The sequence below is a fragment of the Microchirus variegatus genome (genome assembly GCF_963457635.1).
Source record: "Microchirus variegatus genome assembly, chromosome: 13".
In the NCBI taxonomy this organism is placed as follows: Eukaryota; Metazoa; Chordata; class Actinopteri; order Pleuronectiformes; family Soleidae; genus Microchirus; species Microchirus variegatus.
In genome coordinates this window covers 18,598,239-18,670,327 of record NC_139814.1, presented here as the reverse complement: position 1 = coordinate 18,670,327, position 72,089 = coordinate 18,598,239, and the positions used below count along the sequence as shown (strand labels likewise).

Sequence of the window (72,089 nt, the reverse complement as noted above, 5' to 3'; positions counted from 1 at the left end):
TGCCCCCAGGTTTCACGCTCAGTTCTTCAACCCAGAGCAGTGGGCGGACACATTCAAAGCCTCCGGCGCAAAGTGAGTCCGCGGTTGGGTCCACTTTCCTTCGCACCCACTGCCTTCACAGGCTGTCAAACCACTCCAATAGTTGTACTGTTATTTAATACTTTCTGCTAAAGCATCTTCACTCTTTGATAATCCTGATCCACTGTGTACTTTTCCCAGATTACTTCCCCATTCTATTCCTGTTGCTGTATTTTCATATTATGCAGTAGATTAGGAAATGGACGATTGCTTTATTCCTATACCTGTAGTTAGTTTGCACAGCAGCCATTTTGACAGTCGTTTCTGATCACATGAAGCTGCCTCTGTTCAGTTCATGTACACAGTGTAGCTTCTTTCTCACATCAGCTGATATATTCATGATCCATCATGGCTGTGTATTTTGTTATGCACTGACATATTAAAGTAAACTGAGACTGATATCGCTGATTGACATATCACTCAAGACACAAGAGGTGAGACTTAAAGCATTTATTACCTCTGCTGAGGAGGAGGTTATTTTTTGGGTCATATTTATCCATTTGTTTGTAGCACAGCAAGCAGCATAACTCAAAAAGTCAAAAGATTTGGAAGAATTTAGGTTATGGTCCAATTGAGAATTTACTAGATTTTTTTTGCAGTGATGTGGATCACTGGATTAAAAAAACAAACAAACAAAAAAAACAACTGTGTATCCTAGCAGCCTTGCTAGAGGTTTACACTCTCCTAGTTAGCGTCTGAAACCCTGCATTTCAAAATATTATACATTATGATTGTGGTGTTTTAACTTACCAGGGAAATAATTAAACCTCTACCAAGGCTGTTTTGTTTCCGACAGTATACATACACTCACACAGTCATAATCATTTCTTCCTTGGGCCATAACCTAGGTCCCCAGGAAAATTCATTCCAAATCTGTCCTTTTACCTTTTGACACACAAATGTGGCCAAAACCATAAACTCCTTGATGGTGATAAGGAAATGAATATCGCTTTCTTTATCATTCACTGTGCCTTCCCTGGCATGTTAAATACTGGCTTACAAATTTAAAACATTTATAAAACCTTCACTCCTAGAATGACTGAATGACACCTACATTTGCTCTAATGTACTGTAGTATTGTGGATATACAGCGTGTTCCACTCACATTTCATCTAAATTGCAGATATGTTGTTCTGACCGCCAAACACCACGAAGGATTTACAACCTGGGGGTCTCCGTACTCCTGGAACTGGAACTCTGTTAACAATGGTCCTCACAGGGACCTGGTGGGAGACCTGGGAGAGGCAGTGCGTAAGAGGTGGGTCCTCAGATGCATCAGAATCAGTCTGATTTCAGGTTGTGTTTGCATAATCCAACATTAAAGTTTGTCATCTCTTCATGTAGGTCATTGCACTATGGACTGTACAACTCCTTGTATGAGTGGTTCCACCCACTCTACCTGGCTGACAAGAAGAATCAATTCAAAACGCAGCAGTTTGTGGCACATAAACTTCTACCAGAGCTTTATAACATGGTTGTAAGGTGTGTAAGCTCATCTTTCACATAAAACAAGTCAGTGATACTTCCATTTAAGTTCCTCTGTAAGAGCACAGCATGGTGGCAGTGTGTTTGAGCCTTTGCCTTCCCATTGCCTTGTAGGTACAAGCCTGAGTTGATCTGGTCTGATGGAGACTGGGAAGCACCTGACACCTATTGGAACTCCACAGAGTTCCTGGCGTGGCTTTATAATGACAGCCCAGTCAAAGTAAGTGCATCTGTGTTTTTAAGTTCCAGTGTTTAAGAATTAGTGGCATCTAATGGTGGGATTGTGCTCACCCCTCTGCGAGCTTCACTGCTCGCCTAGGAAGGAAGGAGAAGAAGTCGGTGTTTCTGGTGCTAAATTATCCTTTTTATTCCAACCGAGCACAGGCAGCTAAACAAAATCAAAACAAAAAGACGCTCTGACATCTCAGGTTTGTACTTTCTTGCTGCCCATCTCCTCTCCGCTCCGCTCCAGTCTTGTCCCTGGACCCAGCCTACTGCAAGAGACCAGAACCAGGTTACAAACGTGCTTATATAGCTGACTGATTACCTGATTCTGTCCAGCTGTCTGATCACCAGCTGAGCCACTCCTCCCTCACCGCCTTAACCACTCCCCACTGCCACACCCTCCTTTTTCCAAATGTATGAGGGTTATGGGGTGGCCCTCCGATTTTGTTCTTTTATGTTGTTTTCCGAACAGTTATCTTACCACATCTACGTCTGTAGAGGTCTTCTCAGTTAAGGTCATTGTTGTCCTTGCAAAACTGCTAAAAGTTACACATCAGACCATATTTGGAGTTTATAGTTTCAGCAGATCTGGGTGTTTTTATAACATCTCCTTTGCCTTTAGGACACTGTGGTGACCAACGACAGATGGGGAGCTGGCTGTGCTTGTAAACATGGCGGCTACTATAACTGCGAAGACAAGTACACTCCAGGCGCGCTGCCCAAGCACAAGTGGGAGAAGTGCACGTCTGTGGACAATTACTCCTGGGGTTACCGGAAGAACATGAAGCTGAGTGAGCTCATGGACTTACCCAGTATCATAAAGGTGAGGACATGACATGATATTGTATACATTATTCCTAATCACTAAATCTTCAATGCTTCCAGTGACCGTCTGGATATCGTCTGTTTACAGGATCTGGTTCGCACTGTGGCTCTGGGAGGAAACTACCTTCTGAATGTGGGCCCCACGCCTGATGGGACGATCCCTGTTGTATTTGAGGAGAGGCTCCGGGGTGTTGGAGCTTGGCTGGAGATCAACGGGGAGGCCATCTACGCCTCCAAACCCTGGAGGGTCCAGACAGCGAACACGACTGCATCAATCTGGTAACAAGCAAGATGGAGCTGAACCAGGACATTTTGTGTAAACTGTATGCCAGGACATATTCAGCTGTTTTTAGAAAGTATTGGAAAAGTTGACCTCCGGTGCGTAACTTTTAAATATAAACAAATGTATGTTACAGCTGTTCCACAGACCTGGATCTCTTAGTCAGGTCTGATAGTATTGCTTGATTAGAGCCTGTAATTTACAAATATTACATAGGTTTTTTCACCCCTGCAGCTTTAAGTGCAGCATACAACTACACACCTTGCGACTCTGCTTAACGGAGTGATTTCAGACGTGTGATTGTCATCTTCTTGATTGTTTTAGGTACACATCTAAAGAGAACGCGGTCTATGCCATCATTACAACCAAGCTAACCAAGTACACCGTGCAACTGTTGGAACCCAAGACCTCAGTCATCACCAAGGTAAAGTGTCTTTAGTGAAACTCTGCTGTGAAGAACCTTGTCTGACATTTCTAAATTATAATCTGTATTTTCTAAATCACTGTTTCTTATTTTACAGGTGACCTTACTGGGGGATCCGAAGCCCTTAGCCTGGTCCCCACTCAGTCCCAGCTCTGGACTGAGCATCCTTCTGCCTCAGCTGCCTGACTCCTCTGGTGAGGCTTGGACCCTGAAACTGGAGGGTGTCCAGTGAGCCTTAAGCACATGCTGTCCATGTGGAACTTGGTAAACTCAGGTTATTGTTGATTAGGATAAGGGGAAACTTATACTTGTTGTGGAATATATTTGTATTTGCTTGAGAAAATTGAAATGATGCGACACTCCTCTTCAATAATTCTTTAGTTGCACTAAGATTGAGTGACTTTTATATGTGCTCTTTTTTAAATGATTCACTGTGAACAGTCGGCTCCTCGGCTTCTTTTTTTCCAAATCAGGAATTTTAGCCAGTGGTTTCTGGGAATTTCAGCAGTTGACCTTAAATGCACTTTTAATTTTTATTTTTTTATTTTTTTTAATATGTGGTTTTTTGATTTCATTGTTGAATTATTGTTTTTCTTAATATGCACCATTCGAACTTGTATTAAAAATGAACTTCTCAAAGATCCACCGTCTTCGACATCTTTTCTTGCAGTGTCTTGAGTTGTGTCTAGGTTTTAAGTACCTTAGTCAAGAGGCAGAGATTTCTCACTGCGAGTCCTGATGACACTTCTCATCTTGTTCGTTGCTGCTGTGTTGTCCTCAGACACCGTGGTATCCTTGGATCTTTTCCCTGTAGCCATACAAAAACAGTATAAACAAATGTATGAGCCAATTTTTGTTTTTAATTGCATGGTACATCCATGATTGGGAACTAGATGATTTTTAGATGACCGTTTGCACTTTCTGCAACCCCCCTCCTGTGCCTTAGGATCTCCTTCTCCTCCCTATTCTCTATTTTGTGCTGATTCTAGAATGATAATCTGTAATCTGTCACCTCAAAGGCATACTTCGGTGGTCGCTTCCTGTATCTTCTTCACGCTTACGATTCTGTAGCAGTAAGCTGTATTTGTAATTCTGGTCCTGTGTCTCCACTGCGTGTGAACACACAAAGATGTTCATGTTATTATTCTTAATTCTCTCATTTAAGCTTCTTCCACGCGTGTGCTGTATGTGGACCTGCTTTGTATTTGCATTGTAAATAACCTGCAAGTGGAGAGATGCAAATGGAAATGTTCTCTCACCTCTCAGCTTTGCATTTTTAAAGCATGCTGTTCAAGTGGGTTTGACTGCAGTGCTAAAAATGTATGACTGCAGGTAAAGAGCCAGATAGCGGAAATATGTGGGGGAATTGCTCTCTCTCTCTCTCTCTCTCTAAAACTAACACGATCAATCCACAGGAACTGCAAAAGGTCCAGTGTGAGCTTAGTGGCAGAACTTGAACAATACTATACCATAAGTGTGCATGTATATGTGTATAATCTCTTTTAAATAAGCAGCACACAACCAGCCGCCCTACAACACAACAACAAATGCCTTGAGCACAATGACCAAACGAAACAACCAGCAAGGTGAAGCAGCGTGCGGCCATACCTGTCGGGAACGCGACCCCTGACCCGGAAGTGACACAGGTCAGGTGACGAATGGGAGCACAGATGAAGAAGCGGTGGGAGGAGTCGGACTGCTGCTTTTGTAGTGGCTATTAATGCTTAATAATGTACTAATTAACGATAATTAAGGGCCCCTTATTGTAAAGTGCTACCCATATTTGCCATAATGCCAAAATTTCCTCCAGTCATAATTAGGAATTTCTTAATTTGTCCTTTCCCTGGTACTTCTCCCTTTAAAGTTGTTGTGTCTCCGTGAGGAAAAGGCGATGTGGTCCAATCACAGAGCTGAACTGCCTCAGTCATCGCCTAATATCTGTTAAAGGCGCCATATGTAAGAATGTGGCCAAAAACGGTTACTGCACTCAAATTCAAAATACAGAGGTCTTTTAGGTTTCTTTTTTGCCGCTATTGTAGCTCAGGCGTAACTGGCAACCCGTGGTTGCTCGGCAGCTGAGACTCTTACGGACTGCAATGATTGGTAGACGTCGGTAGGTGGCGCCACATGCCAAAACATGATTTCAAAACATAAACATTTTTTTAATGCAAATATTTTGGCCGTACTGTTGTTGTTGGTGGGTTCAGTTTGTTTTATGAACATTATTCCTGAGTATTTGTGACATATTAGGAGGATTTTACGGCCAGGTGCTTTGGATCAGGGGTGTCAAACTCATGTTCACTGAGGGCCACATCAGTATAATGGTTAACCTCAAAGGGCCAGATGTTACTGTCATCCAGAATAAATGTAACTAAATATAATGTAAAATAAAGGTAACTACTATGTAAAAAATATTGCTAAATAACTTTCTGTATTTATTACTAATTCAATTTCACTCGTTGCATGATGCATACAATGATACACTGCGATCTAGTGGCGTTGCCATCACTTTGCGGGTAACACAATCACCATGCATTGTGGGAAATGTAGTTTATGGTCAACGCACGCCTTAAAGCAGCATAGACCTATTTTAACACAGATTTTTAAGACCAATTAATCACTCGCGGGCCACAAAAAATGACGTGGTGGGCCACATCTGGCCCCCGGGCCTTGAGTTTGACACATGTGCTTTAGATTTATTACATAATGCACCTTTAACTTGTGTGTCCAATCAAAATTAAATAAAATCAACAGAGTCAGAAAATTGACACAGAAGAAACACAAAAGGAGACACGGCAGCCGTCCCGTTTAACTCGCTAAAATAGCTTTATAGTTATCATATTATAGTAATAATATTAGCCATTTAAAAAAATGTTTTGACAACGTTGACAGTGTTACATTCTGTGTTGGGGTAAAACCACGTCACAGTGTGCCATCTCTCTGGGCTTGACTGCTATCAAGACGTGCTCCGTTGACACATCGAGATCCATAAATCATACAAGGTCAATAAATAAATTTGTATGTACAAAAAAATTCAAACCACACACCACGAAAGAAACAGAATCATGATTTTAAAGTAAAATGGTGTAACACCTTCCTTTGCCCAGTCACAAACTCAGACTTACACCGTGGTGTTCTCATGCATCTTGTGTATCCACCGGTGAAACTAACTTCACATCTTATGGCATCGCTATTGCTATATGCTCCAAGTCAGTTCCTTTTGTAGGAGGAAAAACAAACAAACAAACAAACACGTCTAATGCTTGTATGTACAGTATGCTGTCTTGGCACTGGATCAAATGGGTATAAAAACTCAAAGAGAACTCAAGGATAAAGCTGAGCTGTATCAAACCCGGGTGATTAAAAACCAATGGTGTTCAGAGAGGAGCACAGGAAAAGAGATGAGAGAGGAGGACAAGTGGACACACACAGAGAGAGAGAGAGAGAGAACAAGGGGCTATTTCATTTTTGCTACATTACTGTATAGAGTAGAATACACAGAGAGTGGAGAGTCTGTATCAGTTTGATGTCCATGTTGTTTTCCTCCTTCTGCAGAACCAAGAGTTCAGAGTGGTTATAAATGGAGGAGGGGGGGGGGAATCTTCGGATCTTCCTAATTTGTTCTTACTTTCCTCCCGTGGTGATCCCTCACTCCCTCACAGGAGTGTCCATCATTGATCCCAGAGAAGAAGAAAAAAAGTGTCTTCCCAGAGTTTTTGTCAGCTTGCTGTTCCTCTACTCTAACTTCTCCGTAGCAGCAATTTAAAGACGTATCATTATGGGATTAAACTGTTGTTTTTGCCCTTAAATAAAGAACAATGTTTACCCATAGCTATACAATAATGAGAGCGATGGCGATAATTAATCCTTTAATGACAACAATCATAGTGATAATAATCATTTTGTTATAACAATATTATGTAATATTGAGAAAGAGCAATGTCCACTGGCAACATGTATTTACAGTCTTGTAAACATGAGGGTGGCAGGGTAATTTTTTTTGTTAATTACATAGTAATTGCTCAGATGTCTCTAACCCACATGGTTTCCTGTGTGTGTGTGTGTGTGTGTGTGTGTGTGTGTGTGTGTGTGTGTGTGTGTGTATACTGTAGAGCAACTTTACAGCGTTAAAGGCACATTGGAGTCTCAGTTAAAACGCTTCATGGGCGTGAGCTGCTCTGGAGGACGGAGGGGAAAGAGTTTAGGTCTAAGTTATTTAGGATTTTCACAAAAATCAGACCTTTTTCAGTATCAGTTTTAGTATCCATACTTAGGTTTGATGGTAACCTTTAAGATTACAGTAGACTAACAGTGAGGTAAAAACTTTGATCGAGAGTAATACCATTTTATTTTAAAGTAGCAGCTTGGCAATAACAATGGAAAATGTGTGTGGGACATAAGGGGGTAAGGATTATCAATTTTTATCCACATAAATGTTGATGTGAAGATATTAAAGTGATTCATTTTTCACTTCCTAACCCTTACAATAACCTGTAATAGTATTGCCTTATTACCACACTACTGCCAGGGTTATAACCAAGATAAAATAACATTAAAAAAAAGCATCCAAATGTGAATTATTCTGTGAGTAGTAAAGGGTTGAATGAATAAAGATAAACACTTTTTATGAAACTGTTACAGAACAGCATGATGATAAATGTGGCCGGCTTCATATTCATTTGATTTTGAATTTGAATATATATGAATTTGCCGATTGCATGTGATGTTTTGAGAAGCTGGAGCTTGAGAGACAAATAGGTCACATGCTTCATGGGCATCATTAACTTATTCATTTTTTTCCTTTGCACTCCGGCATTTTATTTCTGGACTTAATTGTCTTTACATGCTAATGTAAAATCATCTGCATACAAATCAACATATATCATATCATATCTATTGTGTGATATAACTGAGGTTTTAGAACGATCTAGGTTTAGATTGTTAATGTTTACAGTTACAGGAGATGATGCCATCGTGTCTCAGCTGTGGGATGAGATGGACCTTGAGAGTCTGCACTCATCCAGACATAACTGATGCTGACTCGACTTCCTCCCTCGATGGAGTAAACTCTGCTATTGTACTTCAAGGTTGTCGTACATGTGATCCTCTCTGTATTTAAAGCAGATCTATGTTGTAATAACTTCATAAATTCAAATAAAGACAGCTGAGAGTCAGTGAGAAATTCAGCCATGCACATCACATCACGGTTTTTTTTGGCTTATTTTCCTCCAGAGCAACTCTGCCGCTACCAAATGTCAAACTAAAACTCAAATCTGCAGCTACAACATCCTTCCTCCTGCTCCACAAACATTACACACACGTTGGCTACAATTGAGCTGCCACCCCCTTTCACCACCTCTGACTCTGCTGTCCTCTAGTCTCCGGGAGGGTGAAAAAAAATGGCTACTAGAGAAAATGGACTCAAAGAACAAGCACCCCCGCAGAGAGTATGGACAACCTTCTTGTGGGACGGCTCTGGTTCATGTGTTTTCAGGGTCCGTCTGTTGTATAGTGCTAGAGAATCCCCTGAGGACACGGGCCTGGGTCAGGGTTTGGAGACACTGCTGCTAGAAACTGAGGTACTCAGAGTTGTCATGTCCGTCAGGCTGTCCGTGTGGGGTTTTTGCACTTCTATAAGGAGGAGATAGGGTTTCATCTGGTGTGTTGGCGAGCACGTGGATCATGTCCGTACATACTGTAACTACACACCCAGGTGCTATTGTACTCAGAGGCTCCTGTGTTTATTCTGTGCCGATATATATATATATATAGTCGGACAAATAGATAGGCAAAGTACAGAAACAAAAAGTACGGAAATCACATCCACAAAAAAAGTGTGTTTCCAATGGACCTGTTTCAAGGCAAGGTGGCTGGCTAACACCTCAACTTGTGATCAGTAGTGTAGAGGAGACAGTCACCAAAAAAACGCTTTAAGTATAGTAGAAGTTGCTACTGTGGATAAATATCCATTGAAGCCTCCTCAGTTCCTGGTGTCCCTCAAGGCCGAAATAGAAAGGCCTTGCCGTTCCCTCCGCGTGTCCATTTGAGGATTTTAAGGGTTGAGTCGAGTCCTTCACAGTGGAGTTAACAGTATAAAAGCAGGTCTTTGTGCTTTCTTTCATACACCACTGAGATGTTGTCAAGTTTGAGTTTGACACAGGAGAAGGGATGAGGGGATTAAAAGGCTGCTCTGCAACCCACACTGCTGCAAAAATGAATTAAAAACCACGTCTAATTGGGAGCCCTTTTTTTTTTCTTCTCTCCCTTGTCAGCTCGGGCAGCTCGTATTACACGGAGGCTCTTGTATTGATCCGTCTGGAGTCAAGTCAAAACACCAATTACTGTTTCAAGGGTTCCAATATTAGTGTCCTCCAAGGATATAATCACTGTACAAAGAAGTGACTCATTGTAAAATCTCCTCAATTTTCTTTTCAATCACAACAAAAAAGGTTGTTGGCTACAAAAATTTTGCTCAGACCGTAATCGGTCAAAAATGAAATTCTGCTAAGTTTGCCACAAAACATGCAGTATCAACAAAATCTGCCAGTCTGCCTGTGAGTATTGCAAGTGAAAGTAAGGGACACAAAGGAGTGGCGTGTCGGTCGCGTAAAAACTTTTTTTTTTTTCTCTCCACAGCTCTCTCTGCAGATTTGAATTTCCTATGTACATCACTCTTTCCTCGCTCTCTCGTGTGTATGTGTGTAAACTGTGTCAAAAGGAAACCTCCACAATAGCTGGTTAGGCACGTGTTGTTGGCTCTAAAGAGGAATTATACAGGGAGGGGGATACAGCAGTATATATGTCGTTAGAACCACACATAGATTAACAGTAGATCTAAGGAGGATCGTACTTGGCAAATTACACTCTTTGCCAGTTTTTACCCTGTGAACCTGACTCAGCACTCACAAAGTTAAAGATAATCATTTTGAAATTGTTTTTTTCACGTACACTGAGTCTGGATATGCCACACAGCTGAAGTTTCACACAATGCTATAATCTATCATAATAATACTGTAGTATTTCACATTTGATATATGCTTCTTTTTTTTTTTGTACATATACTGTACTCAATAGTCTCTACTAACCTAGAAATGTAGATTATATTATAAAATATACATCTCCCATTAAAATATCCCATTTTGCCAACACATTCCATTCAAATTTTAGAAAAAAAAAATACACAGGTCATGCTAAAAGATTCTTATAATTTAAGCTTTTTTTCCTTTTTTTGTCTTTAAAATGGCTGATTTTGGACTTTTTAGTATTCACTGGGCTTCGTCACATATCCCGTATTACACACAGCCCGTCACATTCACGCCACACACACGAGCCTATACACAACATCCATACCAAGTACTTCAATAAAAAATAATACTAAAGATGTGTTCCGACATACAGTTGTAAATAAGACTCCCTTCACAGCTTTTTAAAATCATGCTACACGTCAGTGGAAACGTTGGGTGTTAATAATGATGATGATTCAGGAAGTCTTAAATAAAGATGAAAGAAAACATAGTGCAACAAAACGTACAGTGCATCACCACCGATTACACGTGCGACTTAATCTCAACGACACACTCTGCGTCATTTCTTCAACTTCACAACTTTTACTGTCTTACTCTCTGTGGTGATTCTTTGGAAAAGATATGGATGGAGACACGTACAAAATGACTCCTTTTTGTTATTTCCTGATCAGAGAATGTGTTCCTTTTCTTGTCAGCAGTGTGTGTGTGTGTGTGTGTGTGTGTGTGTGTCACACAGCTCTCTTCTTCTTTCTTTTTTTGAATTTGTGACCTACCGCCTTTTACAGAATGAAAACAACAAAAGGCAAAAAAAAGTTACATAGAAACTTCTTTCATGGCTGTTTCATCAGGGCATCTTGTTCATTTTCTGGCTGAGGTGGAAACAATTCTCTACAAAATCACCCTTGCAGGTTTGGGTCCTCGTTTTTGACCACTAGGTGGTGCTATAGTCTCACAGTGAAATAGGGGCCGTGTCAAGCAAACAGTCCTGAAAAGGCTCCAAAATATATTCCCGTAAAAATACCCAAACAACCCCACCCTGAAACTTCGGAGAGACTACTTAAAGAGAGAAAACAGCTATTTATTTCCCCTCCCTTTTGCTTTTGTCTGTGAGGCTCTCTCGCTGTGAAGGCTGTGACGCTATACTGCAAAAGCTTGTTTTGGCAAACATGAGTGTGCACACTATGTACAAATAGCACTTGCACATTCAAACAGCCTCACTGCTGAATGCTAAGGATGGTCAGCGGATACATGGGACCGAAAAGGAGAGAAATGATTCTTTGAACCCTTTGCGTGGTAAACTCACTATGCTTTTGTGGGATGTTCTTTGGGGGATCATGAACCATCCGACTCTCACGGCAATTCATCCGTACATGTGCGATGAGTGGGGATTCATCTTGTTTGTGACAGAACCTCAGAAAACGTGACATGGAGCTGATTCTAATTCACCAGTGATCCATAGATCTGTGGAGGAACTGTGCCTGTTGAGCCCTTTAGTTTCAGTGACGGAGAAGAAGTGTAAGGTGAACACGCACAGGCATGCTACTACTGTGTGAATCTCTACTGCCAAGCGCTATAAAAGATGGACTGTCTGTGGGCAACTTCAACAAAAGAAGAAAGAAATCCTCAGTTACAAAGGTCTGCTACCAACCGATTCAGGTCTAGGCCTCTGTGTCAGTAATGTCCAAATTTCAAATAATGGCGGTCATTGCTTGTTTAGTGAGCAACATGATGGCATTTGCAGTGAACTAATGGAAATGCGGAGGGGGTGCGGCTAGCAGAATAAAAGCAAGGACCCGCAGTGGATCTAAAAAGGATGAAGGTGAGCAAGTGGAGAAGGAGACGCCGCACTCTTGTGCTCAGAGTCGAGTCTGGGCTTCAGGGATGTAGATCTCGATGCTGTCTGCGCTCTCTGTGGCTGAGTTCTGCCTGAAGGAAGCCGTTCTCTTGGTTTGCAGCAGCCTCCTCCTCGCTTCTGTCCTCTGACGCTCCACGAGGTCCAAGGACTTCTCTCTGATGGGTAAAGTGTGTCCACCCACACGGGGAACCACCAGGCCCCCCGAGCCACCACCAGAGCCCACATCCCCAGTGCTATCGGCCCGGAGACTGCCAGTCACCCCGCCTGCTGGCTTCTTTGGTAATGGAGGAGGAAGCTTCTTGTCCTCCTAGCCCGTCAATGATGAGACATGGATTAAACAGACGGTGGATTTTTTTTTTTTGGGGGGGGGGGTGTTTTGTAAAGAGGTACAAAAAAATCCCATGCAAAAAAGGGAGGAAACAGAAAAGGAAAAAACCACGGACAAAGGAGAGAGGGGGGCATTAAAATGAAAAGATAACCAAAAAAAAATTAAAAACAGAACAATAAATAAATAAGTTGTCAAAAAGTACCTCAGCATGCATTTGCATCAGGCAACATGAATTAAAATGAAATGGAAAAGGAATAAAAAAAACAACAACAATAATGTAAAACAAACAAGAAGAAGGGAGAGACAATTGTTAGTTAGTTATCAAGAATAATGTAGCTGATCAGTAAGTAGTGTAACCGTTGTAGATAATAATGTAACACACACGTGGACTTTCTGCAAAAATAAGATTAGAATTATTTCTAGCACTGTCAGACTCCACTGTCTCATGGGAATTTCAGCTCAGTTCCTCTTGCTGTTCTGTATTTTCACAGCCTGCAAAGGCTTGGAGGGTACGACCATCTGCGCTACTCGTCTGCACATTGCCATTTTAGCTCTGGGGGTTTGTTGAAAGGAAACCAAGGCTGGTTGGATCCCCAGGCCTCTCACCTTCTTTTCAGTTGGGAGTCTCCAACCAGAGTCCTTGAGCCTCTGGAGGTCCTGAAACTTGACCCTGACGTCCTCTATGTTGAGCTGGAGCAGGTCCCAGAATCCTGCCAGGTCCTGAGAGGTGGGCTGAGGGTAGGCCGATGGGTCCTGAACAGGCAGGGAGACAGGAGGATATGACACGTGATGGGTCATGGGTGATGGAGTAATATTTGTGAAAGAGGAAATGTTGCACAGGACCATTTTTCTCTCACCACACTTTGTTGGCAGAGGCGGAAGAACTGCTGGACTTTCTGAGACATGAGCATCTGGGCACTGCCAACTGCATTTCGGATTAGCTCAAGAACTAAGGAGGAAACAGAACATAAATTGTTTCAGAAAACCACAAACTGTTCATGCCCCTGACTTTGTTTTCATCTTTTTTGATCCCCCCCTCGACTCACTTTCTTCTGGCAGTTCCTTCTCCTCAGCCTCTCTCTCCATGTTCTGGCACCAGCCCTCCATCCTCTCCACCTCTGTCTGCAGGAGTCGTAAGAAGAACTCTCCATCTCTCATGCAAGGCGAGGCTCGGCCTGAGTCGGGGAGGCTGCGGGGGCCTTCCAGGGATGGCGTACCTGCCCAGGCTCGCTCCGATGTGATGGGCAGAGGGGAGTGGGAACGCGGGGGCAAGTGTGGGTGTGGGTGTGGGTGTGCGTGTGGGTGTTGGTGCGGCCGTGGATCTGCTGGGCAGACCTCACTGGTGTAGCCGCTCTGGATGTAGTCCTGCGAGATCAGAGGAGAAAACTGTTTTTGACGTGAGGTATACGGGTCGTCAACAACGCGTTCTGATTCAGCAAAGACATTCCACCGTACACCATGTGTTCAGTGTCACTCCCACTCTGGATCAAACTGGATCACTGCACCAAACAATTTTACAGTCAGTCATGGAACAATATGGATTTTTCTACACTCATACTAATATGCAAATACATGTTTACATATTAGTTCAACTGAAAGTCAGATTAACACAACTACTAATGCCACTGGGAGTCAAATTACTACTAATTTACTTATGACTAATACCGGGGAATGATAGAAGCTGGTACTCAGAATAATAAGACAACAGTGACAAAAACATGGCAAGATTCAGGCCAATACATTTGTTGGAGATAAATTTAATGCTCTTTCAGCTTTAGTAGTGTAATATTTCAAGTTAACAGATGGTAGGTCATGTGCAATACACAAATCGATTTGTAGGTAAGATCTTCCTTGATTTGTAGCATCAGTAAATGTTAATGCTCTCAAAGTCCCCAAAGATGAGGCCATCACTGTCCAGTCATACGTTTATATCAAATCATCATTAATTAACATGTCAAATCACATTTATTAACTCCTGCCTTATAGTGTAAGCCTGTGCATCCACCTTATTGATTTCCTTGTGATTACTTTATCTTGGATAAATTTTTTAATTCAAGAAAGACAATTTCCTGGAGATCAATAAGCGTAGCTCGCGCTAGCACGTTTACTCCCATGACCCTGAAGCTGTCTCTAATCTAATAGACGGCACTGTTTTATTAGTTCCTGGTTACAAAAGTTTCAACGGATCCATTTCACTAGGAATTCATTACTGGAAACGATGGCTGATATCTTGTTATGACACTGTTATTGTGTCGTTTCATCTTCATTAGCTGATATTTCTCTGCGGTGGCGGTGTTTTTGCTGGTACGACAAACACACATTATGAACAAACTGAGTGGGAAAAAAAAAAACTCTGTTTAATGGATATTCATAATGTCATATTAGGACGATTGATACTTAGATTTTTTTCCAAAAAAATATTATTTATTCTCATAATTATTATTCTAATTATTAATAACTGAAAGAAGGCAGGTTGATTATGTGTCATTGCACTGTTCATATTTAAGTAAACAAGTGTACCATGTGACCATTTGTCCATTACCAGGTTCCATGATACTTAAAAAAAAAACCCTGTACCTCTCTGTGCGCCCACTGTCCCTGTGTGTGCACAGTACGGTGGCACTCTGTGTACTGGCTGGCAGACTCGGGCTCTGACGAGTGCCTTTGGAAGGAACAGCCGAACTGAAGACTCTTGTCCTGCGTTGGCACGGCGATGCTGAGCCCAGGGAAGCCCTCGGGGTCCAGGTCGGCTTGCACGCTCGCCGTCACGCTGTTGGAGCGCTTGAAACGAGCCCGCCTGCAACACACAGACAGTCGGAGAAGGCCCGGGAGCCGTACAGTCACGGGGGGGGAGTATCGCATGAAAAGGCGGGTTTTTTTCTCAGATGTTTCGTCCTTCTTCTATAAATCACACATTCCTGTTAGACACTGCCACATTCCCAAACCAAAAACCAGTTAACTGCATTGTTTTTTGACCAATAGGAAAGTGTTTAACTGGCATTCGCCCCCAGGTCAACTTCCTCTGCAAAGCACATGGGTTTTTTTATCAGCTTCAGCTCTGATCAGTGTAAGACCTGGGTTAACACGCTATGTGTTAACATGGCATGATGCAAGGCTACTGCATGGTGATTTCAGAGAAGCGTGAGGGGGGGGGGGTTCGAGTTAGTTGCCATGGTTACTATTAGTTGGCTGCAATTTCAGGTTAGCGGGAGGAGGTAACGTGTAGTCGCGCGGCGATGCGTCATACCTACAGGACACCGGTGGTTATCTCGATTCCAGATCCAGATCGTGACTACGTTTCGATCAATATTCAATTTCGTTTGCAGCTAACCTTACTTTTGACGCCGGGCGACAGCAGGTGCAAAAATGTTGACCACAAAGTCAGACTGTCACATTGTGACGTGGTGTCAATTCACACAAATTTACTCGCTAATTTTTAATCCGAAAGATGTTTTCACACTGTGTGTGTGTGCAAATGTCATGTCAGTGGTCTCAGTGGTGAGTGTTTACAAGGTTATATCCCACCTCCTCTCATCCGTCTTTGCTTTCTGATGAGACGTAAGGTGTGACTCAAATTTCCTTCCTCCCTTCTCTCTCTCTCTCTCCCTCGGCGTCCCACTGTCATCTTTGATGATTGCAGGAGGTTGGGGACATTGTTAACAGGTGCATGCTCGCACACTGCTTGAGGTTTCAGATTGTGCGAAGCTGCGAGTGCTTGCATCTCGTATGTGTGTGTGTGTGTGTGTGTGTGTGTGCGCCTGACCTGTAAACGGCACTGGATATAATTAGGAGAAGGGCTGCATCATGTGTGAAAGTCATGTCAAGTGTATGATTTGCCGTAGTCATGGTTACAGTCACTAATGACGAAAAAACAAGACATTCTTGGAACAGTGTTACCGAGTTCAAGCTGTGATGTCTGATGAAATGTTAAATGAAATAATAGGATCGCACCGAGAAATCAACCATAGGTGGTTGCGCTGTGGGGGACGACGGCTTTTAAAAATCATATGTGGAGATTATTTACATAAATCACAGTACGGAGACCAAAACCTCTTGATGAGGCAACGCATTTTAGAGGCAAAGTCAAATTAGAAAATGAACAGAAACATCTTAGTTTGTGTCCATAATTACAGAAAATCAAATGCCAGGCAAAATAAACACACTTCAAGTTGGGAGAAGATAAAAAAAAAAAAAAAAAAACTATTTTCCCTACTTGACTTTTAGTTGTACTTCCTTTACCTTTTATCTTCCTCCACTTGGACCCCTATGGAGTGGACCTGTGTAAGAGCTTTGTTTTCTCCTTCAGAATCTGACAGAGTTCCTGAGCTGTCCACCTGTGACAGAAAAACAACACATGAGGTCATTGAATAGTGGCCATTTTGGCTCATGTAAGAACACCACTCAACAACTCTTGTTGTTTGAAGGTTACACATTCTCAATTTAGACATAATGTGCACGATGGAGGTGCATCTTTGGGTCAGATAAACAGCAATCATCATTTCTCACCTGCACAGCTATAGATGGACTCCACTTTCTCACACCGCGACCGTCGTCCTGCCCAACAGCTTTGCTCAGTACTAAGCTGTTCTGAGGCAGAGAGGCGGATTTGCCCAGGCTGCCGCCAATCCTGCTTTCCCGCTCCCTGACCGGCCGGGGTGGACCCTCCAGAAGACTGTCAGCTGAGCTGCTGTGTTTGGCTCTCCCTCCGACTCCCGGGCCACCTCCGTAAAGAACCAGCTCCCGTGAACCCCTGACACCATCTAAGCTCTCAGCTGAGTTACTGTGCTGCCTGGAACGTGCGGGGCCCGTCGCGGTGTAGTAGCCTCCCCTGGAGGAGCGACCCGGCGGTCCGTCGGAGATGCCCATGTCTACAGAGTTGCTGTGCTGCCTCGGACGACCAGAACTCGAGCTTGAGACCAACTGTCCACTGCTCTGGAAGTAGGCGTCCTGCGTGGACTCAGTGCTGCTCTGGGCCCGCACCGAGAGTGAAGACTTGGACATGCGAGGTGGAAGTGGAGGAGGAGCACCTTTACGATAAGGAAAGACTGAGGTGTAGGAAGAGTGGGAGAAAGAAAGACAGAGGCATCGTTTGCTGTTAAAAAGCAAAATGGTTACGATGAAAACAGGAAGAAGGGGAGATGGATACTGAACAAAACGGACGAGGTAAAAGGGAGGACAAAGTGAAAAGAGGGAAGTATATTTGTGTATAAAGAGAAAGAGAGGAAGACAACAAAATAACTAGGAAATCATGTCAGTGGTGACAAAAAGATTTGTAAAATGCAGCTGCATGATTTATTTTTATCATAAGTTAATATATGGAGTGAATTTCAGTGAGGCGCAGAGAGCAAAGTGGTGGAGAAGACAGACATGACAGAGACGACAGACGAGAGCTAACTTAACTCTGCTTTTGAGGAATATAAAGCAATTACATGAGAGAAATCTTATAAAGAGGAGAGCTGATTCTGTCTCTTCCTGCTCACGGCACACACAGAATAAAGGTTTGTTCAGTATGTGAGTGCATGCACATAAATTATACAAATGTCAGGTGATGTGAGTTTGGATTCGTGTACGTGTGCATTTGTGTTTATTGCAAGTATATGTAGCGCTTTACAATAGCTTTGATAAATCTCTGGGGGAATTTTGCTAAGCTTAGAAATGTGAGTCCTGCGAGGCCCTAAGTGGCTCTGCGGTATTGTACGAACAGATGTAAGCAAACACATACACACACACATACAGAGGGAGGGAGAGAATAAACAGCGAACGGGAGGGACAAACTAAATAAATGTAATGATGCCAAGACAGAAAGACAGAAAGACAGAAAGACAGAAGCAGCAGCTGGGGACACTGAGCTATCATCATGATCACAAATGTTCCTGTCGCTGTTACTGAGACGCAGAAACTCGCTATCACACAGGGGAGGGTAATGGATGAGATGAGATGCGGCGACAAGAGGTGACAGAAAACAAACTGCATGCACAGCAACACGGACCCAAAACTATGCTTACAGCATGCAAACATATACATGCAGTCAGCACAAGTGCCGCAGAGGGGGGGACAAGAGGGAGATGAAGATACAGAGATAAAGGGAACAGAGAAGGAAGAGGCAAAACTGTAAAAAAAAATAAAAAGGATTCACACGACGCAGCTATGCAGAGGCTTGGTTCTGTCAAGGCAAGCAGGCACAAGCTGTCAAATTGCCTTCTCTCAGTGGCTACCTTACTGTGGCTCTCACCAAGAAGTCATCCCAAAGAAACCTGACACACATAGACTCACACACACACCAGACCAACTTGTACAGACGGGGTGGACTGAAACACACACACACACACACACACACGCATGCATGCATGCTCACCAGCCCCGCCCTTGATGCTCCCCTGGGGGCCTGACATGGAGAAGACGGAGAGGCAGTCATCGTCCTGGGAACAGCCGGCCTGGATGGCACGGACGTAGCTGTGGCTGCGAGTGCGGAACACACCCGGAAGATCCAGTGCCTCCACAGCCTGAGACTCCACCTCCCCGAACATGGTCTCGCACACGGCCTCAAACTGGCGGTTCAAAGTGTCTCCCAGCTGCAGCAGAGAGGTGAAGACTCAAGTTCAACAGACCACAGTACTTGGAGGAAATATTAAAATAAAAGTATATACACTATAAATGAAAAGCAACACTGGTTACCTGTGAGCTGGTCAGAGAGCGGGTGTAACTCCGGGAGCGGGTGTGGGTTTTGGGCGTGGTTCGGCTGTTGGGGTAGGAATCAGTGCATTGTTTACACGAGTACCTGCATCAGATACATGACATGATATGACACGCGTCTTAATTTTTTTTTATTGTGATGTTTTCTATAATTCTTCGCCTCTATTGTTTCTCTATTTCACATTTTAATAGACTTTCAAAATACCGAGGTCTTTAAGGTTTTAGTTTTCTGACGTAACTGGCAACCTGTGGTAACGCGGCAGCTGAGACTCTACTGACTGCAAAGATTGGTAGACGGCGGTAGGTGGCGCCACATGCTAAAACATGATTCCAAAAAACATATTTTGGCTGTACTGTTGTTGTTGGCGAGTTCAGTTTGTTATATGAACATTATTCCTGAGTCTCTGTGACATATTAGGAGGATTTTATGGCCAGTTGCTTTAGAATTATTACATAATGCACCTTTAAATGTGACAGTGAAATTTTAGGTTGTTATTAATATGTTTTGTCAAAATATATTTCATTAAATGTAAAACAAACCTCGTTGTCAGTTATTATGCTATTATTTCACTGCCCTGGCCCACTTGTGTACAAATTGCGCTGAATGTGGCCCCTGAACTATAATGAATTTGACACCTCTGTTTTACATGATGTGTAATCAGAGCCAGGCGAAAGTGCAGAGGCGCCATTATCGCTTATTATGCTAAAAGGTTATTATGGAATCATTGGTCAATAACTCCTAAATACATCCTGACTACTGTACCTTTACATGCAGCACCTGAGTGAATGTGACTTTCCACAAGGGCGACATGTGTGCGATTTTTACCTTTGATCCATGCTGATAGATCGTCTGAACGCCTCCCTCTGAGCAATCAGGGTGGACTTGGGCGAAGCTTTGGGGCTGTTGTCCGAGTCGGCACTGTCATCGTCGCCCATGGCCTTGATGTAGCTGCCGCTTCGCATGCGACGGCAAGGGATCTCCCCTCCAGTATCGGCTCCGCCACCACTACCGCCGTATCCGCCTGCCCAGTCTTCTGAAGGGACCTGAGGCACACGCACATAAAGATTCTCATCTAAAAAATGACGGCGGAGGTTTGAGGTCTGAAAATACAACATCGAGTAGGTACATGAGGACAACCATGCGGAGCAGACACATGGTTGTCAGGTTAATACGAATCTCTATAAATGGATTAAACACAGTGCTGACATGAGTTAAAAGTAAGTTTGCATTCTTCATTGACTGTTGGAGGGAAGAGCAATTAATCACAATGTGAATTAATTAGAGTTGAGATATTGAAGATGCTGTCACTACACAGTCGGCAGTTTCTTCCCAATATCTGCTATTTCTTTCTTCTTTTTTTTTTCTGTTTTGACAACTTCTCGAAAAAGAAATATATTTCGTCGCTGAAAAATATTTCACACCTCAAACAGAAGGACAGTCATGATTCAGACGACAAGACCTGGCACACAGCGCTGTGTCGTAAAAACTAACACAACAACAGAAATGGCTCCAGCATGCTCGTGCACACAATGAGACCACACACACACACACACACTACACAACACACATGCACATGGAGTGATGATGTTAGGGAAAGAAGGGAAAGAAAGGGACAAAAGGGACTTACAGGGAGAGCGAAACTCTGACAGCTGGAGAAACACTGACACAGAGAAAGAAGAGCATCATAAGCCAAAAAGCAGACGGACAGAGCAAATAAAGACACACGGAGAGGCAGGGGGACGGGGAAGGACAGCGAGATGTACAAGGTGACAAGACGAGAGAAGCAAGAGAGTAGATTTCAGGAGGAGGAAAGAGAGACTGATGAGATGAGGAAAACTACACTCGCACACACACACACAGCCAAGACTCAGGAAACTCAAAGAGAAGTGATAAGAACAACACAATTAAAGGCAGATTCCAACAGCAGCCCTCAAGTAAAACCTGTAACTCGATGCTTCCATATCCTGACATTGTTTTTTTTTTTGTTTTTTTTTAGCTTGTAATGATACCTCAGTAAATGCAGCTCAAAGTTGAGGAGTATTTCTGGGTTCATAACTCATTTGTCACTGTAAAATGTGACACGTACTATTTGGCACTGGAAAGGCATGTTGTGTGGTAGACTACATTTACAAAGTTAATCTTTAATATTTTTTTATTTTTTTTTTAATATAAAACAATTGACATGGGAGTGGAAAGGAAACTTACCAGAGCAATAGTAGACTCTTAGAAATAAGGGTTCCAAAAGTGTCCTTCTACAAGGGCTGAGGTTCTACCTGGAACCATTTGCTTCTGGTTCTTGGTAACACTAATGGTTCCAGTAAGAACCATTTTGATCCAGAGAACCCTTTAAAACCCCTTTCCTGAATGAAGGATTTTAAAAGGGTTATTGGTGGAGCCCTCCAAAAGGGTCAGCCAAAAAGGGTAGGACAAGCCGAAGAACCTTATATGGTTCTACTTAGCACTTTTATTTCTAAGTGTATCTACACACTACACGTTCTATAAAAAAAATAAATGCTGCACACAAACACATCATCAGTGTGTATTTGAATGCAGAGTGGGGGACACCAGAACTGACCATAATGTGCTCACAAGTTTAATGCCAGGGGTCGACACTTGTGTTTGTATGTGATCTGATCACTGAGGACAAATATTCATGATGGCTTACTAAAGTAATTGTTCACACAAAATAAGACAAAGCCCACCTTCTTTCTTTACTGTCTTTGCAAACACTGCGAGGTGTACAGCCTCCAAAACACACACAGAACCAAACCCCCCAGGGTTGGGGATCCAGCTGAGTGTGTGTTTTTGAGGTCATCACTTAAAAAGATGATTCAGCCTAATCTCTTGATCCCCGTGGCCTTCCACTATCTCTCTCATTTTCTCATCCTGCTCTTTCACTCCTCCTCTCACATCGCCCCTTGGCTATCATCACCTCCTTTATCTCATTTCTATCCCTGAGCTTGCTTTGCTATTTCTGCATCCCTCCGTCGTACTCTTCACTCCACCCACCCCTGTCTCTCGTTTTCTCTCTCTCTCTCTATCTGTTTTTTTCTTCTTTCTGTCTCCGTTTTACTTTCACTCCATATTCTTGTTTTTCTCGTTTCTTATCTATCAGACGCAGACTGAAGGGGAAGCGAGAGGCTTAGAGAGGAGAGAGCACCAGGTTCTGATGCCACACATTGTGATTGTCTTTGACACCATGAGAGAGAAAACCGTGCACTTGTCCCCTTGTCTTTGACCACAGTAATTCAGACGTCAGTTATTTTTCACTTTCAGCTGTTTAATAATGTTTTTCTTGTTTTTGCCTTTGTGCAGCAAACCTGAGTCGAGGCCTGGTGTGAACTTTTCAGGATGATCTTGCATAAATATATCAGCGTTTCATAAAAACAACAACAACAAACTACCTCAGTATGTCTTAGTAGGAAGTAACCTTCTTGCCTCCTTTATCAAGCTTTTCAGGGTTTGTTAAAATACATGGCTAAGTGTCTGGTGTGGACAAACTCCCACTGTGATTTTGACATTTGTGTGTTATACAGCAGTTCAGCTGTCCAGTATTCATATACTTCTGTGTATTTATGCGGTTTTTGTCTTCTTTTTTTTGTGACCACCTCCGCAGCTCAGTACACACATGCTTCATTGTTGTTTGGTGCTGGAAATGAAGTGCAAACTGAGATTTTATGGTATGAAATGACAATTTGAGAACAATTACGGTGAAACAAAGCCATACAGGTGCAAACTAGAAAACCAAAATAGGCCATGTGGTCATTACAGATACATGCAGCCTTGTGATCATGGTATTACAAGTTCAGTATACTGAATGAGAGTCTCTTGGTATATCAGTGTCTTTATCTGTACCAATCTGGCTGTAAAATATTCAACATGGAGCTGTTTTAGAGCTGAAATGCTGCTTTCAGTTTGAGGATGTTTCACCTTGTGCTCCTGTTTTTTCCTGAGGTTTGGTTCGAGTGGAGTAGACCTGAACAGCTCTATATCTGCAGCTCCAGTAAGCTGCCAGCTCTCATGGCAAACATCAGTCTGTTTGACTTCAGTGCAACTGAGCACGGGGTACAAAATGCACACCACACATTCTCACCCAACCTCACAAAAGTGAGCTTGACACCTGAAGATATCAGAGAAGCTGCAGCCGGGGAATTTCATTTAATGTCCTGAGGTAGGAATGCTATGGTTGCCTAAGGCACAGAGGCAAATTGTGTGTGTGTGTGTGTGTGTGGTTGTCGTTTGAATACACTAACAGGCACAGCCCTGCTCTCACTGTGTCTTCTATCAGCAGACCTCAGCTGCATCTAAAGGATGAGCGTTGGGAAAAAAAAACACCAGGGACTTCTGTGGCTACCTGCTGTTTCCGTAGAAACACAGCATTGCACGGCAGAGCTACCTCAGCACAGCTGGAAGTTACTGTGAGTGCTTGTTTGAGTGTGTGTGTGTGTGTGTGTGTCTGTGCTCCCTCAGCTCAGCTGCCTCTGTATGTACAGTGTAACAGATATTAGCTTTTCATTTTAGGGAATTCATACACAATGAGTGAAAGGGTAGAGGGAAGATGACTTACATTCAGAGACAGATTACAGTATAGAGACATCAGATCTCTCTCTCTGTGTGTGTGGGTGAGAATCATTATAGTTTGACTCACACCAAAATGGTGCGTGGTGTCGCTCAGGTGGCAATTTAATCCTCTGAATCTTGGGCTGCTTTTTTATTTGCTGGGTTTTCACATGTCAGATTTACTAACTTCTTTTAGAGATGCACTGATTGTCTCCAGCTTTTTGTTGCTGGTCAGTACTGAGAGTCATCAACTTCTCACAAAGACATACATACAAGTACACACAGTCATCATGCATGCCTGCATACCTGCAGGTAGTGGAAACTCCTCTCCTTCAGCTTGCTCTCCATTGGTACAAGGGCTTTGTTGTAGGCTCCTCCCCTGGAGGAAGGGTACACCTCCCTTGCTTGACTCACTGTCATGGCCGACCATGTGCTCCTCTTCAGTGAGTGCCCATGGTGCCCATGGTGTCCATGGTGTCCTTCAGTCCCGGCCAAAGCCATTGTAGTGCACGCCATGCACTCCCCTGGCCCCGGTCCACCACCGCCACCGCCACCACCAACACCACCACCACCGCCACCAACACCACCACCACCACCACCGCTACCAACACCACCACCACCACCACCGCCGCCACCACCACCACCACCGCGCTCCTTGGGCTTCTTCATGGTAAGCTCCTGGATGGCGGCATCGAGGCTCTCGTGTCCACTGGGATACCCTCGTCTGCCTCCGCTAACCAGGAAGCTGCTATCACTGTCCAGGTTATCGTCAGAGCTCCACCAGCCCGCTGTCCTGCTGCGGTGGCGTCTGCCCGACTCGTGTCGCGAGTCTCCACTCTTGCTACGCTCTCGAGACTTGCTCCTCCTGGTAGAGCGAGACTGGTGGCCCGAGTAGTGGCCTCCACCATCCTCCCCTCCACTCCTGTGGCCTCCTCCTCCCCCTCCTCCTCCTCCTCCTCTCTCACCACGGTACTCTCTCTCACCACTTCCTCTTGTGCCATTGTATTCCCGTTTGGACGGTGCTTCCAGGGAATGGGACTTGGCAAAGAGGCGCTGCACGGAGTTGACCAGGTGACGGATGCGCGAGGGGCTTTCGCTGCGTGGCTCTGCGACCCCACTAGCAGTGCGCTGGTACTGCAGGGTGTGGAAGCCATCGGGATGAAAGGGCACCTGCTTCTCAAACTGATCGACCAGGTTTGGGGGAATGCGATGCATCTTGCCTCCATGGCCTGAAGACAAGCATTCTTCACAGGAGTCAAATGACTGCAGAGGTGGGTGCTGGGAACGGGGGAATGTGCCGCCTCCAGAGTGACCGTGGGAGTGGGAGTGAGAGTGGGAGTGGGAGTGATGCCTTTCCAGTGCCAGGGCCTCAGCTGGACCTCCTGGAGGGTAATAGTGGCCATCACTGTGACCCTGGTAGTATTCTCTGCCCGGGCCATCGCAGTCCTCAGGGGGGCAATGGCAGGGGCCACCACCAGAGGAATGCTGAGACATGCTACGACTGACATGGTACCCTTTCATAGGCGCCGGACCATGGTGGGCCGTCCGGGCCGAAAGGGGGCGCTGTGGGCGTGACAGGGCTGCACCGGTCTCACCTACAGACACAAAAAGAGAGACCATTAAAGTTATGTTCGTTTTTATATCTTATATCTAAAATAAATAAATGTAATAACATGAAAACAGTGGTTTCATACTTTAAAGATGCGATACAGAGTGAATACAGGTATATGCAGGTAATTCGACCTTGTGCTGTGCTATACTCTATGTTTATGAGAGTAATTCAAAGTATGACATGCAAATGAATCTCTCTCTGCAGACTGATTGACGTCCTCAAATTGAAAGTGATTTTTTTTTCTTTTCTGTATGCGATTAACATTTTTATTGATGCCACACTTCATTTTTTTTACCGAACCAAAGACAAACAGTGCAATAGAGAGCATTTATCCCGCAGGCGACAATAAATGGACACGGACAGCTTTCTTCTTCTCATCTATCTCAGAGGCTGTCGGGCTGATAAATCAAGAATATTAGCGTTTTTCTTCTTCGCTCACATTGTCTGTTCAGTTCGCACTCCCATTTAGCAGCCCTCTTCTTCTCTGCCATTAATCGTTGTATTTATCAACCAAGCGTTCCCTGCTGTCTGTCCGGGCATAGTCACAAGCATCTGTGCAACTAATTACAGACCCATTTCACATTATAAACACAACAACCAGGTGGCCAGGCAGAAGCCCAAACCCTGCTGAAGCCACTATAGGATAAAGGTGCAGGAGAAGATGGGACGTTCTCCATGAAACAGATACAGGAAATGAAATAAATACACTTTGGTAAGCTGCAGCAAATGTGGAGCACAAAGTAAACCTCAAAGTAAACCTTATCACCAGGACACACAGGCTGCAGTAAATAAAAATGAGCAGAACGTGTGCTGCCTTTGTATCACATGGATAACAACAGAAACGACACTGTAGATGTGGTAATCATCTATTTTATTGGACTGGCATTAATTACTGCTGCTATAATCACATCCTCTATTAACCACGATAGCCAACGACGAATGAGTGAATAATGAATCACATGCACACAAGCTGTTTTATAACACACACAAGCAATTTCCATCATTTCTCGGTTTTTTGATTTAACTGAGATGAAACCACTCGAATGTGAGCCAGAATTAAGCTGTTTCGCCTGGAAGGGATTCTCTCTCTCTGCTCCTGCAACTGTGTTTGTGCTCGACTTTGCCGGCTCTCGCACAGAAATGAGAGATAAGGGACAGATGCTGGGATAATCGGTAAATTGAGCGTGGCTTGTTTGCCTTGACTGGGTGAATGAGAGTCACCAAAAAAAAAGCTCCCCCCACATACTGCCATGTCATTGGTGTAGCCGTGACGACGGCCCACTCTCAAGTCAGCATCCCTACCGTGGACACTTTCCAGACAGCTGGGGCACCAGGACGGACCACGGCATCAAGTTTCAATGTTTGTTTTTTTTTCCCCATGTCAGACTTTTGCTCTTACTTAAAAATACTGACAATGTTTAAAGGTGATATAAGTACAATAATAGAAAGTACAGAATGTGTTATATAAAAGCATAAAATGAATACTACCAGTAATTTTACAAAATTATGTATTGGTCTGTTGCAAGGACAGACACCGCAACAGACAGGCCGGTGTGGATACGATTCTCTGGACACCGAAGCAACATGGAAACCTTTCAACCAAGGTTAGCTTGTTATTCTCATCATGTGATGGTTCTCAGGTACAATCTCTCAATCTCTGTTGCTGTTGCTGACACCTGAAATAAACCACCTATAGGTTGAATGTGAGAGTCCTGTATGTGGAAGTGTTTGTGCACGAACACAGCGCAACACCGGGTATAAGTGGAGTGTCTTGTTTTCAAAGAATCTTTTGGGATTCAGTGACTGTTTTAAATGTTAAAGGTGCCATACGTAAGAATGTGGCCAAAAAACGGTTACTACATTCAAATTCAAAATACCGAGGTCTTTTAGGTTTTGTTTTTTTGACCTAACTGGCAACCCGTGGTTGCTCGGCAAGCTGAGACTCTACTGACTGCAATGACTGGTAGACGGCGGTAGGTGGCGCCACATGCCAAAACATGATTTCAAAACATAAACATGATTTGCAGTCTGCAAAAATTTATTTTTAATACAAATATTTTGGCTGTACTGTTGTTGTTGGTGAGTTCAGTTTGTTATATGAACATTATTCCTGAGTCTCTGTGACATATTAGGAGGATTTTATGGCCAGTTGCTTTAGATTTATTACATAGTGCACCTTTAAAGGTCACTTTTGTACACATAGTACTTACAGTATATGACTTTTAAAGGAAACATGACGAGTTTTAAGATGAGGAAATGTTGGGAAAAATCTGTGCATATCCTGTTTCATTTGACTAAAATTTAAAACATCAGCAGGAATTACAGTCAGATATATAAACATAATGAAGAACACACATCATGGACATGGATTTTGTGTTACTCTCTTCTAAAATAAAGCCTATAAATACAGATACTCCACTGATTTCACACCAAAAATGTATTTTGCTATGGATGTTTATTTTTAAGCCCAATTGTAAAAGATGTGAATCAGATTTCACGCCCTCATGTACGGATTTATTTTCTCTCGTTTCAACTGTGATCCAAGTAGTTTGAAGAACGCGTACTACACCGAGCAGCTTGTAAAGCCAGTGTGTGTCACACTAGCATGTGTGTGTGTGTGCGCGTGTGTCCCTGTTTATGAATAGACGTCAACGTGAACAGTAGCTGCGGTGCCTGGAGGACTATATTAAAACCACGTTCTGTTTATTAGCACTACTAACACTGCTGGCCAGGAAATGTCAATCACAGTGACACGCTCAAAAGACGCCCACGTGCGTACACACACAGACGGACAAGTGAAAAGATAGAACTCGGGAAAAAAAAGAGGAGCGGAAAGTTGGGTCTCACTCTTCCTTATTTGCTTCTCTTTATCCATCACTCCACACGTCTCCCTCTCCTCCCAGTCTCCTCTCATGACCTACTTCTAACCATCCCCCTGTCATCTCTCTCTCTCTCTCTTTCTCTCTCTATCTTCCATCCTTTCTCTCTTTTTTTTCCAACCTGTCAGTCCATCCGACTCTCTGCTTGTCATTACTTCCCTAATTACAAAGTTTGTTTCCATTTTTCATCTCATGGCCTCTATGGATCTATCATCCATCAGTGTTCACTCCTCTTCCTTTTCCTGTCAGATACCTAAGGGTAGGATGTGTACACTCATTTTTACTCATTTTACAACAGCATCCTTAGTGAGGACACTCACATAATCTCAACATAATGCATTCTCTAGCCCCTTATCTTAACCTTAACCATCACAACAACCATCACAACTAAGTGCCCTAAAACCAGGTCTTAGGTGACAGAAGGTGAGGATCAGCCAATTTTATTGGTCCTTACAAAAATACCCATGACTTAAGAGGACAATGCATTGACTTACATTCATTAGACTTACTTCACCTAAACGTTACCATAATTACTACTGGCCTAACCCTAACCCTGACCCTGACCTCAGCCTAACCTTGAAACAACCTTAAAATCTAGTAATTCACATTTTGGAGACTTGCTTTTTGTCCTCCTAAAGTGACTGTAACATTGGACCACAGACAGACACACACAGAAGAAAACAACCATGACTTTCAAAGTGCTACTTCAGTTCTTTTTCAGCTTCTTTTTCTTCTTTCATGAATCCCCCTCTTGTGTTTTCAGATATCTCTTCAAATCGTTTGTGTGCCACACGTTTTTTTTTTTTTCCATTTCTTCCCATCTTTCCATTCGTCTTTTAACGAAAACACCCACCCCTCTTTCTTCTGTTAGTGAGAGCTGGAGCTGTGCAGCGTGCCGTCATTGTTTTTAACGCTGCTTGGCATCAACATGATTGTTACATAGGCTTCGGTCTGGAGCCGTTTCATTTGAAATATTAATGTGATTATTGCAGCTGCTCTGACCCACTTTGCTCACAGCTGGGTCCGTCCGCTCTTTGCTGTCTCTGCGTGTAGTGGATCACAGGGTGAAATACTGTAAATTCATCTAAAAAAACCCCATTATAAATAAATATAATATTTAGCCTCGGTTTATATGCTATGAAATCATCAAAACAACTTACGGTGATAATACTTCATATAAAGACATCGTTTTATTGTTGAGGCTCTTATTGTGCTGACATAAGCCTGCCGCGGGGAACAAATAAAACCATAACGACAACGCTAAGGCTGGTAATTTATATCTGAAACCGGTATAAAATTATTTGTTGAAATCCTCTTCACGTCCTAATAGCCATCAATAAATAAAGTTGTTGACGGTTGAGGAGGCGGAGCTGTGGGAAGAAACGTTCCCCTCGGCAGAGTAATTGTGACAAGTGTTTTTGCTGTAGATGTATTTTTAATATTCATGTGAAACCATAAACTGTGAATAAGTCGAGCAGGGATGAACCTGCCGATGCTAACGTGACATCACTTTTTAGTGAATACGTTAAAAATGGAATGTGAAATATGAATTAGGCTGCGTGACTCTAACTTTTCCAAAAATGTACATATAAAATGTAAAGAATTACTGTTTTTTTTTTGTCTTCCATGCAGCAATAGAGGACAATAGAAGACAGTCATTTGGACTACACAGCCACAATCTTGGCTTTTGCTGATTCGGGCTGACATTGTGCGGCAGTGATATTGTGTGCTGGAACAGCAGCTGTTCGACTGCTGATACAATGAGCGGCGCTGCAGCATGGTCAGGGGCAGATATGTCGACTCATTCACGAATATACAAGAAGGTTGAACAGCGCTGTTCAACCTTCTTGTATTCTTCTTGTACACTATAGAAGTGAAGTCAAACAATGAAAGTTTTCATTAGCCTGGTATCTCTTTTCCGTAATGTACCGGCACAGTAGATTTGCTCTGTACATCCATAACACTGAGCAGGACAGACAATAGTGAGATGTGTAAATACGGGAATGGGAAATAATAGGGCTGGCTCAGCTGTGTGTTGGCGTCCACTTCCATCATCATCAGCCAGAAAAACATGGATGCTGGGAATCTGGCAGGAGGATTCATTTGTGCCTCTCAGCTTTTAGCCATGAATGATCTATTTTCATTTTTCCACACGCCACACACACACACACACACACACACACTTCTGTGTTAACCCATCACAATCCTGAAAGAATCAAGGATGATGGGAAACGAGGAACATTTCAAGGGTCAACTGCAAAAAAAAGGATATTTCAGTGCAGAGGTGACCACTCCAACATGGAGTACATGAAGAAAACAAGAGATAAAAACGTATTTCTTATCCATGTTGGATGAAGATGAAGTGGGAATTGGCACATGTCAATCTACAAACATGGCAGTGCGTGCACTAATGTGCGCCCACATGCACAGTGTGGGCATAAAAATAGGTTTAGGTGGCTGACAATGGACTGTATCCTGAGATGCCAGTGAGGAGCAGTGAAGAGTGACAGACGGGGGAGAACGGAGCAGGAATGCAGCAAAGAAGGATTAAGAGTAAATATAAAAGTGAGAGGCACAGAGTACTGTGTGTGTGTGTGAGAGAGAGAGATATAGAAGGTGAGAGAGATGATGGCCACAGCACAGGGGAAATATGTTCCCATCATACGGGTAAAATTGAAGAGTGCCGAGGGGGCAATCTCCCAGTCTCCTCCTCCCCTTGCCCTGTTTTTCCATCTCTTAGCCTTCACATCCACAAACTCCTTTTATCCTTCCACGTCTCCTCCTCCCTTATCTTCCATTCTTTCCCTTTCAATCCGTTTCCTACCAGCTCACTAACAAGGGGAACTCTTCCTGCACGCTTTTTTTTTTTTTTTGACATTTTGACATTAAAAAGCAGGTTGTTAAACAAGTCCGCAGATCAAGTCATGGCACCTAAAAATGAAGTTAAAACAGCCTAAGCGGTGTAATCTCAAATATCCGTTGCGTTTGATTTTGAAGTGACGAAACAGATTAAGCATACGTTGCAGCTGTATGTTTGTGCCAGTGAAAACAGCCTGGGAGGGCGTCTGACTGTGACTTAATGAGAGGGAAAATACCAACATCACTTAGCAGAGTGTTGCTTGTTAGTAATTGGCCTGTGTTTCCTCTCTGCACCTCACATAGGATGAGAGGACTGTGGTGGAGATGTAGAGAGTGTGTCAGTAACCTTCTGCAGCAGAGAGGGCTCATCCTGCAAAACACAAGCTGCAGCTCTCACACTCTGATTTGGACATCACTCTGCATTTTCGGCTGGAGTTACGTGTTCCCCACTGCTTTTTGCCTCATATTACTGCTTCTATTTCTTGCTTTTCTCACTCCCTCATCTCTGAGCTCTTCTATTTTCTCCTTCTTTGTCCATGTCTTCTATGTCAGCTGACAGACAGACAGATGGCCGGGCTTCCACTTTGTATTCAAAATTCCAGTTTCCATCTTGGGGTGGAAAGTTAAAACCTTAAAAACCCATAAAACATACAGCCTAGAAGTGTGTATTAACAATTATTTCACATAGTTGAATGAAGGCGAGGCTTGTATTTGTGTTATGGATGTAACATGGATGTTAAAAGTCAGATTTTAGTCGTACTAAGACAATAATTCAGTTCTCTTCATGTCATGTAAAAACGTTGTACTCAGACTATGAATCACATTATCCAGGTATGATAGTCTGACTAAGACTAGCTCAATTTTAGTTGGACCAACATACCTGAACAAATTGATTCATAGTCCGATCATGTACGCTTAGTCAGACTGGAGTTCTGCACATGCACCAAAATTTCCTCAACGGTCTTTGACGTAAAAAAGTCAACAGGAAACTGATACGCACTTGCTTATCGAGAGATACAGCACCACCTACGGAGGCGGAGTCAGACGTACCAACAAATGGATATTCTCCTCCACACGTATACTCGACAAATTGTCCGATTGTCTGTCTTAGTCGGACTACTGCCTTAGCTCAATTAAGCTGTGTATTCAGACTATCACATGCGTTAGTAGTGACAAACAAAAGTCAGTCACAGAATCGTATCTTAAGACAAGAATACATTTTGATTGGGAATTTTGTTTGGGAATAACTAATGCCTTCTCAGCTTTGCCATTGTGTTTTATAAACTGGCAGACGGAGCAGTTTTCTCTTTCTGTTTGAAGCCATGGACGATTATCAATTATCATCTTTTGCTCACATTCTCACTCTCTCCCTACAAACACAACACTTTTTGGTTGCTGCCAAAAGAAAAATCCACTTTGCCAGCATGAAGAAGACAAAGTCCTTAAAGGAGAACACAACGGATTTTACACATCAGAGAGTGTTCGCAGGTCAAAGAGAGTACGAGTACGAGAGCATGAGTGAAAAAATATTTTTGTGGGTTCAGGATGTGGGCAAAACTTGACATGAACAACAGATGTATGGAAGAATAAATATGATATCTAGTGTCCATTGTGAGGCAGACAATGTTTCAGAAGTGCAATGCTCAATTTTGTTAAGTGACGTCTTTATGGACACACAGGGTCAACTAAGGGACAGGTAAGATTGAAGACAAAAGGAATACCTGCTGAAACGCAAGCATTTGATGCAGTCGTGGAGCCGTGGTTGACTGACAGGTGATCACAGGGAAGGAGCAAAATCACTGCAGGACGCATTTCAGAGCAAACAAAATCAGAAAGACAAGTAACTCACAAATTGCAGGGTGACAGATTGTTTCAGCAGCCGATCACTTCAGCACAATTCTGCACTGTACAGTACATGGCACAACATGCTGCAGCTACAGTAAGTCCACAGATGCAAATCACCGACAGTGTTGCTAGGTTACTTGGTGAACTAGGTTACTACTATGTAGAACATATGTGCAAAAATCATACACGCCCACAAAAGAGCGCCAGAGTGAGTGTGCAGCAGTCGTCTTTTGGGATCGATTATGGTGATGATCCTCAGCTTGTCCTACAAAGGTTCGTCCCTCATGGGGATGACGATCGGGATCTTGAATAATTTTCGGATACAAATGTGAGCGATGAAAAAAATGCAAATAATACAAGCAACATGTATGTGCGTTATTTGCATTATTTATGTGAGTATGTGTGTGGTAGCTTATGCCACTGCTTTTGAAGTTGGTTTTCCATGATGTACAAACAGCTTCAGGGCAAAGCGAAGGTGTGCTCTTTTCTGTTCCTTGATATTCTTTATCAACAGCACATTCTCCTCTCCTATTTCTTGCTACACCTACTTATTAAAAGCGACCTAATATTCATGCCAAAAGTGCATTCTGCAGAACTAATATTAAACAAATGGAGAAGGCTTACTAGCACTTAATCTCATTCAGGTGCATGAAAAATAATTTAACAGTCAACCTGGCTAAATCGCAAGTGTTTACTTCATTTAGTTAAAAGGAGCGGCTCAGTATCTGTCGTGCCACATGCTGCATGAATCAATAACTTAATGGATTTTTACACACACACACACACACACATCCCCGCCCCCCCCCCCCCCCCCCCCCCACACACACACACACAAAATGATGAAAACTGTTTTTTGCTGAGAGATGGTGTGGCACTCGTAGCAAAGGGGAGGGCAGTTGTGAGAGATGGAAATAGAGATAGATAGATAGATAGATAGATAGATAGATAGATAGATAGATAGATAGATAGATAGATAGATAGATAGATAGATAGATAGATAGATAGATAGATAGATAGATAGATAGATAGATAGATAGATAGATAGATAGATAGATCACGTCCACTTAGTCGAGTGAGTAACTTTGCTAAAAAAAAAAATTTCATCAACACGAAACACATTGTCACGACGATAGTAATGTCATTAACTGTGCCGGTATTTTGTCAGAAGCATAGATTGTGTATAAATAATGGATAATGGAGTCTTTAAGGACTGGACAGTGATTGTGGAAATACGTGGAACCTGCATTCTCTTGAATGAGCATCAGGAGATGACACCAAAAAGATGACCTCAAATCTCACTTCTTTATAACGTCAGTCAATTTGTAACGCGGCTGGACTTAAAAACAGGAGGGTGGAGTCTGAGGTGAGGTGCATGAGAGGCTACAACACAAGCACCGTTTCCACATCAACAATACAATAAATAAGTTAAACTTTGTTTGTGCTTCTTTCTTTTGATCGATTAAAGCGCGACATGATACATGATACTCCCAACTTGCACAACCTTAGGTTTTAAAACATTGGTTGACAAACTAATGGTGACATAGTGGGTTGCCACTTGGTCAGAAACCGAGGATTTGGACAATCACAACACTTAAAGATGCTGCTAAATGAAAAGCAAGGCGATCATTTATCAGGAGGATTCCCTGAAGAACTTTCAGGAAACAACAAATACAAACATTCAAGTTCAAACGCCTTGTAGTTTTGTAAACATTCCACTTAAGACTTCATTTGGGTCGGGCTTGTCTCACAGGACGTAATCCGTCTTGTTTACAGAATACTAAAATAGCCTCCATGGACACAAAAACATCTCAAGAATATTTCACACAACATTCATCCAAAAAAAATAAAGATCCATATGTTTCGAAGACATTCAAGGTTTTGTTTATTTTTCCCCCTGGGGGTGAGCATAGTGTTTGTAATCACGTTATTATACATCTTAGGCGTTCCAGACCAAAAACAATCGATTTAACTTTGCGACAGATTCGTATCATTGTTGTAAGCATGGCGGCGGCTCTTGTTTTGATTGTACTCACTTGTGTCAAGTGTGTAAGACAGAGAAAGTGAGACGGGTCGGAGGAAGAAAGGCTGGAAAACCTTGAAATCCAGCTCATCACATCCAAAGGTTGTGGCTGTGTGCCATGTGAATGTATAATTCCGCTCAGTCAATTCATATTCAGCACAGAGCCCCCTGCACTTCTATTAGCCTAATATTATCCAAATCAAATTAACTGAGGGTAATTTCATTTCTGTAACAGATACTATCTAATATGATACGCACGCTGGCATGTAGGCTGTTGCTTCAAAAAGACAGATAGTCACCCACTGGTGGTATCTGACATTTAACCGTGTCATTTACAATCATGTACACACTGCATTTTAGATTGTATGAATTGGTATTTTTGGTCTATCACTGTCCCCCCGAAAAAAAACTCCACACAGTCATTGCTGCAAGAGAGAGAGGGAGCAAAATAGAGTGACATTCAGAAGTCATTCACTGAGCATGCACACAAAAGAATAAGTATTGCTAAGGAGAAGTGGAAAAAGTACTTTGCCGTTGTTCCCCCATCTCATTATGAAGTACAAAATCAGTGCAATCTAACCAGGCAGAGCAATGAAACGAGAAGAGCACGAGAATGAAGAGAGGAGGGAAAACGGGAGATAATGAAGACTTCATTAATCAGCGCTGATACCGGCCACCATTTGTCATAGCGTTGTTGAAAACCAATACAAATTCCACTGCTACGGCGTCCTTTTAAAATGCCTGATTGTGGAAAGTTTCTCACAGGAATGCCACACTCACATCATCTCGGTGCACACACACAAACACAAAGTGGAACTTGGGGCGTAATGTGTGTGTTTTAGACTACAATAGTTCAAAGGAGTAGAAGTGGAAGACAGTGAACGCAGAGGTGACGGGAACAACAGTGTCTCCCCGCTGTTTGTGACGCACCGTTCCTTTGATTTTTACTGCGGTGACAACTGGTGGCTCAATACAAATGTTTGTGAGACAGATCTAATAAATGCATTTCAAAGGAAACATGAAGGAAAGTGGCAGTGGTTACTTAAGGTGATGTAATATGAAATGCAAGTACATATTGTTTTTGCATTGATCAGATAGGAGCCACGTAATGGTGCTTTTCTACTATACAGTTGGTCGGCTCGACTCTACTCTACTCGGTTTGATATCCGGCACGTTGTTTTCCATTACTATAGTACGTCTTCAACGTATAGTACATCCTCATATAGTACGTCCTCATATAGTACGTCCTCATAGTACGGCTGCACGAAACTCACCGGCTTTCGGCAGTGCTGTCGCTAAATACACCAGACTCCTGTGTTAAATGTTGAGATTTTAGAAATGTCCTTGCTAAACGTTGGAGATTGACAACTGCTTTCAGGTTTTTTAAGCCTTTTTAACCGATCTGCAGTTCGGAATTGTTCGGTTTGAATCCTGTGTCGGACAAAAAAGTACTATCCAGAATGGAAAAGCAAAAAAAAAAACAGGCAAACCGAGCCGAGCTACAACTGTATCGTGGAAAAGCGGCATAAACGATCATTATGTTCTAAAGCAATGATGCATGGTTTTATAGTATGTCATTAAAAACTGGAAATATAAACAAAGCATTAGCTGGGTGTAGTTGTTAAAAGCTGCAGCGATAAAGAAGTTACCAGTCACTAAACAGTATGTCAAAATACATGTCTTCAACATTGACATCTTCCCTGCCGATGGTGTGTGTATCATGTCTCGACAGTGACAGTTACATCGTCATCGCTGTCTTATCTTGAGAGTGTGTTGCTGTATCTACCGGCGTACTGCCGAGGGTTCAAAAACAAGATGCTGTTAGAGATTCGTCTTGTTTACAGAGTGGAAGGTGCTGGGCTTGTTGGCTCAGAAACCACAAGGAGCGCAAGCGGAAAGTTCTTGTCAGGTCTGAGCATGTACTGTACATATTCAAATCTGAAACAAACAACAAACACAATGGTACTGGATGTGAGTTAACCTAGTTCCACTGTGCCTTGAAACACTGCTAGCAAACTCATATTTACCTGTTCCTTATTACTTATTCCGACTTATTCCAGTCTGTGTTGTGTGCTCATGTGTATTTCAATCCAGTCAAAGTGGCTTTATCTCTGAATGTACGATATTTCCAATGGACGTTGCTTTCTCAACAAAGTAAGAACGACTGCTGGGAAACTGTATTGGTATCAGTAGTAATATCAGAATCTGTATTGGACATGAACAAGTAGTATTGTGCCATAATCTGAGCAGTGAAATCAAACACCATCAACTTAAGAACTGGTCTTGTGGTCAGTTGCCATTGAATATAGGTGTAAAATCATATGACTGACTCTCCTGACTTGAATGAAATCAATGCAAGACCAGGAGGTCATCAATTTTAAAGGTGAAATATGGAAGAAATCTATTCTATTTTCATGTACAGGCCACAAACTGTGTTTATGTTTCAGTTTGTGGTGTTTTGGTCTGTCGTGTCGCCAGCAATTCAGCTGGCGATACCTCATTTAGAATCAAAACCACTATCTCATAAAAAAACAGGCTTGGTGTGATAATGAAATTCGGCTACAACGCGCGCTTGATGAATGGGGCCTGTTGTATCTCTGCCGTGCCTTTAAAAAAAAAAAAAAAAAGTCTCCGTTCTTGTTGAGCCAACTTCAGATCCACAGATAATCAGCATCATGGAAGAAGTGGAGTGGAGAGGAAAACGCTAATGAGTGCTAATGAGGAGAGAACTGATGGAAACAGCCACTTGATTACCTGTCTGACTCAGTAATGGAAGACACTGTACTCGTGATTAGTGAGTTTCCAAAAGTGCATGAGAGTCTATAGTTGCAGACTCTGTGCCTTCATCAGTCGCATTTTTCCAATAAATGGGTCGTTTTTTTTCCCCCCGCCATTTATGCGACCTGTGTTGCATACTAAGGAACTTGTTTCATTATTTTAAATGTCAAACTGCTTCACGGGTCTACAAATGTGTGCTCATGAGCATATTTGCACATGACACTGAGAGAAAAGAGCCACAAGCCCCGAGAGAAACACACAGCGTCAGAAAGAGTAGGGATCTCACAGAAGAACACTCTGAGCTCATATTCTGAGGACTTGCCATCTGTGGGAAGTGTACACACAGTAAGCAGAGTGAGGGGCCGATAAAACCAACTTTAACTCAAATGTACACATTTTAAGTCAAAAAGTTCAGATCTTCTACAGATATCTCTATGATGGAGAGAAAAGACAGACTCTTTTAACTTCAGGGAAGACTTAACTTTCAAGAGGCTGATGAGGACGGAACAAACAAAACATGTACACACACTGAGCACTGAGCACCAAAATCTGAATATAGCACCTTGCAGGAGTGAATCAAAGTAATGCTTCTTCTGAATGGCCCAAATGAATTATTGCCCAATATAATGCAATGGATTTTTCATTGTTTGTCTTCTGCTTTACGATGATTGCCAAATGGAGTTAGTAGTTTTTTTTTTTTTTTTAATTCCCTTCACATCCCTGGCTGGAAAATAGAATAGAAGAGAGGAAGCAGCAACACTTTCAAAATTAATAGTATTTTATTTTTTCTTCTTGCAGATTGCTCATCTTCCCCAAGTTCTACGCAAGCACAAGCACAAGCAGTAGTTCATTCAGACCTTATAAATAAAGTATGTTACTGTCACTGCATAATTGTCAATATTTTAGGTACTTCATATTGATTTAATCCCATTTTTGAACCCGCAGAACCTAAGAGCAATTTAGTTTCAATATATGTGAATATGAAGTAACTTCTAAAAGTTCAAACAGCAGAGATTCACTTAAAGTACTCAAACTTTTTTAATAGAAGTGATTCTGCAGAGCACTGTTCTGTCTATGTAACACAGCTCCATCTTCAACTGATGGGACATATAAAACACATTCTCACTGTAGCACACCTGCTGTTTCCACCGACACTCTGCTGTTCCTGCTCACTTATATATTAACAACTTCAACAGATCCATCTGTTAACAAAACAAAGACAAAGTGGCACCCGTGTGAGTGCAAATACGAAAAGCTGATACAGTGTAAACTGGCGCCTGGAAGAGGTTGAAGGGTGTGTGCAGTTGCACCTTCATGGATGGTTGAAATCTTTTGCCGGAGCGTAGTGTGAAAATGTTGCATGAATTGCTCATTTTTCAAAAGTGCTCAATCTGGCTCCAACCATTACAAAACCAAGACGATCAACTTTCTCCTCTTAGCACATCGTCACTGCTTGTTTAGGTATACATTTAGGACGTTATATTCAGACAACATAATATAAAATATTGGCTCAACATGGTGGTTCTTTGAGAATGACAACAAATCACACAAGCAGCTGAATCTGATCAAGTGTGAGGGTTTTACAAGCGCACGGTGCCCTACAAGCAAGCTGCAATGAGTATAAACCAAGCTTGTTTTTTTCCTTGTTTCCTTCCACCAACTGCCGTCTACCAGTCATTGTAGTCAGTAGAGTCTCAGCTGCCGAGCAACCACGGGTTGCCAGTTACGTCAGAAAACGAAAACCTAAAAGACCTCTGTATTTTGAATTTGAATGTAATAGTAACTGTTTTTGGCCACATTATGGCGCCTTTAACCATAGGTGTCAATGTGTGTGTGTTTGTACATTGGCTGCGTGAAAGCCTGGTACAAGGTTCTGCCAGATACCCAGTGTCAAGTGGAATCATCTCCAGCTCCTCCCACAAAAGTGGTGTACTATAGATAATGAATTTCTAGAGGGGAGATGATGCTATTTCAGTGTTTCAGTATGAATTTGGACCGTGCTGAACAGTACTTTTTGAGTTACTTGACACAAAAAGGCAATGTTTATTATGACTTCAAATATATAATTCACTTCCTATGCTAATTAAACACTGAGAAACGTACAGTACACTCAGCATGTATGGTAAGAGGCAGGGAGCCACTGATGCCGGAGCCGAGGGGGAGTCAGGAAACCAAAGCTGTGGGAGGAGAGTGCAGATGTGTCGACAAAAGCTCGGCGTCGAGGTTTCGCGAGCCTCGTTTAGTTCTGCCTCTCACAGGAAGCTGATCTCTCTAATCAGAGTAAGCAGCTTCTCAGAGCACACTTCTCATCATCTAATTAATCACATCAGATAGGAACCTACAACATATTAGCGCAATCCAGAGATAACACAAAGCCACACGCTTGTTAAAGACTGTGCGGCAAATGATTTCGACATCACCCCGTGAGAAGCTGAACTCCAGCTTCGAAGGCTCGCAGTTTGGCCGGAAGTTCACTGACGTAACCGACAACCAGGCCAATAATGGAATCAACAATCACACTGGTGTCCACTTATGTGGGCCATGCAATTTTCCACAAATCAACACAACTATTCAATATATTTGTATTCCCGATGAGCTTCAACCTATAAATCAGACGACCACGTCTACTATAATATAAATAGTCTGTATGTGAGACACATAAAGTGTGGCATCAAAACTCCTCGGCGCCCTAATGTATGTGTGTATGAGTATCTGCGATGCAATCTCACTAAGTTTCAAGGGCACAATAAAAAAGTGAATGATTTGAACTCATCACATCGACGCTAAGACTTAACGACCTTAACTTCTCAGCCAGCTGTAATGATGGGGTCGTGAAAAAAAAAAAAAAAATCCTTGGTCAATGAAATGAAAGATAATAATCACAAAAGCTCGGGGAGGAGAAGATGAGGTGAGAGAATCACTCAGTAAGGAGACAGAGCGAGTAAAGGAGCACCGTCAACCACTTGTTCCCTTTCTTGACTCCTTGAGGATCACGGAGAAGCTCGGTGTCACTCGCCTGTCTGCTCTTTGATGCGCGCTATGTGAGGGGCTAGGCTCTCGGCCCCTTTCATGCCACACTCTGTATTCAATCGTCCCCGGCCCTGACGAGGATTATACAAAGATAGTCGTTTAGTTCAAGCTCATCACACACAGCCTATTTTGCCTCCTTAGAGGCGTTCGACTGCGCTTCTGTTAGGGCTGCGCCCCGTTTCAACAAAGGACATCAAACTGCACTTCAAAGCACCACAAAAAAAAAAAGAGATGGAGAAATACTCAGTATCACATCGTTTTGTAGTATATTAATTCTCCTGCTCCTGTGCTCCTGAATTACTGCTACCAGGATTCAGGCACACTAGAATTGTTTATTCGCCCCTTTAACCCACAGTGTCACATTAATGTACAAAAGTGGACAGGGGGGGGAACAAAGGCATGGAATAATTTTGACAAGTAGAAGGTACATAGTTCCTGGAACTAAGAGATGGATTATATAAAAAGCAAATGTAGAATTCTAAAGGTCAGTGCTTTGTTCAGCTCATAGTCGTCCACTCATGGTGAAGAGTTCCGGACTGTAACAATGGTATGAGATCATCGGAAAAGCACAGTATCTCCTGATTGGATGACACGATCGTGAATGGAGCTGTATTTTCTCCTTAAATCTTATTTCTGCAAAAACGTAAATGCATTTTTCTTTGGAGGGAAACATCTCCCTTTCTCATTCTCATCTTCACCGCATAAAATCAATACGGCGCTTTTGTAATAAGTTATTGATACGCCGTTGCCGAGTAGTGATAGCGCTCCAAATATATTCTGCTATATCCTTTTTGTCGGCCGGTTTGACTCTGTGGTTGCTCCCACGTTAAGGATTTTTCGGCGAAACGGGTTAATAAACTTCCCGGGGGAGAAGGAGAAATTTGCAGCACGATGACATTTTAATGAAAATGTAATGAGTGATGGGTCCAAAACTCGTGTCATTCATCATCGCTGTGGAATGGACAGTTTGACATCACCGCATGTGAGTCAGACAATACTGGATCTGATGGTTCCATGTAAAGGAAAACTAAAAGATTCAGTGTAGCTGGCACTATTTTTTAAAGCAATGCCAGTTCCAGACACACTGGAGTTAAGTTTCACCTCTCATTCAAGAGGCTTCTTCACGTCTCAGAGCTGTGATTGTATGACTGTTGTCGTTTCACAGCAGGTAATAGTTTGGGTATGACAGGGATATTAGAGAGAGAGAGAGAGAGAGAGGAGGTTCACAGCCACCATCGTGTGGCCATTAAAGGCTATGGTTAAGGTGAGAGTGAAGTGTTAACATCAACGTCTTTCACACTAAAATCAGTTGGTGTACCTGGGATTTTTGAACCCAGGTGAAACTGCAAAAAAAAAACAGTTTTTAACTCGGGGTGGGAGAAAAAAATCGAATATATATATATTTTTTTTTTTAAAGTTTCTATTTTGAAAAACCACACAAAACACCAGTTTGTGTTGTTTGTGTACAGTTTATTTTTGTAACTTCTGGGAGAAAAAGGCAGCTAGCCTAAGCTTTTATTTATGCAAGTTATTTATTTAAGTGAGTTTTTATTTGTTTTGAAATAATAAATGTTAACTTTTGACTTAAGTGTGTCTTTGAGTGATCACATTATCACATCACCTAATACAAACTGTATTGTTTTGATGCCATAATTTGCCTTAACACACTATGCATTGTATCAATCTTTGAATCGAGAATCGATTTTGAATCGAATCGTGACCCTAAGAATCGGAATCGAATCGTGAGCCACTCAAAGATTCACATCCCTATTTTTAACACAGTTCCCATTGTCAGTTGTTGTTGTGCCTTGTGGTTTCACCACCACCTTAAATATGAAGTTTTAAAAGTGTCAGCAACAAAACAGCTCAGAGGAAGAGAAAACAAAGTAATCCTAATTGTGACGTTGACATTAACAGACTGTTATACCTTGCCTGCCTCTCATTTAACGCTCAAAACAAAAAAACAAAAAAGGTCAGCCCTTTCCTTTAACTTTACTCCATACGGCCTACAGTATTTGAGAATATTGTTTGTGATAATAAACATCCCTTTTTTCTGGCAAAAAAAAAAAAAAAAAATCTGACCTTTGCTTTGAGTGACAGCAAAATAAAGATAAAGAGGGGGAAAAAAACAGAAAGACAGCCTGTATCAGACTTGCACTTCATCCAGTTGAAAGGTTAGTAAGCAGCAGGCTGACTCATGCTCGGACCATACACATGCCTTCACACTAACAGACCACGTAACAACAACAGTGCACTCCGACCATCTGAAAAGGTCAGGGGTCATAGATCAATTGTGACAGGGCCACTGGGATATGGACACAGATGGTGCATAATCTCCCGTTCCCTTTTGAATTATGCAGTGTGACTCTGGCCCTCTATCGCTCCCACTTTCGCCTTTTTGTGGTCGAAACTGTCATTCAGGCCGACTTACACTCTATCAAGAGTCCCCACAGGGTCACAGTGACATCATACAAACACATACAGAGAAGATTACAATGTTCAAATTTCGGTAAAAGCTTAAAAGATTTCCATTTTCCGGCTTTTATTACGACGTTCAATACAAATGCATGTGGATATAATCAAGTATAAAGGCCTCTTGATTTCAAACATGGATCAAAAAGACTTAATGATGCCGTATCTTAACGCAGGGACACAGGGGGAGATCGCACATTTTCAAATATATTTGTGGAGAGGTGTTGTGATGTGAAATAAAAAAAAAAAAAGTCAAAGCAGCAACGACACAGTGACATTAAAGAGCAAACACACTCACGTGGAGAGTGTACTGTAGGAGAAAAAGAAGAAGAAGAAGAAGCAGAAAAAGAAGACACAGGACGAGCTTCAGTGCCTTTCAATTATTGTCACCTCTCTCCTTATGCTCCTCCACTTCTCCTCCGAGACAAGAGAGAGCTGTGAAATTGAATTGCCGAGCACATCTTGACAAACAAAGCAACTCTCCACCACGGCCGCCAACAGAAGGAAGGACCAGCACCGTGACAGCACAGTCATGTCAGAGCCTGATAAGTTTACTAACTGTTGGAAAGAAAATAAATCTCAGGGATCGAAGCAAACGCGCAGCGAAGTATGGATGGATGGAGCAGAGGCGAGGGAGGCACCTGCGGTCTTAGACACTTCCCGAAATCTACTCACTTCAGCCGGCGCCTGTAGAGGAATGCACTGCAGCACAACCCCGATTTGTCCATGCAGATGATTTTGTCGTGCATGGAAAATACATGAATTTCACATGTGGAACATTGTGACGCTGTCTTGCGGAGGATGTCACTTGTAGAAAGATATTCTAATCTCAATGTGAACTCCAAATGTGAAGGTTAAAAAGTAAAAAATGTATGATTTGTATTACAGCAGGGCAGAAAGTGACAAAGTCAAAAGTTATCACGTCGTTAAATTAGCATATTGTTTTCCTCTGGACAGCCCCAGTTCAATGCCACGTCTCCCTTCAGTCTGGATGCTGCTGATATGATAATTCTGTCATTTTCACTGTAGATTATTCCTTGCGATTTTTGGTGTTTTTGCCCCGTGTGCGTGTGTCTGTGTGGCTAAGATTTGATTTCTGGTTAGATTAAGGTTTACTGTAAGGCATTAACTAGTTATGATGAGGGAGCAGGCTTTGTCTAAGGCTGACAAAATGCAATGCATCGTGTGTGTGTATACGTGGGTGTGGCACTCTTCGCTCGTCTTTTCACACCTTGCCCTTCATCGTCTCATCATAGAGCCTCTCCTCCATCTGTTTGCCACGTTATTGCTTCAGCCAGTTTGATATCGCACAATCCTCGACCCACTTTCGACGCGTGAGCTCCAAGTGACCATAAATAACCTTGTGCTCGGGGTCGCCTCATGTTTGCCTGCCACACAACTCACATCCCTATAACCAGCTTTGTCTCTACCAATCTTCTCTCCTCTATAAAAGGGGCAGAAGCACTAACTCATTGGACATTTTTTTTGAGAATTCTGAAGCCATAAAATCAAATTAAGTCCAGACGGCCTGATTATCATGATGGTCATAAGAGGGTTAATGAGTTACTAAAAGTGTGTGGTGATGTTTTAACCCCGCAGATGCTGCCCTCTGCTGGTATTTACCGTTTGTTTTGCTCCAGGTTGGGAACATTTGGCTCGCGGGTTATCAGCTCGAGCTGCAACGATCAATCAATTATTAATTGATTACTAAATTAATCATCAAGTATCTGATAATCAATTAATTAGTTTGTTAGTGTGTTTTTAGATACCTTAAACAGCTCGCAATTCTCGCATACTCAGCCTTTAACTCTCAGAACCAAGGCCCTGATGCTATATAAAAAAAAATATAATCTCTGTAATAGAAATTCAGCAGATCTCCGTGCAGGTGTCAAAACAAAAATATGATAAAAAAAAATAAAAAAAATTGGTTTTATATGAGACGCTGCTAGTCTGTATAATCTGGGCCGTTCCCAGTCCCAGCCTTCAGTCCAAAACACCCCTCAACCCCAGAGGGCCCTGAGGCACCTTTGAGCCGACTGTGCTTCCCAGGCTCCACAGTTGGTGATCTAGATTTACAAGCTGATACATATGGCATAACTCTATTATTGATACTCTGGAGAGGAGGAGTGTTGGAGTCTTTGGCTCAGAGGGAAAAGGGCTGAGAGGGCACTGATTCCCACTATATATGTGAAAGTGTGTATTGTTAGCACTTAAGGGCCTTTTCTGACCTTGTCAGGACCCGTAGTCTTCATGGAGAACAACAACTTGGCCTAATGAGGCAGAACTTCATTTCTGAGGAACTGGTTAAGTTGAGAGCTTATACTTGAATTGTTATGGCATTCGTTGTACGTAGTTTAATGAAGATATTACGATATAACACATGCAGGTAAACAAAAAGTGCAGAGAAAAAGGTCATATAAAGTCCATATGATCCCCTTCCTTCACACACACAGATCACTTTCCTCTCCTTGTACACGAACGGGGGTCTCTGACTAGCCGAGAGTAGCTCGAAGTGAATTACAAACCATTATTGTTCGCGCAAAAGCCGTTACAGCTGAAACCTGAGAACCCTCACCGGTGAGGAAAGTATGGACGGAGAGAGAAAGGGATGAGCAAGGGCAACAGAGAGAACGGAAGAATAGATGGAAACAAGGAGGAAACCGATGAGGTGAAGGGGAAAAACACACAGCGATGGAGCGCGTTAGATAAGAGGGAGCGGAGCGGCAACTCTTGACATTTCTTTGCCGATCCACATGGCGAGCTCTGTTGACGGTGTGTCTTTTTTGGGATATGGCTTTTTTTTTTCTCTCAGCTCTCATCACACCTCAACCATTCTGTTCTCACCTCACCACCCCCACTAGAACTCTTTGCCCTCCCTCTGTTCCATTTTACCTCCATCACATTGTCACAAGTTCATGGTTTCGTTGGAAAGATGACATCACATTAGTCACAGTGTTTAATCAGATGTCATTATCATTTTACAGAAATCTCTCTCGCACTCCCGCTCTCTCTCTGTGTGTGTGTGTGTGTGTGTGACTATGTCAGTAATGTCACTTCCACTCTTGGTAGAAAACGAGGATTTATCCCTAGGGAGACTCATCTCACAGCTCTCTGAAAAGAATATGAACAAAAAGGAGGAGTGAAGGTGATGGAAAGAGCCTTAAGTGTGTGTGTGTTTGTAAGATTGCGAGAGAGAGAGAGAGAGAGAGAGAGAGAGAGAGTGAAAAAAAATGGGGGGTTAAAGACAAACAATAATTATGAAATGGGGGACACAAAAAGGACAAGACGTCTGCAGGAATGATGAGGACAGAAAGTGGAGGAGAGGATGCAAGGCAGGGTGGGTGCAGGTCACCGGCAGTGGTCGTGATTGCAGGATGTATGCACTGAGAAAGATCCTTGTGTCCTGTTTTCAAACCAATTATTGTCATCTGCAGCCCCGTGAAAAACCCGTTAATGAGGGGAGCGCGAGAGAGACTTTGGAGAGTCAGGGTACAGTCAGAAAAAGAAGTAGCAGAGGATGAGGGGATATGGAGGAGAGAGAGGAGCGTGGCAGTGGTGCAAAGAGACAGAATGTAAAGTAAGTAAGAGAGAAAAAAAAAAGTGTCAGACAGGCAGACGGCTCACTGATGCATTTTGTTCACCCTGCACCTCCTCTCCTCCATTTTAACTTCCCCCGTTTTCCCAATGTATTTCTTTTCAGTTTGTACAGATTTGGGCTGCATGTAAAAATGATTTTATCTGAGCTAAATATATACATTACATGTATATGTACACGCACTGCTTAAAACTGAACAATTACCTTTTTTCTCCCAGTCAAGAAATGCTGCATTGTTGTATTTTATTTCCTGCTGAAGGAGGAGCTTCAGCGTTATGTAACTACCCATAAATAACCCGTGCGGTCTGATCACTTCAATAAAACAAACTGCAGCGTTATTGTATCACAGTTTATGGCAGCCGCCTTCTTTTCTTTACACTCTTAAGGCCAAAGAGTTCAAAATCAGGTGCCGATAAAGGAACATAGCTCCGGTTTAGTATGGAACCAGTCACGGTATTATCGTGTGCAGTTGTCGTTACCTTGTTTTTTGTGACTGCTCCGGCCCTAATGGATGCATTTGAACACATCTCCTACTCTTAATCCCTCATTTTGTATTCTTTTCTAAACATTCACACATTCAATTAGAAAACATCAACTTCTCATTCATACCAATTGAATGCAGCGCGCCAGATTGGCTTCAGGTCAGGCAGAAGGCAGCAATCCCCCTTCAGAAATTGCCTTCTCTAGTTATACCATATGTTACTATTACCGGTACAGAAATTAAAACCAAAGCGCGTGTTGCAGCTACAACTAATCCATATCACCCTCCTACACTAACACTATGGAGTCATTCACACACAGTAGCGAGGTGAGCGGTGGTGCCAACACCGTATTAATGTCCACGCTGGTTCTTCTCGCTTTGCGAGAGAGAGTTACTTAATGCTCACATTAATCATAGCGTTTGTATTTCGTAGTGTTGCCAGTTGCACATGTTGTTTCAGCTGTGACAGGCAGGGCCGGTCACTGTGGGGGCATAAACGCCAAGAGTGACTGGAATTTGCAACTGCCTCCATTTCCCTGCAGACACAAAACACACACACACACACAGAGTCATATGCGGCCTGGCTCTGTTGAACATAACACTTTCAGAACAGAACCTCACCTCCTTTAGCGGCTGATTTCAGTGACAAATCTGCTCCTGCTTTAGAGTCAAAACCTCTCATTTACCTGCAGCGACAGCTCAGTCAAAAACTGAAAATGAAATGCGGCGAGAAAGATTGCAGCTGAAGAACAGATGCGATAATGACAAATGTAGATGTGATTTTCTTTTTCGCAGGCGAGCGCGCGTGTGTGCGCGTGTGATTGTGTTTATTGGGCTGTGCGAGACGGGAAAGAGGCGACGAAGACGGAGAAAAGGAGAGCGAGCCGCGTGACTGTGATGAAGAAGAGAAAGTTTTCCTTCCCTTAAAAAAAAAATCAAAACATTCTTTATAATTGTTTGCATGAAGGACAGAGGAGGTGGATAAGGATGTCTCACTGTTTTCAGTCAAAGGAGGAAATAAGATGATGGGATCGACTATTATTAAATATAATTTTTCAAAGAAAAGACTAAAACGTGGTAATCTGTATTCAAATCATCCTTCTGGAGTTTCTGCACCACATCAGCGAAAAGCACAACATGAATAAGGGCCATTTGGGTCTACTTCAAGTAAAAAACCACAGCGAGCAAAAGCCCGGAAGAAAACCACAAAACTGACGTCTAAACTGATGTAAAATGCTGTTGCGTTACTTTTACAACATGCTCAAAGTGGCCAAAGTGATAGAGTCATAATATATATCTGGTGAGCAGTTAACTGTCTTTGCTTCTATATGTGCAAATATGCTCAACAAAATGATAGGATACATTTTTTTTTACACAGCCCTAATAAAACCAAACATCACTGTATGAGTTGAGGATTTATGGCAGGGCTGTTGTAAATGGTTTTCTCTTTTTCTCTGTTTACTTTCTCATTGACTCGGAAGCTGACGTTTTGGAGATTCTCCTGAGATCTCCCCTGGATAGGCTGCATGTGAGAAACCCAGATGTCTACAAGTTAAACCTCTGGATAATCCACAGCGAGTGTTTTTGCCTTCCCGCACGTTTAATCCAGGCAGTGCCACATTACCTGGATCATCCTGCAGCTGCCGCGAACACCTCAGCAAACACCTACTGTCGTCATCGTGCGTGAACGGCATGTTAGATTCCCATGAATCTAAATCTAAAAATAGACCGGGACACTGTTCTAATTATCCACGATCAACCCCTCAGCATATAATCACTCTCATGCATTCATTTGAGTACACACTCATTCATCAGTCTATATTATCTTCCAATCCAATGAGGGCCCATAGATCCTCTAAACACAATGGAAATCAATGGAATCAATGGAAACACAAAGTCACCATAAAAACAGGATCAGTCCATGCGTATACGAGCTGCATTGTTGGTTGATTATGAGCCAACGCAATTATAGAATACATCTTGGCAGGATTATTGCTAATCTGTACTTGCGGTGCATGTCATCCTCTGATGTGCATGTAATTGGCAGAGACTGACGGTTTCTTTTATACATTATTCACACAGGAGGATCAAAGATGATTGCGGTTTCAGTTCCCTTTGCCTAAATCAAACACATTTCCTACAGTGGTATGTAGAGATAAACTCTCACACAGCTACACAGATTGACGAAGACATGTTGAATAAAGTCATGTAAGTATGGCAAAATCAGATAGTTGGACAACTTGATCGTCCATGAACGATGCTGACTTTGAAGAAGGATTGCATGGTATTTTTAAGAATATTAAGAGCGTAAAACCCTGAGACCAGCCAAGTGAACCCCCCCCCCCCCCCCCCATAGTGTTTAGCTATGTCTCCTGGCAACAGGGAGGCAGGGATTCTGTCACCCAGGAAATATGTTATGGTGTTAAAGTGAGGTCATATTTTCACTAGATTACATGCGAAAAGGACTTTCAGTTGTAAAGCAGTCATAGTATCAACACAATACATGTATTCATTGGGTCACTTATCTGGATAATGTGTTAGAAACGATGGGGATCTGGAGTATCGAGAGTAAATTAGGAGCCATTGTAGGGCCAACACATTGAAATTAAACCTAACTCCTAGAACATCCACATACATTCAAATCCATATCCATTTTGAACCACTGTGAGTACTGTAAGTAATAATTATATACGGTATGTGTTACTTACCACTCATTTGATCGGTGTGCTAGTTAAAAACAAAGAGGCTTTTGCAGCAAAGAAAACAACATTTTAACTGATTTTAGGGCCGAACTTGTCACCGAATGACTTCCTCTGCTTTGAGGCCATATGGTGTGGTCATTACCTGACTTGGGGCAGAGCTCTCCGAAGACCAGCAGTAATTTTACACACCTAATTGGCCATCAAGAGCTGAAAACCACAGAGAGAGTCCAACTTCGCCAAATGGACTCAAATTACTCCATCGGTCATTCGCTGACTGATGTGTGGCGCTGTGCTGTGGTGCACACAGCGTTTGGACTCTCCTCTTATACTTTCTGGCTCCGACATGTTTATGATCATTATTAGATGGTGCAAGTGTGTGTGTGGGTGTGTGTGTGTGTGTGTGTGTGTGTGTGTGTGTGTGTGTGTGTGTGTGTGTGTGTGTGTGTGTGTGTGTGTGTGTGAGAGTATGTATGTGTGTTCAAACTGACAGGCTCCGCTCATGGAATCCATGCTGCTGTCTAATTATCGAGATGTGATGGATGGCTTTGATTAAATCACACGAAGGCTGAGACAATCACTGTCGCCCTCTCCTGCCTTTTTCTCGCTAGATAGATAGATAGATAGATAGATAGATAGATAGATAGATAGATAGATAGATAGATAGATAGATAGATAGATAGATAGATAGATAGATAGATAGATAGATAGATAGATAGATAGATAGATAGATAGATAGATAGATAGATAGATAGATAGATGAGCCATGCTTTCAACATTGATAAAAAGATATGTGAGTGACAGAGAGCTAAAGAGAGTAAGAGAAAGGAAGTGTGCTTAAGTAACAGCAAATCATTTCATTTTAGCATGTTAGCATCTGTTTGACTTCAAGTTTTCTTTACAGCGACACAGTCTGGTCTTCTAAAGTCCACAGTTGCCCCGTGGCACAAAAGAGAGCACATTTATTACATGCTTTTCTTATTGAGTCCATTTTCCTGTCAAAAAAGCACAGCGGGTTTGGACAGTAACAAATTGAGCCCCTTCCTGTGCAGCTCAGAGATGAAGCAGTACTTTTTATTTTCTGTGAGTGACATAATCCTGTATGAAAAGTGACCGAAAAATTAATTTTGATTTGTACCAAATTAAAAGAGGAAAGTTAATGAAATGATGACTATTCCAGCCTCATGTCATAGAGTCGGAATGTTGGACTGCTACAGAGAAAAACGATTCTCGGCCTAATTCTCTAATCTGCTGCTGATAAGCTGCACTGCAGACAATCAAGAAACACAATTGATAACCTGTTCCGCTACGGCCTCTGTGGCCGCCGCTTCCTCACAACTACACAACCTCGACGACACACTCCCCCATTGTGCCTCGTAATGAGATGCCGTCCTTTAGTGCTACAAAAAGCTGCTGTTTTACTCTCTCCCCGGAAAAATGTATGCTGACAGCAGGCAAACATAAAGAGATCCACACGGACACACATTAAGAAGTGGAACTTCAGTGATGGGAGGATGAAATGACGGTGTGTCTTAAAAGCGTTGTAAACATGTTGGACTGTGAAAGCTCGTGTGTTTCTCGAGTTATTTATTCTGGTTTCTGCGAAATGTAAATGAACGACACGCTGTGGTGTTTTTTCTTGTCATCAGAGTTTAAACCTCAAGCTGAAATAGTGCGGCAGTTGTTTGTGAAAAAGTGAACTACAGCTATTACATTTGACAAAATGCCAACTGTGTTAATCATCAACTGCACTGTTAATTCATATACAGTACGTGCATGCACAAAATGAAACTTGCAGCAGCGGCCTCTGTGTTTGTGATCGTGCTGCTCATGTCAGTTTTTGATAAGACGGTGATTAACTGGTCTTTCAGTCAATGTTTGGTTAGAACTTTAGTCTAATGATTCAGAGTGTGCAGGGCTTTTAAAACCATATTTGGATTGTGGCTGCACAAGTATTGTGCCTATTGTGGACAATAACATGATTGTATTTACAATACAACAAACTGATGATATTCTCAATGATGTGTTTTTAAATGCTTTTTTTTTTATTGTATTGAAAGCTAAATTGCAGCTTTTTGTGCTTATATAACGGCACGGGCTGCAGCACTATTAATGACACGTACATTTTTGTAACTGGTGGCATAAACTAAGTGCTATTAGGTATTATAATAATAATAAAAGAAAACACTCTTTTCTCTCCACTACAGTTACATCTATTTGAGACATTTCAGGATCAAACTGCATCACACTCAGCACACTTAGATACACAGGACACAACAGAACAGAACATAAGATGTCAGGAGTGGCTACAGCTGACGTGTTGTGCCTCCTTGGTATCATTTTGAACCAGTCTGACCAACTGACCAACTGTCACTCAATTTTCTCCTTTTTGGCACCATTCTCTGTCAACTCTTGAGTTTCTGAAATACCCCCTTTCATGAAACATTAGATTCCTTTCAAATGCATTCATTTATAATAAAACTGAATATTAAATAGTATGTTTAATGAATGAAACGGGCACTTAATAAAAATACATTATTAACAGAAACCATTGTACGCTGTTCTACACTATGCGAGACAAGACTACAATCAAATGTAACGCATTATCGGAGATGTTATCATTAACACCAGCGTTCTTGGCCACTGGTTTTGTGGAAGCGTGCGACGATGAGAGACACTTGACGAGACAAGACGATTTGCTCACAAACGACGTGGAGAGACACTTTGTTCCTGGGCATAATGTACAGTACAGTACACATTTATCTCAATCAGAGAAAAGGAATATCTGCACTTCCAGTTTAAAACCTCGACTTTTGAATTCGCTGGGCTCGCCGTGGCTGCGTGGTTGGTTGCTCATGTGTACGTACGACTGTGTGTGTGTGAACCCATACCCCTTACTAAAGAAAATAAAGAAAATCCTGGTCAGAAGAAGACAGCTTCAGCGCGCTTAATTATAGTAACGCACCACATTTTATCGCCGATAACAGTAACAACATTATTTTAATGCCGTTATTCCCATCACAGGCTAATTAGATATTTGCATAAACTAACTAAAAAAAGAAAAAAAGTTGGTGAGTGTATGTTTTTTCTTCTTCCCGAGACTATTTATCATCTTGCAGACCCCCTGGATTTATCTGAAATGTCTCACAAGATGCATGCCATTAAATAGTAAGTAACCATAGCAACAATACTTGCACCATGCTTCACCGATGAGTCGAAATATAGACAAATTGAGGTTCTGACGACTGACGCTGAAGAGTCTCCATAGAGAAACAGGTTAACTGTTAACTTCATTTGTCACCTCCACCTCTATGATTTTCTTATACTTGGACACCGTGTTGTGTTCTGCCACCTGCGTGTAGTGAACTACAGTGTCCTGCCCTCACCCTAACAGCAACAACAGGCATGACTCATCACTGTGGCAACAATGACTACAGAGCTTCTCCAGTACAACAATATTTGAATCTCTGGCTACAATAAAGTGGAAGATTCAGAGCTCAGAGAGAGGAATGCATGACTGATATTAGGAAAGGTGTTGACGGAGAAACAGGCGAACAGGGAAGATACTGTAAATAAATAAAATGAACAATGGATGGGAGAGAGATGGATGGAGGACAGTTGAGTGGTTTTATCCAATTAGAGAAGGAGAGTAGATAGATCCAGGGTGCAACCAGACTCCAGATGGACCGATGAAGAGAACTGACGTCAGTGTGGTAACAAAAGACTCAGAAGCACCGAGGTGGGGAGAGGGAGGAGAGAGTGAGGAAGAGGAGGAGACTGCAGCTAAGAATAGTAGTACAACCTCAGGCCAGCCCAATCAGGTGGCTCTGCCTGCTATTTTTTACTTAACTACTGTGCCAGCCAGTACTCATCTGATGTTTTTCTATCCTTTCTTTTTCAATCAATATCTTGATTCGTTTTTCTGGAGAATACGGCCAAATTTGTGACATTGATGTTCCTATGGAAAAAAAACAGTGCACCTTGTGACCTTTTGATAAAATGCTGGGGAAAACTCAAACTGTTGTATGGAGTTTTCTGCCATAAATGTGGACTCCCGGTTCACGTAGCTCAATCACATGTGAGACCAGACACAAGAAGCTACAAGCTGTGCAAAGAGGAAAAAATGTTCGAGTGGCGCGCTTCTGATCCCCACTTTCTTAGAGCTGCTTCACTGACATGGGTTAATCCTTGAGAGGTTCCACTGGGAACTCTTACGTACTCCTCCAGGAGACGGATTTCAAGGACGCACAGAAGACAGCAGTGGGATTTACATGTGAGAGGAGTACATCACAGGAATTACACACACCGTGTGATGTGTGTGCACACGCATGCGTACATATACTCACTACTTACCACGGTGTCATCAGGAAATGGTGCTCCATCACTTCGGATAGAAACGGTCAGTTAAACAACTTGCTCTTGGCTCCTCTGCAAAATACAAAGAAGACAAGAAAAAAAAAACATCAGGTGAAACTCAAAACTACACAACCCTCAGATGAGCTGCAACCCCAATCACAGGGGCATTCAGTTCTGTTTTTGTCTTTGATCTCTGGTGCCTCCCTCTGTCATGGGAAAAGCAGCCCTCTTCATAAGCTCCGACCCATAAATGGGTCCCAGTGCCTGAAGAAGCACTGTGGTGGAACATGTGCAATTACGATTGTTGGTCCCAAAACAAGAAGCCCCCGTGACTGTCACAGCTTCCCTGCTTGTAGCACTAGGCCCCGAAGCCACAAACGGATGGAGTGAAGACTGTGACGGGAGAAGAGCGACGGAATGGTGAAGAGAGAGAGAGAGGGGGAGAAATAAAAGAGCAATGCAAATAAAAAATTGGGTAGAGGGAAGAGAAAGAGGAAGGAAGAGGAGGGGATGACTAAGAGCCTAACAGCTTAATTGAGTGTGTGCTGTGTCCAATTACTTTCCAGAGGTTGCGGAACGTGTGAAATCCCCTTGACTTCAAAACACAAAATTAGGGATTCATAACTCTGACTGTGTCACCTGATGGCGCACGTATACGGTCCGTGTTCGTCCAAATGGAGAGAAATAGAAGCTGCACGCTAAGAGCTGATAGCCACACCACATTGAGGGATGCCACAGGGTTCCATACACTTTATTACCCTTCCATTAGCATTAGCATTAGTCCAGTGATTACTATTAGCTGCTAGCATTAGCTCCCTGGGCTTTTTTTTCTTCCCCCCCTTGCCGTCTTTCTATGCCTCATTATCGCTAACATATCCCCTCAGCGTGTGTTTGAGGCTCCTCGGCAACAGCAGCTAATATACCAGACTACATTTACTGCTTCAACCCACGTGAGGAACCGCCGACAAGTTGACTGGATGCTTTCCTACCCTTCCCAAATGTCACAACGACAGCCTGATTTCATTTCAGCAGCGTATCACCTGGTAATAGACTTGTGTCGTGTGGGATCGAGGGGTGGGGGGGGGGGGGGACAGAAGGGCATAGTCCACGATGATGACAAAAAGGGATTTAATATGCATTGTGTAGCGCGAGGTGCTGTATCGCTGCCAATCACAGGATCTGCCTCTGTCTTTCGTCAAGCCGAGCACGACAGATGCTCTCGCTGGCACCCATCGATTTTGCCAGAAAGTGTGTGTCTTTGTGCGAGTACGTGCGAGCGGGTGTGAAGTGTTGCTAGCTATAGCTGCAGAGATAATTAGAACACAACTCTTTCGCTGTCCCTGCAGGCCACTGATCCAGCTGCTTTCATCTAATATAGGTCAGCTGTGACAAAGCCCTCAGCATGGACACTGATCAGCTCTGCTCACTCGACCATAAGCAGATACGCACTCGTACAAACACAAGGCGAGGCCTCTCATATGTATCGTAGGCTATATATAGCGCAATGAGAGTTTTGCAGGTATACACGCACTACTACCTGTGCAATAATGATGGCAGTTTCTCTTAGTGTAGCTGGAAGAGCAAATATATTCGGACACTCTGTTCTTTGGCAACAAACATGGGACTCAAAGTTCTCCTCTGCAGAGTGAGCTGCAGTGTAAACAGCAAATCCTAAAACCCACCCTGAGACTTTTCTGAACGTATATCCCATACACATGCAGTCATGCAATCTTGCACTATTTTTGCACCCTCATTCTCTGCAGCAAATGTCATTAATAAATCATTGATATGCCACTATCTGTGTACTCGTAGAGTCAGAAGTACGTCAATGCTTGAGGGCCATGACTTGACTGGACGCAAACTGCAGAGATATAGGAATGAAGAGGAACCAGGTACGTCATAGAGACGTAAAGCAATTATTTTTCACTGCTTTTCCGCCTGCACTCCACACACACTAACTTGCCTATTTCAAAGGCCATAATTTATCAAGTGCCACCGCCGATTAAGACCACAAGTGAAGTGACTGCTCCACCTTCAGGGCTGTTTAATCCAACCAATTGTACTAATGAACGACTCAACAGAAAAGCATCATTATGCTCTGTCCACCGTACTACAGTGGTGCTCACTAATGGGGCAATAATTGGAGGAAATTATAAAGTGAACAAAAAGTGGCATAGCCTTTGGGATGGCGTGATTGAGAGGCCTCCTCCATGTCGCAATGCGGGAGATCCATGCCTCCTCTCGACTCTAATCACTTCTTTCCTTTCCCATTCTGCCTCTCTTTGCTTTTCCTCCCCACACATGCCCGGAGAGAGCGCAAAGCTAGCATGTGAGGTCATGCAGGGCTTTAAACAACTGTGGCTATTTATGCAAATATAATCAATATTTGATAGTCCCCTTCTCTATTGACTCTCTTGCTCTTACTCTCTTCATTTCCCTCTCTAAGAAGAGACTGCAGTAGGGGCATTGATCAGGGAAGGATATGCACAAAGGATTCCCCACAGGGGCAAGCAGCAAGGCCAGGTATAAAGCCAGGGAGGGACACGGTTAGCTTTGGCCACTGCAGTCCAGACCAGTCTTTGTCACACAGACTATAAAGATGGTCGTTCAGCTGCAAAATGAACTCAAGATAACTCACAATTTGAATGGCGCCATGATGGTTTTTGCAACTAGAAGTTCAGAGATGTCACCTGCAACCAGGCATCTATTGGATAATACCAGTTGTCAATTACACTGCTGTCCATTCAAATGTGCTTTGCTTTATCCTCTGAGAATTAGGCTCATTTTGCAACCAAAGAAGTTTCCCCCAGTGACAAACTACTTCTTCAGTCCTACTTTCTGGGCTTTACTTCTCAGTCTCTATGGTGTCACAGCAATCTATGGCAATCCCTGCATTACTAAGCATAGAGGTCACTGCAGTTGACAGTGATTCAGAAGCAGGCTTATATTAACCTGAGCGTTTACGAGTGGTAGTAGTAGTGCTTTCTATCACTTATATCCCTTGACAGTCTGTGTAAACATCACAGGCAGCTCAGACAAACCCAGACGGAAGACGAAATGCCAGGTAAGACGATCACCTCCAGTTAACCCACAGAGCAAAACTCACACATAAACACAAAGACGGGCAACATCTGATACTGATGACATCAAATGATGATGTTGTAAAGCAAACAAAAATAATGGCACATGTGTCTATTCCCCAGTAAATAAATGTCAGAACATCAAAACTTTGGTTTGCAACTGGCATATGATTATGATTATCATAACTCTCTATGTCCTGAATAAAAAAAAAGTGTGGCTGTAAAAATAATGAGCCTCTGCTCATTAAAAACACATAATGCAACCAGCGTTGGCCGCACATGGAAAACTGTGTGTGGGTTTGTGTCCGAGGTGCACGGCCCTCATCTACATATCAGTTAGATCTGGATAATTGATGTACGTACAATTCAAAAACAATGTGGATTTCTCATTTTTATTTGACCAGTCGATATCATTGGCCCTCTTAATTGCCAATAGTTCCATTATTATTTAAAAAGCTGCACTCTCATTCAGCCTCTGATAGTGTACGAAGTTGCAGAAAACCCAAAACTAACAGCACACCAGAGCTTTCAGGATCCAAGAACATTGCGAAATATTGAATTATTCAGTTTGTACTTTTTTGCTGAGGTAAATTTGGTTCTCTATTTATTCGATTTCTGCTCTTTCATGGTCTTCACATTTTTAGTTGTACGGCATGTTGGTTTATTTATGTATTACGTTGTAGTTTATGTCCTTGTATCTTGTTAGTTTCCTGTTTTACTTTGTAGATTCTTCCTTGTGTGTCTGCCTCTGGTTTTGCTTCCTGTTTACCACCGCTTTGATTGTGTGCCCTGATGTGTTGACCCGTGTTCAATAAGCCCCGCCTCTCTTGCGTAAACAGTTTTTGCATGGGCTTCCCCCGACTCTTTGTAGGTTTGTCTGTACTATTCAATTGTGTGAAATCATGCTTTTTTTCTTGTGCTCCCTCAGTGAAAGCATTTTGGAGTATTTTCTGTTTTTCGTTTCCTGTCCTTTAACCCTTAATGTTCCCTTAGACATAGGGCGCTTTAACACCTATAGTTCGATTGCTTTGGTCCGAGACCACCCCTTCAGGCAGGTCTCGGACCGGTTCATTTGTTGCGCACCAAAGTACCGAGATTACATCCACACCTACGCAAAAGAACAGAACCAAGGGACCAAACAGGTTTGGTGCGCACCAAATGCTGTGGGTGTGAAAGCACCCATACTTATCTTTACCCTGTATGCCTCTTGGAGTCCTTTGTTTAATCCTGATTCAGCCTTCATCTTTCAACACTTTCGTCTATTGCACCACCTTATATTGTCTATCAACATAACAAAAGCCAGTATTAATTCCACAATGTAAATTCCACTCATCTTCTTTATTTGATTTAAGTGCACAATCTATCTCTTCATTTTTACTTATATGCATTTTAGGCTCAATGACTGAACAATCTGACACTGAATAGGATGTCATCTTATAACCTTCAAAAGCTGAGCTGATAAAACACTGTAATTTGAACGTGTTAATATTCCTCCTTGTACAAATATAAAAGCAGCACCCAAAGTCAAAGCTGTGACTGATGTGTTATTTGTCAAATGCATAGACTTTTTTCACAAGTACGGGGGGGGGGGGGGGGGGAGAGACTTCTTAACCCAAAGAGTGTAAAGACTTAGTTCCACTTCCAAACCACTGCTCTACATTTAGGGCACAGCCATGTATATTCTTAATAATTTCTTAGGGATTCCAAAGGATTAGGTTCAAACAAACTAAGCAACTTCCTCAACACCAGCCAATTCCAATTAGATGCTATTAACAGAACACTGACTCCATCTCCGGCAACGTCCTATAGGGGATTTCCATTAGCTTAACAGAAGGAGGGGATAAGGCATGTATTTCCTTCATATGGCTGCTACAGCATATATGGCTCCGATTTGCTTTTCCATGAAATTGCGTGAAAACCTCTGAACACCAGCAATGCATTTCTTCGAGTAGGACCCCATGACTATCACCCGTACATATTGTAAGACTCAGGCTAATAACATCTCAAGGAGCTCAGGTACTGTCTACTGTAGAGTCTTAAAGGCACCCCCCCCCCCCGCCTGCTGAAGGGAGCGCGATTAAGCTGCAACTAAGATGACAGAGCTTTAGAGAGCGTACGGGTCAGGCTTTTTTCTCAGACAGGGAAGGGGAGGAAAGAAGAGATGACGAGAGCAGAGACAAAGGCAAGAGGCAATACTGACTCTTCCCTGGTGGTCTATTAAATTAGATGCACATAGCAGTTGGGTGACAAAAGGTAATAAAAGAAAGATGCTTTGCAGGAAAAGTTTTAAGAACAAAGCACCGCTAGTAGTAATAAACTCGGATGGAGGTATACCTATTACGAACAAAAAAAAAGGGGGGTGCCGATGCATTTAAATTGAATCGATGTGATTAGTAAATTTTGGGGTCGGTGTCTCTCGCAAACGTTTTTGCAAGTGCTGATCTCTGGGAGGACGTCATCATATCAGCTGTTTTTTCACCATGCTATTGCTTATAAATGCTCCACAAAAGTGATGGCGATCATGATGAGATGGATGAGATAAAGGGCACCTGCTTGTCCTGACTATGCTGAACTCTTTTTTTTCCCATTCTTGACCAATAAACGACAATTACTTTCCACAACCCGCATCTGAGTCTATTTCTTTCTCCAGCTGTTACACGGCCTGATTTCAGCGCAGTTTAATACAAGTGGCCATTACCAATATTTAGATTTTATCGCGAACAATAATGGATGAAATGAGAAATGTGAAAACACGAGCGTGAAAAGGGTCACGCAGTGATGAAAATACACAGATATTATTATTATTCCCCTCAGCTTTTTGAGCTTTATTTTGCGAGTTTGAAAACATTGCTTAGCTGTTCTCCACTGACACCACATCACAGCTTATAGGAGATAACTGAACACAACAACTAATGCCAACCCATCACAGTTCTTGCAGTCCCCACATAGTATATGCAGTTAATTAAATACAATATTTATGAAAGACTTATTTGTTCTGTGTTGGATTAAAGTACATCCTGTTCCTACTTGTGATGTTTTCAAACTCCCTGAATGACACCGCTGGCCTCCACATGCCCTCTCTCAACATGAGCACAGCTCCTCACACCTTGCCAGCTCCTGTCCACACACACTGTGAGCAGCAGGACAAAGTGTGTGCACTCTAAGTGGACACACACACACACACACACACACACACACACACACACACACACACACACACACACACACACACACACACACACACACACACACACACACACACACACACGCAGACAAGAGCCTGTATGCTAAATACGCACGCACCCCCAATCTCCTGTGTTGCACTGCACAGCACAGAGTGAGGTGCTTGTGACACGGTGATCTTAATCCAGCACAGAGCTGCACACAGCAAAAAACTGTGATGGGGAACAGGAGGTGAATGGAGAGATGGGTAAGAGAAGGACACGGAGTGGGGAAAGGCTGACATGGAGCAGAGAAATGAAAAGCTTAAGCAGAAGAAAATGGGACAAAATTATTCTTTCTGCTTCGCCGGGTTTCTTACAAGTGAACCATGTGCTACTGTCCTTCACATCTGTGCTCTGACACAGCTGTGCTTTGCTTCATGGTCATGAATATGTGTGTGCATGCTCACACACACACATATACACATATTCTCTGTGGTCAAGGCAAAACACTTAAGGGTCCAGCTCCTTCCTCAGCACACACATGACAGCTCACCATTTTTCAAAGCATTTCTACAGTTCTCAGTTCCCTTCTCTACATTTACTGCTTTCCCGCTATCCTTTCCCTATTTTCTCTAAATTGCTCTGCTCTCCTAGGACACGAGAAGAGGGTGATGAGGAACAATAGTAAAGTAAATCCAGGCAAGACCAATGACCTGAAAAGAAATTTGCCGAGTTCAACGCAGCCCCTTATTTGTCGCAAGCGGGCAATTTGGAGAATGACTTAAGTTATGATTAATTAATTCAATCCACTGCTGCTGGTGAATATAGCAGCAGCTACAGCGCCCCGGAGCATCCAAACAACCACTTTAGCGCTCATTATTCTCAGACAGACTCGCAAAAGATTCCATGTATGCGTGGGCGTTCGAAAACATTTTAAACGTAAGCATGTGGGATTCACTTTATGTGATTTTTGGTAAATGCGCCATCACCTAAAACCTGATTCCATGGTTGCTAATGCAACGTATGGACCATTAGACAAATGTGCTGGTGGTGCATTGATTACAGGAATAAATGACGTATGCTGTTTTGCACTAGTTTGTTTGTGAGTGTGTGTGTGTGTGTGTGTGTGTGTGTGTGTGTGTGTGTGTGTGTGTGTGTAAATGCATGTACGAGAGTTTGTGTGTGGTTAGACCCTCAGAGAGAGGTCATATTTGAAGAGGAAATCTCAAGGTGATTAAGAGGACGTCCATTAGTGGCAGACTATTGGTAATATGACACAGGGGACGCAGCTGAGGCTGAGGCATCGTCCTGAACCACGTCATCGGCTGCCAATCACAAGGTCACCTGCAGGGCAGCAACAATATCTCAATGACCTCACCCACGTCTGTTTGTACTTAATAAAAGGACAAAGAGATGGGGCATGGGTTTTTTTTTATCATTTGGAAAATAACAAAATTAGCAACACAGTGGTTTTCTTTCTTTTCCTTTTTTTAAACAGATATTAAGGTTTGTACAATTTGGCTCAGATAAGTGGTTCACCCTGACGGAGGGAAGAACTCAGAGGCAGTAGTTAGAGATGTTATTATCACAAAGATAGATGGAAAATAAATCATCATCTATACTGTATACAAATTGAAAATCCAGATATTAATCCAAACCTTCTTCAATTTAATTTGCTGTCACCGTTCACAATTTAGTGTTTTCAACAATTGACAGGCAAGTTTTAAAATTTAAATTTCAACCTATAACTTTTATAAATTACAGTTCACTGACATTTATGGATGAACTTTTTCGCAGTGCAAGAGAGCACACAGAAATCGTACTTTCTGGCTTTACTAATTGTTTATTTTTGCAAATAGGAACCTCCATGTTGGCTCCATTTGTTCCTCAGCTCTATGAGGAAAGACATACTGTATATAAGAATATCAAAGCAGCTATTCAGCATCTTTACACTTCTACACATCTCATGTCATCCAAATGGACCTGAATGAGCCTTTCCTCTGCTTACTTCTCCGTCCCAGACCCTAATTCACAACGTGAAACAAATGGCAACTTCAGTTTTTGGCCTTCAACTCCATCTGGCTCGGGAGATTTCAGCCTATCACAGGTATACATTTTCCACAGGGGGAGATAAATGAATCACAGCAGAGTGTATGGGGGTCATGTTGAGGTCACAGATGATGTCATGGTGGAGCGAGCCGCTTCAAGTGAAGTCATCAAAGCCTCATTATTCCTTTTACTCAGGTCTGTTCAGGCAAATTAGCTTCACCTCTCCGGTGTGTGCACGTGCGTCTTTGACAGTCTAATTTGTGCCACTGCACAGCGTGAGTATACGCGATGGCTTTTGTGCACACGTGCGCGCACCTTTGAGTCTATTTGCATGCAGAGGTGCTAATTAAGTCGAAGATTCGGCCGCTCAAAGAAGCGCGCAGCAGACACTGTGGTCAGACACTGTACATGAAGAGGCCACATCATCAAATAGTGCACCATCAAACGGCCTCATTACAATGATGAGTAACAGGGAGGAAGGAAAGAGGGAGAGGGAGAGGGAGAGGGAGAGGGAGAGGGAGGGAGCAAAGCATCAAAACACAGAGAGGAAATATACCCTTTTTTTATTTTCCTGTACCTGCTGAGCTGTCCTCGTTATTTACATTTGATTAATCTTTCTCATTTAAGGGGAAACAAAGAGAATGACATTAAGAGAGTGATGATAAACAAGGAGCAGGAGTTTATCTCAAAATAGGCATCAACCGATGCAAAGCAGCACAACCACAGGGAGTAACATTGGTCAAGGACTGGCAATTTGCATATTCCAACATAAAGTGTTTTTTCATAGTTCTAATTGGAGTATAATTATATTTAAAATTGATTGTTGTCAATCTTGATCTAAATGTGTGTGTTTACAAAAAAATATCAAACAAAAAAAATAAAAACGATCCTGTGACCTTTAAGTGGGGGAGAGAGGAGATAGTGACGCACGCACACACACACACACACATACCTGGTGTCATTCGGGGTTAATGCGTTACATTTACAGATTAAAGATTCACTTTATCGGAGAGCATGAAAAACACTCCATCTCATGGAGCTTTGCTAAAGGCCATGCAGCACCGTCACTGCTGCTTTCAGTCTCCGGGGAAACGGCTGCACATATGCATACACATCCACACCCACATTACCTGTGGACAATCGGTCCACCACGCATATGACGACATGGAGGCACCAAAACATCCGATGCATTAGAGCAGGACCTCCATTTTCCTCCAATAGTCACTCCAATAGGGTTTGTTGACGCATGTGTGGAAGCGATACGCGAAATAAATGCCCTCGTTTTTTGCACGTAGCAGTTAAGTGATGTAAAACACCACTGCAACAAAAAAAAAGCGCCTGGATTTAAACATCCATATTTTTTTTTTGGACGACTCGTACGTTCAAACCAATTAGCAGGAGGGATCTGTAAGGACCGGCATCGCACTGCAAATGTCATAAAAGCCTACACACTCAGCAGAGGGCGAAAAGAAAAAGTGAGTGACAACGCTGCACTAATTAGTTGAGGGGAGCAAAGCGGTGCTAAGAGTCTTAACATTCAGGAACGTCGTAATTCCGACTCTTCCCCGCTGTCATCTCTGCCGTCCTGTACCTCTCATTAATTGGCTGTGAAAGTCTTGATGTATGTATGTGTGTGTGTGTTTGTTTGTGTGTGTGCGTGTGTGTGTGTGTGTGTGTGGTGATATAGCCAACATCAGAGAGGCTGCTGTGGGCTGTGGTTGCCACTGAGTGACCGCATCATTACAGGGAGGTCATTATCTTGTTCTGTGCGATGATGGTTACTACATTTGTGACCAACACAAAAAAACAAACACACGCACACACACACACATAGACACAAGCTCTCTCTGTTTCTCCCGCTTCATTACTTTCTTTTCCGTCTGTTTCCATTCTGCCAACCTTTCTAACCTCCTTGTCCTTCATATTAAACCCACGCCTGAACACACACACACACACACCAGCGTTTTAGACATCGGGGGGTGAGACTGGAATAAGTGGAAGAATGCCACGTAAGTGATAATGAAGGAGGAAAACTTCAAAAAAACATGTTTGTCACTTTGGATTTCGCAGTGTCACAAACAAAAGCACAAATCAAAGAGTAAAAAGAGAGGAAATTTTTTTTTTTACTGAGACTCACAGACACACCTTGGAATTATACTACATCATCTTTAATGCTTAGCTTGTAGCCCTTAAGCAATAAAGAGATAACATGGAATCTCTGCACTCTGATCTAAAGGAATCTGTCTCTGTGCATTAAGACCCCGGGGTGTGCTCGCTTAGGAATGATGCAAAGTTTGGTATAAAAGTGCTCGGTAAACGCAGTCGCCACAGGATCTGTGTCGACTGAACTGTTGTTGATCTCGCTGGTTCACACAGATTAAAAGCAGGGCTGCTGTTACCGTCACGTTACTCCACAACTTGGAAAATCAACATGATACGCACCATGTGTGAGGGAAGATAGTAAATATACTACTACTCCTACTACTGCTACTACTACTAATAATAATAATAGTTAATAAACTGTCTGTTATTTATTTGTGTATGTATTAAGGGAGAAGCTGAACTAAGAATACATTCTAATATGCAAAGGTCCTTGTATTTCCTTGTGTACATTTTTTTCATTCTAAATTAACTGTATATTATGTTATATATTTTTCTCTATATTTACATGGTATTGCTGCTATTCTAACATTTGTTATATATTTATCACAAAGCCGACCATGAAACTGTGCCTGCGCTACCCTTTTGCCGGCTCCTTCACATAATCCAAAGCCTAAGTCTGTAAGTCTTTCATTTGCTATTTAATTATGTGCAGCTATTATGCAGAGGCTGATTTTCTGTTTGCACAGGCAGATGCTACATGTGGCTCCTACTTTGTTACTTAGTAACATGGAAACTATGTCTTCTTTGGACCTTGTTTCTGATTTGATTCCACCCACTGTCTGTCTTTATTTTCAAAAATGAAGAATGACTAAAAGGAAGCCGATGGGCTGCTATTGTGTTTTTTTGTTTTGTCAGAGATATGAACAGTTCAACATTATTTTGATTGAATGTATTCATTTATCCCACCAAACACTGTATGTGTTGCTAAATATGATTGGAGCTCCATGGTTAGCTTGGGTCACATTACACGCAGTGTGGTAGGATTAATAATTCATAAATAGTGAGGTGGTGGTGCTTGGCTTTAATTTACTTTCTTGTATGAAAACACGATGACGCTTCCATGTGGTGAACTGATCAGCTTGCCTTTTTTTCGGACCAAATGCAGGCTATGGAAAGACACGTTTTCTGATGTGCAAAAGAATCAGCAGGCTACCGAAAACTCGAACAACTGTTTTGTCACTCACAGTCTCTACCTGTGATGCCGTTTCTCATTATGTGCCTGTGTTAATCTCGGGATCTGCTCATTAAACTGAGCAAGAACATCCACACACTGTCAGCAACTCCTTGGGAAAAAAAAAAAAAAAGTGCCAACACAGAGGGAAGTGTTCTCTCACAAAGACACACCACAGCTCACACTCTCTCAATATGTGTCACTCACATTATGGAGCAATTTCTTCTCCCATTACACGCTGAAATGCCATAGATTTCCAATATGATGACATATGGCTGATCCATTTTTCATACTTGGCAGCTTATGAATACACAGAAGGCCAAGCATTTCATGTTGGCCTGACACAATGTGTGTTTTTGGATGGGTTAGATCTTTTCTCCAAAACATAAATAAAGTACAAAATGTATATGCGGTGAAAGAAAGCTGTCAGACGTGATTCATTCTTGTGCCTGCTTTGTGCATATGTGCACGATGCATCTTATTTTAAAATCAGGCAAAATATTTGCAACAGCTCAGGAGCAAAGTGGCCGTGTGGTTTTCACACTTTAGAAACATTTTTTTGCGTGAGATACCACCTTGCACAACATCACCATGGATTTTCTTTGCTGCCCATGCACACACACACACACACACGCACACTCCCAGAGCACTCAGTGACATCCATATTGAATGAGATTATTGCTTGGAAGCAGTCACACAAAAATACAGACAAACAAGTTTGCACAAAAACACTTAAGCAGCCTATACAGTGACATGCACACACACACGGGATGCATATAGAGCAGGTGTGCGCACACAAAGCAACACTGATTATAAAGTATGAGTTCACAAAATCAGGCCTCGCTGCCTGCCTGCAGCCCATATAGCACCTCTTCATCTTCATCTTCTTGTACTTTTTTATTAATTCATCAAGTGAGTCATGCACTGCAAGCTCCGCAAACCCGTAATTCACCGTGCACTGTGCTGCCATCAGCGTGAGTGGATCTCATATAGGTTATACTTACATTTCCCCCCTGCTGCCCTTTACATTACAGCAAAGACAAGAGCTCAGTTATCTTTGATGCGAGAGGCAGACGAGAGAGAGAGGAGTGCTATACACACACACACACACACACAGAGACAGAGAAACTGCCTGGATTCACTGTGCTTCTATGGTATAGCAGAAAAGTTGGAGATTAAATGCATTATTACATAAACGCTAAGTGTACTGTGCTTTTCATCACTGTTCCCTTTCGCTTCGATTCATCGACTCCTTCGAATGCAAAGGATACGTCGGGTGTATCATTCTCCGAAGGCTACGATCAACAAAGTCGCAGCCTCCGTCGACCGCATCCTTCATTCAGAGGATCCGGCCTGTGGATTGGGACATAGCTATAGATTTTATCCACTTCTCCATCCTCCTCACTGTGGATTAAGCGCCTCCTTTTGCTAACATTTGCTACTTTGCTCACCTCTCCTGCCCCCGAGGTTGTGGGCAGAGAGCCAGCAGAGAGAGTCCATGTGTAAATTTGACCCCTGACCCACTCCTGAGACATCCAGACCATCAAATATGCATATGACAGCCGAAGCAGCTCCACGGTGTTTTAGCAGCTCTGCACCGTGGTCCATTCCCACTCTCATACATTTTGATGTATGTAGATTAAATATAGAAATGCTCACATTCACAAACGCTGACGCATGTCGATGAAAATGACTCCCGCTTCTCTTCCCCCCCGATGCCCTTTTATTTGGTGTTTATTTTCTTCTGACATAAGCATCGGCGATTTCCTCTATTTCGCCAGCACAGGTTTCGAGATGAGACAAAGCGGCTGCTCTCGATGGGTTCTGAAAAAACTTCGGAGTGGCTCTCTCAAAGAGCAGGAGCACAAGGCAATGTCAATCTGCCTGAGCTTTGGTGAGCTGCGCCCTACAATTCCAGTTTGTTGTTGCTCACCTGGAAAAATGAGACAATGGGAGAGAGGCAGAGTACAGCCTAAAATAATCCTCGGAAAGAACGACTTTGTATTGTTTCAAAAAAAATGATTGTCTTCTTTCCAAGAGGATGCATTTGCCGGCAGCTGTCGATGCTTTCGAACACTCTATGATGAGAGACAAGGAACCCCATCTTATCCTATAGGAGGCCTGGCTGTCACTTGAAGGCACTTCTATACAATCCCCAGGACACCATCTATCTATTATGACAGGCTCAAGAGTGAGACACTTCAAATATTGATGGATCCTGCACAACAGGTTTGTGTGGAGTTGCTAGGTACTTATTCGTTTTCTGTGCAGTTTACAACTGCACCGTCAAAAAAACATTCAGTTTGACCCTCACTATAACAGTATACAATGTTGGCCACAAGCGTCTTTTTAACGTATAGAGACTCTCACTCTTCCATACTCTCTGCATTTTCTTTCCCTACTTGTGGTTTTAGAAATACAGTCACCCTTCTGCAAACACAATAGAGTCTCAGACAAAAGGTAATATGGAGAGAAAATTAAATAAATATGTCAGTGCAAGATTAATAACTGATATTTCCAGGTCATCTGTGGCTGCTGGGAGACATTGACTCATAGCACAGAAGTCCCACTGAAATAATGAGTTGGGCTTCATGGGTCAAAAAAGGCCCAATGACAATGAAGTCATTAATGCCTTTTTAAGTAAGAATTGAATTTTGAGGGGGGAAAAAAGGGGGGCTATTATGTTCACGCACCATGCAAACACAATTGGAGATAGGACACGTAATTACTGTTAACCCCATTTTTTATTGCTATTACCTCAGATGTGTGAAATTTCTTTGTGTTTAAGAAGCGTTTGTCGATTTCCGTGCAAAAGGAACTTTAAAACCACAGTGAACGGCCACAGCTTCCACACACACAGAGAGAGGTTTGTGCAGCTATTCTTCTGAGGACACTGCTCTAAACAAAGTGTTTGCACTACCGTAATGCCAAACCGTAAAATAAAATATTAGCCCAAAACTTCAATCCATCCATAGCTTCGCTCTTCATTTTCTATTACTTAATCCTCCACATGAGGGTCATGGGGGGATATAGGGCGATATACGTACATTTTGCCAGTCCATCGCAAGGCCTCGTTGAGACAAGCAGTCAAGCTGTTCCTTATAAATAAGGTTCTGCCTTGTTAGGACCAGGTTTTGGTCTCCATGAGGTCTACTGGTCTCGAGAAGGTTAGTGTTACTGCCACATAAAGGTCCTGAAGAGGTAACATATACAGGAACACACACACACACTCAGAGATACTTAAGTCCAGTGACATACTCACAGTCTCTAATTAGCATGACACATTGTTGTAAAGGCCAAAGCTGTCTGCTGGTTTTTGGGTATGACACTCTTTCGATAACCTCCCAGTCATGAGGAGGAGGAGGAGGAGGAGGAGGAGGATGAAGGAGGAGGAGGAGGAGGAGGTGCAGTGGTAAGGAGATGAGAGCGATCGCGCGCACACGCTATACGAGCAGGACAGAGAATTCAAAATGACTGCTGTGCTGTGTTGGCGTGACGCTGTTGGTTCATGGCCGTCCGCATTTTAAATGTCATGTCGTTTGAGAGCGAAAGCTATGATGGAGTCCAGAGAAAATGACCGAATCGAGAATGACTCTTTTTGCTTTTCTCTCTCTCCATCCCGTTCCGTTATCCTCTCGCTCTCGGCTAATGTTGTAGAAACCTGACAGACGTCGGGATTCCTCTCAGCGGGGCTAAACTCTCACATATAGACAAAATGGAAAAATGAAGCGATCGATGGCAATTGTGTTTCGAGTGACCACTGTGGTGTAAAGGAAGAATGACGGGTCATGTAATAGAGATGGAGCGAGGCAGTTATGTGGGAGAGGAGTCAGAGAAAACCGAACTGTGAGACTCTGTGATGCTGAGGGACTTTCAGAAAGAAAAGATAAAAACGTAAATTGATTTTGGAGCAATTTGGGAGGGTGACGATGGACTAATGCGGTCAGATTTGATCATATCTGAAATCATCATCGCGGGTAATACGAGTAGCAGTGGTCCAAAGTGACTCAGTATACTGTACTTCACACACACACACATCCATCCAGGTGTCAGTGGAGCATATACAGAAGGTGAGCTGAATGCTGTAATGGGCTTGAAGCTCAATGAACCGCACGCTCTCCACTCTCCCTGTCCTACATCGGAGCAGATGGCGACACTGCCAAGCCTCGCACTCATCCATCATTCACCATTCGTTTAGCGAAAGGCAGTACACGGCTTTCTGCGTTGCGCATTTGCATGCATTTGTCCACAGTGTACTTTTTAGGGTGAAGTGACACTAAGGAGATTGGCTGTCAAGCACTTCCCCCACACTCAAGCTCAATTGCGGGATTTTGGATCACCTCACAGTTTCTGCTCCTGCAGACACTGAACTTGCATGTGAAACTCTGCATAGTTGCAGTGCATCCGCTTGACACGAAAACTGAAGAATATGCAATGCGTTTTTTTTGTGTTTTTTTTTTGTTAAACTGCAAAAGAAAGCGTATTGGTAAAACATCTCATGAGATGATTGATGCCAAATGTCAACTGTGATTGATCTGAATGCTGCGGCTACTGAATGCGGCCCAGCACTGGTGAAGCACATCAAAACTCCTCCGGTTTCCTCTTAGCTCTCGCTACCCCCTTTGAAGCACTTGGTGGAGAGGAAGTGCAGATGCGTAGTTAGTGTTTCAGCTCATCATCCCTCTCCTTTCTTGTGTGTATGGAGTGCCTCTGGCAAAAATGCTAAACCATCTGCTCTGCTAAGTCTGCCACTCCACTCGGCTTTTGCTTATATTTTCTGCAGCTCACTCTTTGGTCTCTCTCCTCTCCTTCCCTTTTCACAGAGCTGTGATTTTTTTTTTTCTTCCCCCTACTGCTCCACAGATCACTAACTCGACTCATCGCCTTTGTTTAGCTCATCCACTCGAGCCTGATTTTGAAGCACGTTTGATAATTTTTATTCTTATGGATGCAAATATTGCGAAATGGAAAAGCTTTAGACTCGGTGTTATTTCATTTCCTTCATTTAACAAACTGCAGGAGAACTGCTGCTATCAATCAGAGAGTTTATGGTCTATTTATGGTCTATCTGCAAATCATTTGTTTGTCTTAACCAGTTACTTAAGTGGGTGAGCTGAATGTCAGGTATCTGAAGGCACACTTAACATCTCAGGACGTCTCTTATGTTACATACCCTCTGTGAGCACAAAGAGAACAGCTGGATAAATGCCAGGCCTGTGCTGAGTGAACACAGTCTGCATTAGGGCTGAATGATTTGGAGAAAATATTGAATTCCAATTTTCCTAACAGATATTGCATTGCTATATTTTTTTTTTTCTTCAGTTGAATATTTGCTGTATAATCGATTTAAAGCATGGCAGAGCATTAGCACATAATAAACCAGAACAAATAAATTGCATTGATTTGCTAATTGCATTGCTTCAAATTGTGATTTTGATTTGAAAACATCACATCGAAACATCTCTTTCTCACCATAAACATTCTAGTGTTGTGTCTCGTGTCTCAATGTTGTGTTGTGGCCTTGAACGAGCCGTGAGACGTCCTTGAATCTGATGTCTAAGAAAGTGCGGAGAGCCTGTCGATGCTGACGTAACGGAAAACGAAACCGAGTCCAGTGTCAGACGGAATGAGAAGAAAGAGACGGTTGGAAGTCAAGACAATCCCTCTGACACAACAAAGGCGGCTTTAAAAAGTCTGGAAACACTCAGTGGTGTGCTCTCTGTCTTTGCATCTTGAACTTTTGTTACTTATTTATTGTATCTGTCAAGCTGCGTACGTACTTTGTGTCTCTTCTCTTTGTGTAATGGAAAAACCAGCAGGGTGCTCCCTTTGATTCACTACAACTGGGGAACTGCTCTCCAGCAAACTCGGCTTGATTGCTTCATTCTAAACGTGATCAAGTCAAACGACCCTGCGTCCATCCATTCAACCAGTCTATTCATTAGATAATTAAAATAAATTGCCACTTAGCCAAATCAATTCAAGAAAGACTTGCTGCAGCACCAGACTACAGACTCTCCCCAATGATCAAGGCCTGGTGAAGCAGTGAGGCTGACA

At 42.6% G+C, this 72,089-nt stretch overlaps 2 protein-coding genes across 2 annotated transcripts in view; one reads left to right on the top strand and one right to left on the bottom strand.

Moving 5' to 3' along the window:
• LOC310935413 (tissue alpha-L-fucosidase-like) overlaps positions 1 to 3,950 on the top strand; it is a 4,323-nt gene extending 373 nt beyond the window's left edge. Inside the window, exons 1-8 of the mRNA XM_083899307.1 lie at positions 1 to 72; positions 1,202 to 1,336; positions 1,423 to 1,560; positions 1,678 to 1,783; positions 2,411 to 2,611; positions 2,702 to 2,892; positions 3,218 to 3,317; positions 3,415 to 3,950. The exon at positions 1 to 72 is cut by the window's left edge and continues 373 nt beyond it. Coding sequence (XP_083755433.1) covers positions 1 to 72; positions 1,202 to 1,336; positions 1,423 to 1,560; positions 1,678 to 1,783; positions 2,411 to 2,611; positions 2,702 to 2,892; positions 3,218 to 3,317; positions 3,415 to 3,549 — 1,078 coding nt within the window. The 3' untranslated portion in view covers positions 3,550 to 3,950. The remainder of the gene's footprint in view (positions 73 to 1,201; positions 1,337 to 1,422; positions 1,561 to 1,677; positions 1,784 to 2,410; positions 2,612 to 2,701; positions 2,893 to 3,217; positions 3,318 to 3,414) is intronic.
• An 8,248-nt stretch (positions 3,951 to 12,198) lies between these two features.
• dlgap3 (discs, large homolog-associated protein 3) lies at positions 12,199 to 25,366 on the bottom strand (the record flags this gene model as incomplete). Its single annotated transcript, XM_083899990.1, has 12 exons — positions 24,385 to 25,366; positions 24,086 to 24,303; positions 20,045 to 20,262; positions 19,201 to 19,303; positions 18,881 to 19,097; positions 17,032 to 17,570; positions 16,765 to 16,859; positions 15,103 to 15,322; positions 13,572 to 13,890; positions 13,383 to 13,474; positions 13,132 to 13,278; positions 12,199 to 12,504 (listed from the first exon to the last, which is right to left on the bottom strand). Exons 1-12 carry the CDS (start codon positions 25,298 to 25,300, stop codon positions 12,199 to 12,201), a joined length of 3,390 nt encoding a protein of 1,129 aa, XP_083756116.1. The 5' UTR covers positions 25,301 to 25,366.
• Between the last annotated feature and the right edge of the window lie 46,723 nt (positions 25,367 to 72,089).